The sequence below is a fragment of the Agelaius tricolor genome, unplaced genomic scaffold, assembly GCF_023055355.1.
Source record: "Agelaius tricolor isolate 1412-34295 unplaced genomic scaffold, bAgeTri1.0.p SCAF_9, whole genome shotgun sequence".
In the NCBI taxonomy this organism is placed as follows: domain Eukaryota; kingdom Metazoa; phylum Chordata; class Aves; order Passeriformes; family Icteridae; genus Agelaius; species Agelaius tricolor.
This window is the reverse complement of record NW_027269269.1, coordinates 16,404,365-16,476,453: the sequence shown is the minus strand read 5'-3', so window position 1 is coordinate 16,476,453 and position 72,089 is coordinate 16,404,365. Positions and strand designations below refer to the sequence as shown.

Here is a 72,089-nt window from a genome sequence, read left to right as displayed (position 1 = left end):
AGAACTACTGGACACATCTGTATTCTGTTGTCCCAAATCTGCTGGTCAAATCAATAGTTATTCAGCTCTAGATGACTCTGTATGGTAGGTAAAGCCATGGGGCACATGCAATAAGGAGAGGAATAACTGCTTTCCCACAGAAAGAGTGCCAATGTAACTTTGTAGCTCACAGAGGAAACTTTGTGTTCCAGGAGGAAATGTTTAAAATCATGTATTTACATTGAACCCTATTAAATATAATATTCATTGAGGCAGCATATTGTCTTTTCCTCCAGCAGTGAGGCAGAATCAGTGAAAATATGTTAAAACCTGGATATAGCTTAGGTTTTAGGCAACACCTTTCAAAACACCTCATGTCTTCAAAACCCAAATCCTGATTTCAAACATCTATGCCACCTTCAAATACAAGCCATTGTGAACTGAAGCAGACTGAGAATGTGAAGCAGTTTTTCTGTATTTGCCTTTCCTGTTGCCTTGAAGGACTGAAGTTTGCAAATTGCTCTGTGCCATTTCCCAGTGCCAAAGGCATTATTCCAGCCTACAGCTAAGAGTCTAACTACTGGCACTAGATTTAGGAACCCCACATTAAAGGTCTTCTCTAATCAACAGAGAGAAACTTCAGAGGAAGATTCAGCTTGTCTGAACTGCCTTTTGTCTGTGTCTTAGCACTGAATGTGTGGGGAACTCTGCAAACCAGCTCATGACTTCAGTTACAAACTGGCCATGAATGTGGTTTTCTGCAGCTTATTTTAAACCAGACAGTCCACATAGAAGTACTAGTGCAGAACAGCTGTTAAGGCCTACACTCAAAGCTTTAACCCTTACGTGCCTCTATGGTCCTAGTCTTCACAAAATCCAGATTTCAAAATCCTTCTTTGTTAATGGAAACCCAATGCCTGACTCACTCTCATGCTCTGGATTATATTTGAAAGATTAGAGAAACACCTGTGTCCCTGAGTGGCATAAACTGAGAGTAGCTACATTAGGCAGAAAGATTAATTGGGACAGACAAAACCAAGAGAAGTATTTTGAATCAGATGCATCAAAACTTTCAAACTTTCATGACACAGTTCTGGCTGTGTAATGCTGAAATCTCTCCACAAGTAAAAAACTATCTGAATCTGACGAACAGTGACTTTCACATTTGCTCGCTTCAATCATCATTTGGAATAAAGCAAACTTGACGTTTTGACATTTTATCTTTAGTATCAGTTTTTCCTTTAATCTCACTGTTCTTCCTTAAATTGCCCCAGCCATGATCACACTTCCTGTTTCCTTACAGAATCCCTGTTTCTTCCAAACAAACCTGATCTTCACCTCATCTTTCTGAACTCCTTCCTTATACTAGCTGATTTCATTCTAGTTTATATTTTGTCATTCCAGCCTAAATCTCCCAGACCAGTTTTCAAGTTTTCATCAGATTTTAACACTTTCTCACAACTCCCTTCCTTAACTTATTAGAATCAACCCTAAACCTTGAGTCTATTCCTTTCTTTGCACTGCCACTCTTTTTTCACAGGGTGTGCTGACTCTCTAGCTCAGCTTGAAACTGCAGTTATAGGCAAAATTAAGTCGTACCACTGTGCTCTCTTCCTCTGACCCACAAATCCCCTGGGAATTTGGGATTACACTAACAGTGGTGGAGGTTGGATAGAGACTACTAGCAAGTGAAGGACCATAACAACACAAAAGGGAAGGAACGGGGATTTGTAGTTCTAGACTGAGAATAAGAAGAGTCAATACAGCTCTGTAAACTTCACCAAGCTTAAAACAGACACCTGTGTAATTGGAAAAGAACAGAAATTTGCAATGTATATAAGGAGTTAAGTTAGAACAGTTCATTTAAAATGCAATTACTTTCATTGCGGATCAGTTTGGGTGTTATCATTTTGAAAAGAAACATTGACTTGCTCTCACCTTTCTTAGACCTTTTCACATTTTTTGGGTAATTTTGTATAGCTTGTCAAACACAAGAAGGCTGCATTATTAATAATATTCTAATGTGGCAGGTGCATATTTGTGTGTGGGAAGGTGTTGTTTTAAAGTGACAGCTGAACCTTTTGTGAAATATAAGGTTTCTTCCCAGGAGAAAGTCATCATCTCTCTTCTCTTTTTCTCAGTGTATAGTACAGTATATGATAGAAGATGTTAATCTTAGAAGTGGAACAGATGGTTAAGATTGAGATTGGGGGCATAACTACAACTGAGAGATGAAGAAAGAGATTCAAAGAGGAACAAAAAAGAGCAGAAAATTCAATTAAAAAGTTGAATTTTGAGGAAGCAGGTGTGTGGGTTTTATTATTGAGACCTCTACATTCTCATTTAGAGTAACCCATTTGTGAGGTTTGTTATGAACTTGTCTAACCCCATTGCTGGCATTTTACTATGTATGCATACTTAAAAGGAATTTTAAATGTCATTGGGTAGCTCTTGCTCCCTCTTCCTCTCTCTTTGGTTACATCTGAGAGTCTGACAGCTCTATTTCACTGGAAGGGCTGACAAGCCTGTGATTCTCATTAGGCACAGCAGCATAGAGATGTTTTGGGATCCTTCTGAATGAAGGGCTCTCCAACAACTCAGTCCTATACTGCTGCCATTGTTAGACAGCATAGAAAGTGCCTAAACTGATCTTTGACAATTTTTCAGCAAAATCACAATACAGAATAACTAACATATTCTAAAATTAATATCCTCCTAAGAACAGATTGTGTATGGCTCTGTGTAAGATTCTTCACCTTTGACCTGATCCCAAAAACTCTGCTAGGCATTGTTCCTGTTAACTTATTATTCAAAGTTATTAAAAAGATAAGACTGAAGACCAACTGGCTTACCAAGTCAAAGAAACCGGATGATATGACCTGTTTCATAGAATACCACAAAGTCAGCCTTAAAGTCAACCAGAAGGGTTTTTCCCTAATTTACATATCATCCAAGAACATCTTCACTCTTAAAGCCTTACTCTGATTCCAGTTTTACACAGTTTGCTAATTTTATTCTGCTTTCTGCTTCCAGACAAGCTCCTAGCTCAGGTGTATTTGTGTTCACAGTTATATCTCTTTGCATGCTGCCCCTAAATGTTGGGAGCTTCTTCTTAGTCCACAGTATAGTACCCAATGCAGCAGTCTGTAAAGCAAATAATCTCCTCCTAATCCCTTTCCCTTCTCTTTCAGATTGTTTTTCCACACAAGCAGAAACTACATGCTGCTTATTCTTCAGATTTTACACAAAATGTGAACTCTGGATGGCTAAGGAGTGAAAAAAAAGTCAAAGGCTTAAAACTCCTTCCTAAGAGCTGCATCCTTGTTTGAAGCAGAAATTATCTGTGATAAGACAATAGCCCTGCACACCTCACATATTGCATTGTACTTCCTCACATATGCATTGCACATGCAACCCATGCCATTGTTGCTGGAAGAAGAAAGTCCAATGAAAAATCTAAAGATACACCTTATCTAATCAGATTTTTACCTGGATCACAACTCGTGTTGAATTATGAAAGATGAGTGGACTTCAGCTTATTGCTTCTTCATAGCTATTCTGTGAAAGGCTGTCTGCCTCCCAGGCATCAAATGACCCAGTAGAACCAAAACATGTTCAGGCTGTCCTCAAAATTGTAACACTTGTGATGGAAAAATAAAAGTAAAGACAGCTAAAAAGCGTCCTTAAACTAGGACGTCAATATTTTTTAAATTGCTTAAAAACCGCACAAGCTGTGTCCTCTCCACTAAGCAAAGCAGTCCTTGCCCTTTAATGATTTTTGTCTGCTAGTTAAATCAAAGGTGCAAATATGAGTCCTTTAACTGCAAGCAGTTCATGTCATTCTGTAGAAATGTCACATGATGATGGTACAAGCTGTTAAGATAAAGTGATTGACACATCATCTTAACTACCCTCTCAGGTACTCTTTCTGAGACAATCAATTTGGTGTTCTATCTCATTAAATTTCACTATTTTGGTACCTTATATTAGTTGAAAGAGATACTCTACAGTGTCCTTGAACTGAAGGTATTTAAAGATCATTCTCCAGACAGGAATCCTGATCAGATAAGAGTCAGACCTGCTGCAAGCTGTCAAAAGGAAAGAGAAAAAGTGAAAGAAAAATTATGCACCACAAAACTGACAGGGGGACACTAAGATCTTCAAATGGGTGCCAAGTCCTTTTTAAATACTATTAGAGAAAATCCAGCAGCAGCCAGCAGTGTAAGGAATGACAGTCATACTATGAAAACTAAAATGTGATGACATATAAAGGCATTAAAGCAGGACGGCAAAGTTTATTGCTCTGCTGCTTCTCTACTTGTTAATAATAAATTACTGTATTAATAACCCTTTATATTTATCCTATTGGAGCTTATATGACTAGTGATAAAACTTTTAACTACATTAGCAACACTACACTAATTGCATTAACTGGCATAATAAAGGTAACGTATGAATACGGTGTCCTTGATACACACATGGCAAGATTGCACATCTCATTAAGATTAATATTGTTGGAATAATGTCACACTACTTTTATCCAAGGCTGTATTACCAAACAACCATGACCCCTGACATTAAGTTTTAAAATTTAATATTAGGTAACAGAATTAAAGCAGTCTTTTTCAGATGCAAATTTAGAGGTGGTTTTATATAAATCAAAAGTTAATCACCCAAGGCCAGTTTAAGTCCCATGAGATCCTCACCCTGAAAGAGGCTGTATCAGTGTAAATGGCCCAGGCCACCTGAAACAGCTGATCAGGATTTGTCAGTCTGAGCAGCAGGCAAACACCAGTTTTCTCATATTTACTCACACTTCTAAATGACCTTTGACAAATAACACTGTCTCATTCTGTACCCACATCTACTTTGGCTTGCTGGAGACCTTAATCAAACCAAGCTGTGGACTAGAAGGAATTTAGGAAAATAGCAAAAGCTATTTTTTCTACATTGCACTCCCACCATAAAAAAAAAAAAAAAAGAAGCACACTGATTTCAGCATAAAATCTGATCCACAGGCCAACGCTTAGTAGAACAAGTCCAGGAATGGAGAGGAAACTCTAGCAGAGCCTAAAAAGCTAAGATTGTCTAATTATTAAACAGTAATTTGTGAATAAGCAGCAGAGATACAATAGTACTGTTTTCTCAAGAGAAGAGGAGAAAAAGATTGCGGGTTCTTTATTATGATGTTGACTCACAATTCTTGATTGCACACCCATAGTGTGTGGAATCTCTCCATCCCCCACCAACGGCTATGGCCATGACAATGGCTAGCTCTGGGCCAAGGCCATCCCCTCCTCAGGGTGGGACACTCACAACTCGCTCTGAGGCACATGGCTCTTCGCCTTTGAAATCTGTGCTTTGAAAGCAGGAGACAAACACGGGGGATCAGACATCCTCATGCACTGGGCACAAGCAGAGCAGTCTCCTCTTTCCAAGAGGGGCATCAGGTTGTTGCTGGAAACATCCATCCTTGTGCTGCAATTTCTCCTCTCATAAAAGGAATCCAGCACCTGTTTACCTTGTAACAGTGCTGTGACTGGAACTGCAGTTTGGATCAAAGGATCCTATATGCAGCACCTCAACAACAAAGGTGCTGATTAACTAGGCATGAGAAATATTTTCCTTTGAGGACAGCCATATTTTCAGTTGAATGTGCCCTTAAAATACATGACCTTTTTGGCCTGCCAAATAACTGCACTAAAGCAGTCAAATTTCTTCCAGCAAAACTCTGAATGGAATAACTTTAAAACCCAATATTTATTCATGTCACAGCACAGCAATTTGATATGTAATAAGCATTAAGGTAAACACAAGTCTGTAGTTGACTAATCTGAACTTTGCTCTGTGGCTCAGATCTCTGGGGGAGACATGATACTTGACATTTAATTTGAAAAGCAAGGTAGCTTCATGGAGAAAAAACTTTTCCATTTTAATAGTAGAAAAGCATTGGTGCATTTTATTTGATATGGTGGATTTGCTTGGCTTTATTTTCACATTTTAATAGGCTCACCTCATAAAAGTATAATGAAAATAGAAGGATCATCTATCATAAGGATAGGCAGGTATAGATATTTTCTTTGTGTTGTTGTCTAGAAGAAAAACAGTTTTCTTCCCACTGATAAAAATAAATGTAAATCCCTCTCTTTTTTCCTCTTATTTCCCTTCTTCTTTAAGAATGCCTTATCCTATTTTAATGACCAGAAAGCAGAAAAGCCCTTTTCTCCCTTTTACAGAGGAGCACCAGAGGCACAGACACATCTGCTCTAGTGCTTATCTGGGATCAGGAGTGCACTTTTGAAGCAACTCTCCTGCCCATCCCCACTGAACCATGCTTCTCTGTGAAGGGCATGAATAGGATCTGTTTTTACTGAAAGCAAAGCCTAATGGGTTGCTCCAAGAACACCCATAATGTATTCAAACCCCTGACTGATATTCAGCCCTTGAGACAAAGCCAAAGCAGATATCCAGCACAAAACCCCAGAGCACAGTCACCCAGTCCTCAGCCCAGCTGTCTCATTCCATGGACCCACCCACCCACGTGTCATCACTTCAAACTGACCCTTGGATTTCCTGGGTTCAGTTATACTGACATCATGGTACAAGTTCTGCTTTGAGGAACTAAAAATGGCTCCAGATTTCACCACAGCCATAGGATCCCACCTAGAAGTAGTAATTCTGTCTGGAAGTACTAGCTTCAAACACTCATATATGCCAACCTACAGACTCTCTACAGTTTAGAATTTCACTCCAAAACTACTGCTCAGAGATCATCTTCTAACTAACTACTACTTTGCCTGTGTTCATATTGTCTTTTACCATATTGACTGACTACATTATTTCTCTCTGGGTTTAGACAGAAGAGTGTTGGGACTTCATAATTTTCCCTACAGTGTCATATCAGATCAAGAGTACATGTGAGGAAATCATGTCTTTTACTGACCAGCCCTCAAACAAAACAGCATTTAGATTCAAACTTGAAAATGTTTATACCAGGACAACATTAATGTTCAGCTGACATCTGGGTCCAGCTGCCTCTCATCTCTTCCATCTGGGATGAAGAGGTTTAGGTACTACTATAACCAGAAAGTTAGTTCAGCAGACAAGGAGGTACTGGGGTTCAGGAACAAGGAAGGGTGGATGAGTTGAGGAGTACTGATGGATGCAAAAAGAGACCCTATATCTAGACTCCAACCTCTGATCACGAGTGTACCTCATACATGTGGATATGAGCTGCAGTGCGCTTTTTCCCAGGAATTCTCTGAGATGTCCTCGTCAGCTATTTCTCAGCAGCACCTAATTATTCCTCACCTACTATGAACTTCTCCCTAATTACTCTTTCCCTGTCTCTCCAGGGTTTCTGCAAGAATGACAATGCCATTTGCAAATCTGAAGTGGCTCTGAGCTCTAAAGTTAACCTTTTGTGCACTCCTCTCTTCCTCCAAGGTTTTTACCTTCTCACAAAATCTAAATTTAAAAATTCCTCAGCAAAGTCAGTTAACCAAAGACCATTCTTCTCATGCTGGCTTGAGGATGGAGTGGTAAACTGTATGAGAAGTCTTGGAGAAGTTGACTACATTTTTGTTCTATTTAGACTGAAAAAGTGTTGGTAAATGCTCATTTCTGTTAAAAGGTTACAGAAGTCAAAATGCCAAAAGGTCATTAAACAGCTTCTCTAACCTCTTAAACTTGCAAAGCAAAATGTCTCTCAGGACTAATCACTTCCTTTTATTGCACCTGTCCATTCATCTCATTCTTGGTTCTTTTTGAGACCAAAATTTCCTAATGTCACACTTCTCTTTCTCCCCAGAATGACAGGTAAGCTACCCAGCCACATGCACATCCTTCTCCCCTCACCTAAGGAAGAGAAGAGCTTTGGAGATTGCACTGCCCTTGCTATTGCTCAAGAACAGCAGTCCTTCCTGCTCCACTGCTTCCATTTTAATTGGATCAAGTCCACTGAGTCTTTTTCCCAGGACAAGACCAAACTAATTTGTTTACTCTAAATGGAGTATCTAAATGGATCAAGCTGCACTCCTGTGTGCTATAATCACTGCCATCACAGCTTGGCTGGGTTTCTTCCTCATGATTTTCTAGGCTGGAATATCTCTGACAATCATTTCAGTTACTGCCATTTTTTCTGTCAGCCCATGATCCTTCTCCTCAGGCACCTTTTGCACATGGCATGCATGAACAAATTCTCCTGAGTCACCATCTTCCTCGTGGACCATGGAGAGTAATTCCATTGCCATTTTTGTTTCCATTTCTATTTGGTTTTGTGTCTGTTTTTTTTTTTTTTTAACTTGTTCTCTCTTTGTTCTTCATTGACTTTTTTCTGCCAATATTTAAACTTAATAGGCAGATAGTGCTGAATAAGAAATTGACAGCCAAGGAGCAAGCTTGAATACCGCATCCCATCTGTTTACTTTGAGCAAGCCAATTAACTCCCTTCCCAAGACAAAGCTCAGGAGCTGTCTGGAAAATCTTTCCCTGCAAGCACAACTTCCAAATGGCAGTATGGGTGACATTGCACCTGCTTTGGTTTCCCCAGCCATGAGTCTTCCAACACTATTTTAGCAAACTTCCTTACTTTCAAACTTCTTCACAGGTTGTCATGGCATGTAGCACCGTGCTATCCTATGAAAACACAATTCTGGCTGTAATAGAGTTCTCATATTGTTCCTGACATTTCAATACAAAACAAAGGAAAACAAAAGTATTTTAGGGTCAACAGGACATCACAGGACACCAAGAAGGCCCACCATATAGCAAACTATGGAGCAAGAACACAGAAACTGTAGAGGAAAATGGCCTTAAGCATGTGCAGATGAGGCAGTTGATACTCACAAGCATCTGTGAGAAATCAGAAAATGAAGATGTAATGACAAAAAACCAATTGGTCTGTGGCTCAGGATTCTCCTTTATCTGTTCATTTGAATCTATGAGCTGCCCAGAGGCTGCTGCACAGAATGTGCTTCTTGTAGAGAGTTCAAGTATGAGCAAAACACAGGGTAGCAGCTAACTAGTACAATCCATGAACTCACTGATGTCAATAAATGGGCCAAGCTTCATCTCTGTGGGAGAAGGAATACATCCTTCAAACATACACATTATCTAACTAGTGTGCAGTAAGCATTCAGACAGCCCAGAAGTACTCTTATAGATGCCACAGAGCTATTTCCATATATCACCGAGCTGAAAGCTTGAAGGAAGCATCAAAAGATGCCCAAAAAGCAATCTTGGGAATATTCAAGATTAAGATGAGTGAGTCTTTCAACAAATGAGCCATCCTTGCAGTAAGCATTTTAGCAGCCCTTTCCAGTTAATACATAAGCTATTCTATAGTCATAGAAGAAAATAGTGAACATAAGTTGAAATGTTGGTTTGACACAGGTAATTTCTTAAACCACATTTGCTTCTCTCAGATTAGGTTTTCACAATTGAAGGGCATGGCTGGACAGAAAGGTAGGACTGATTAAACTGACATATGCCAGTAACATATTAATACATTCTCTACAGGAGAACCAGAGTGGCAATCTTGCTGTCACTTGTGATGTTTCACTATGTATGTATGGCCACAAATGAACTCCCTGAGGATGTCAAGGAATAAACAGGACGACATAAAGAAAGGAAGCAGTAGGGGAAAACAGTCATTAGTCAAGGACTTCACTGCAGGGACACACAGGATGGTACAGTAGCTGGACTCAATGTCCCTTACAACTTGAGATATTTGACTACTCTCACAGGACCCAGCCCTTTCACTCTTTGATTTTTGAAGAAATAATTTGCTTTAAATCAAAATGGATATAAACCACATTCACAGAAGGCTGACAGGCCACCACAATAGATTCTGTCTTTAAAATCTCATTCATTTTACTTTTCCTGACTCCTGCAGAACAGAAGGACAAGCTCAAGAACAGCTCTTATGACTATATTTCATACAAATAGTGCACAAAAGATCTGGAATTTGGGTGCAACTAAAATAAGTCTTTGAAAATGAGAATGCTTATAAAAATGTCTTCTCAAAGCAAAACAAAACAAAAACCAACATGCCATAATTCTCCAAGATAGCTTTGAAAAAAAAACTTTGAAAGTTCATACATAGATTTCTCAGAAAACTTCTTCCTTCCATCCTGATCCTAACCAGAAACAAAACATATGAATGCATATAAAAAGTATATTTTCAACCAATAATTATAGTTACAGTGCTCCCTTCCACTGTTTCACTTACTGCAACTCATCCCATAGCTGTGTTTACTCTACAATGAGCCAGCCAGGCACATTTCTGTATCAATGTGTTGCCCAAGCAAGTAGCATTCATTTGATATTTAGATTTCCAATTTAGAACTTATTGTAAAAAAAAAAAAAAATAATCCTGGGATTAGCTTCATCTAAAGCTAAAGGCTTGCACCAGTATCAGAACGGCATGTCTGTGCATGGACATTTCCCTGAGATCAAGCATTCAGCTTCTTCTCATGATGGAACAAACCGAAATGAAATTTTGGTTTGACTTCACTGTAGAATTAATTCCTTCTCTTTGTGTGCCTCAGCAGCCTCCACCATGGATCTGAATATCACTGTTTCCATTACCCTTTCTCCAACCCAGGAGCCAAACCATAACCCTCAGAAGACTATGACAGGATCGCTACAAGCTGCAACCTGCAGCAGACTTCCAGAAAGCTGTACTGTTCGAACACCATGGATGGACTGAACTACATTCTTTAATCAACATACCCTACAGGTTTTTATTACTTTAAATATTATCTTCTAGTCCCTGTTACTTTGAATTTGCTTTGAAACTCTAGAGAACAGAAAGCACTACATGCTAATCTGTCTGGCCACCAGAAGTCATACCTCCCAGGTACAAGCTCTGTGAGTCCTGTGTTTGAATGCTTTGGGGCTTATTCTGACTAACAGGGCAAAGGTTGAATGTGTAACTATTCTACTTAGTTGTGGCCTGACATATTTTTATATTTTGTTTCTTTTGTCCTAGGATTGTCCAAGTTTTCATTTTAAACAAATAGCTTCTACAGAGGAAATAAATTCTCACAGCATCAGGTGCTCTTTTCCTATAACTGTAGGGAATATGAAGCACGTGTATTCACAGCCTCACAACACAGCACAATCGAATTAGGCTTACAGTTCCAGACCCCAGCTAATGGCCACTTGATTTTTGCATTATTTAAAAACAGAAACACAGAGCAATTTGCTGCCCTCCACCCATCAGCTTTCAGTAGTGATGTTAGAAATAAGGCTGCACTGTCCTTTGAGGTGTGAAACAAAGACAAGCAACAGTGCTGTGTGCACCAAAGGGCGCCAGTTTACACCAAACTACAAATGAATACCATATTATTCCCAGTCAGACAAGTGTTGGTGGGAGCCCCATGTAGAAATGCAGTAGACATGAAACTGAGTGTGTCAATTTTAAGACATTCCTCAGAAGCATACAGCGCTGGTGACAGTAATCTAGATGGATCACTTAGAAAAATCCACTGTTCTTCTGGTGGATTCAGGCTTCCTTTGATTGCTGATAGCTACATCTTATTGCTTCTAGCTAGAGATATAAAATGAAATGTGACAAAAAAAAAAAAAAGAAAGAAAATCCTCAGCTTATTTGATTACCTTGCACATTTTTGCTATCCAGGATTTGTTATGGAAGAAGGGAATCTGATGTGCAAGAGTTAATGACTCCAGGATATTAATATCATCTCGTTTCCTTTCTGTGCCATTTCCAGTCAATGGCTTCAATTATGCCAGCACTCACCAAAGCACTTAACATCAGGTGGTCCCACATGTACTTAGGGGCTCTTCAAGCAAAGCTAGTGAAAATGATACAATAGGGGACTAATTTCCTGAAGACTGGCTGATCCTCAGATCCTATGGCAAGATGAAGAGGAGAGCATGATCCCTCTATTTGGATGCTGTGCCACCTGCACTGTGGGTGCTGTTCCCTGATACTTCCTAACAGACAAAGACAAGACAAACCTTGGAACATTGTTTCAGAAAAGAGAATGTGCCTGGACTGTGAGCCATGGTGAAAGAGCTGTGGGCTGGCTTCCTTAGGGCTACCAAAAGCCCAGGCAGCCACTAACATGAACACGTTTTCTCAATATTCCTTGACTCAAGCTGATCCTGTCTCAACATTTGGTATTTCCTGTGGTAAATAAAGGGCTATTACACAGAGTGTGAGGTACTGACTGCCAGAGTAGATTAAAAGTAAACAAGACCAAATGAGCACTTGTTGCTTTTGCTCATTTCATTTCTTTGCAAACACACTACAATGATAACAAACCTCTGCATGCTGTTTAAGCAGAAATCAATACAGAGACAGAAAATGCTATTTCTGACTGAAATTGGAGTTACAACCTTCTTTAAGAAAAGCCTAGCAGAGCATGTGTGGCACAGGTACTTAAAAACACTGCTTCAAAAACCTTACTCTTTAAACACAGCTTGAAAGCAATTTTACCTCTGTGCTTTTATTTCCTAAGGACTTCTTAACCTTCTTGCTTTAATACATTAAAGCATCATAGTTGGTGCCTATGTAAATCCATTTTGTCAAGTTTACATCAACATATTATCATGTCATCCTGATTATTGTGCATCTGAACTTGAACTACATTGCAAACCAGCACAAACTCTTGCAAAGAACCCAGACATTAAAAAAGAAGGAAAATATATTCATTTTGCTGTTTAACCAATAACCAAGGTCACTTTAATCTTGTGGGAATGAGATGATTTCTTTTTCTCAGCACCCCAACACCAATTCAAGCATATTTCTTTAGTTTAATGTTTTCCTGACTGCATTTCTGCACAATTAAAGCACTTCAATATGGTCAACAATGTTAATAATATCCATTTATCTTAGGTAAATTGGCAAATACCCAGTAATCACCCACTTATTTTTAGCAGCAGCCCCTATCCCTCCTTGCCTTGTGGGTTTTTTTCACCAAATACACTGGAAGTTGAGCCTGGATACTACAGCAGGTAGTAAAATAGTAATAAATACACTCTCAGGAAGCTGTGGCTGTAAGAACTCCATTACCTACAGAGTCTATTGTAAATTATGTATTGCTGTTTAGTATTCTTGACATTTTTAGTAAGTGCAATAAAACACCTTTATAGAGTTAGAAAGAACTGTATGCCAGCTCAAGGCAAAAAAAAAGAACAAATGGAAGACGTAATTGTTTTATCTAAAATAGATTCCTCCAGTAGATTACTACTGAAATACACAGACTTTTTCCCAGTCTGCTAAGCAGGATGAAAACCTGGAAGGCTCCATATGTCTTTCAGCCAGCCATTAGATTAGAATATAAGGTGCAGAAATGAAAACCAAAGAAAATTGCAACTGCTAAGTTCAGAGCTACAGCAAGGAGTTATATTTGCCACCATTTTAAATATAAACAGAGGGACTGGAGGGTCAGAGGTATCCATCAGAAGCTCTGAAGAAGGCTATCAGCATCCCCGAAATCCCCAGAAATATTTCTGTGCCAAAATCTAGGATTTAAAATTATTTTGATTGAGACAAAATATTAATTTAGAAAAACAATAGGAAACTAGCTAACAGGCAGACCTTAGATTCCCATCAGCTCTAAAGCACAACCAAGCTATGCTCTGCTTTTCTCAGTGGTCACAGTCCAAAGGATCTCTCTGTTACAACTAGAGCTGAAGTCCTTTAAAGAAAGTTTTCATTTTTGCAGGCATAATGTGAGGTTGCATTTTCACACCTACTATTAAATACAGGTGTCTCTCTGCACCCTTTCCAGCTAGCTGGTAACAAGAGCAAAGTAAGCAGCTAGAAATTGAGATGGCTCCTTTTCCCTTGTACTTAGGGTCTTTTCAGCTTTGGTGACATTAGAGTAAAACAAATTATTAGATTGTTCAACATTAAATCAACTCTCTGTATCTTCCCTGAGGTAACATGGTTTTTACCATTCTGTTTGATGTCAGACAGAAATACAGTCTTTTTGGGCCTCAAAATAAATGTATAATAAGGTTCTAATAATGAAACTGAACTTTAGCTGTGATAATCAAAGTTATAACTTGAAGAAATTCTCCTATGTTTCTTATAGAGAAAAATTACCCGTAGAGAAAAATTACCTTGACTTCTTCTAAAAACATCTCTGGAATAAATTCTTCTATTCCTGAGGAATACTTCTGATCCACCACCCTGTTCTGGGTTTGAAGAGCAGAGTTTTGAGACAGAAGACTGTCCTGTGAAAACAAAACAGACCAAAATATTTTTCTCTATAGCCCCCTCTCCACCCTCAACATTATTTTCCTTCTGTCTAAAAACAAATAAAACCTCCAGATCTGAACAGCACAATGCCACCCCCTTGACTTTGCAGAAAATCAAAATTGATCATTTCTACTGCAGCAGAATTCTTTCTGCTACGTGTGTAACAGAAATCCTGATTCCTTCAAGAAAAAGAGCATCTTTTTAAAGGGGTGCCCACAAAAACATCAACCTCCCTACATCCCACTCAAAAAAAGATGCTCACTGAAAGCCTATTATCTACATGCAATATTATGTTAAGTAGGAAGCGTGTTTTGAAATGTCTTGTTGATGAGCTCCTCCAAGATCCCTACCTCAGCATGAGAATGAATTCAGATGTGACCTGCAAATGTCTGCAAATGCCTGCCACTTGCTCATATCATATTTACTTCAAGAAGAGAAACATTTATGCAACAGACACCTATTTCGTGTTGCTCTCTGCCCCACGTGTTCACCAGGAACTGAAAACGCCCAAAGCAAAATCCCACTTGAGCTTAGTTTTGAGGTCAAGGTTGTGTGGAGAAGTGCTGGGTTTCCTAGAATTTCTGCTTTAGAGTGTGGACATTCTGGGTATGCAGTTTTTCCATAGACACACACCCATAGCCTTCTCTCCAGGCCAATGGGACTAAGCAAGCTGCCTCCAGGCTAAACCAGGGAGCCTAAAAACAAGGGACTAAAGCAAAGGTGAAATGAGCACAGAGCTCCAGGAGGACCAACCATGTCATCTCCAAACCTAAGCAACAGTCAGAGTAGGAAGTGGACCTGCTTTGAGTTTTGCTGCCATTTCCTTGGTTGCTGTTGGACTCCAAACCAAGCTGAACACACCAGCTCCTACTCAAAAACTTTACATTCATCATAGTCCTTGTCATGTCAAACTAACCACCTAGCTGGTGAATCCATGTTTGTTCATGTCTTTCTGGCTTGGCATTCCAGTTGGATGGACACAGGCAGGGCAGAGCCCAGACCTGCAGGCTGGGGGTAGGTCTGTGTGCCCCCTTCCCACAGCCCTCCACACCCCAAGCTCCCCAGGGAAGCTGCATTCACACAAACAAAAACAGATCAAGATCCGCTGTAGCAAGACTAAAGAAAAATTACTCATCTACCATTGTTATTTTCAGAATCAAATAAATGGCAGGTGGTCCTGCATTAAACAGTCTGATCTGGAACAATTGAAGTTTAGTGTCACTGAGCAATGGTTTTGTTTTTTTCATATATCTCCTTTAATAGATGACCTGTGAAACCGCTCTTCTTCAATTAAATGAATGCTCTTCATTTCAATTGTTGTTTTCAAATGTTTTAAGTCTGTGTGTTACTAAAGAAGATAAAATGTGATTATTATTTAAATTATATTTTCTTCAGGGACATGTGCTTTGCCTTAAAATAAGCCATTTGAAATTATGAATATATGTACTGAGGTCTAAACCACTATAATTATATTCATTGAAATTAAATGTACTCAGTACTGGTGAGGCCGCACCTCAAATACTGTGTTCAGTTTTAGGCCCCTCACTAGAAGAAAGACACTGAGATGCTGGAGTGTGCCCAGAGAAGGGCAGCAGAGCTGGGGAAGGGTCTGGAGCACAAATCTGATGAGGAGCAGCTGAGGGAGCAGAGGGTGTTCAGCCTGGAGAAAAGGAGGCTCAGGAAGGACCTCACTGCTCTCTACAACACCTGAAAGGAGACTGCAATCAGTTAGGGGTTGGGCTTTTCCCTCAGGTAACAAGATCCAGGACAAGAGGAAATGGCCCCAGATTGCACCAGAGGAGATTGGATGTCAGTAAAACTGTCTTCATGTAAAGGTTTGTCAACAGGCTGCCCAGGGAAGAGGTTCACTCACCATCCCTGGAGGCATTTAAAAGATGTGCAGTTGTGGCACTTGGGGACATGGTTTAGTGATGGGCTTGGCAGTGCTGGGTTAATGGCTGGACTCACTGGTCTTAAACATCTTTTCCAATAAAAATTATTCTGATTCTATGACTGTGAAATAAATCTTTACTGGTTAATTTTTATAGAAATGCAAACTATTGAATGGGTTGAAGCTACAGATTTCTGACCTGAAACAAGAATTTGCTGAAGTTATAAAACTGGTTTTGGCATTTGGACTCTCTTTTCCAGGTTCAAATATTAATTTTCCAAAGGAAAAAAAAATCATTTAATCAACTGTCAGTTCAATAACTTTTTTTCTTTTCAAAAAGTAACATACTTTCTCTTCTTCTGGTTTAGGAAAATGATACATTCAGAGCAGATGAGATACAGTTTTAAAATCTTAAAGGGCATGATGACAAGAAATATCAAGGTTTGCTAAGTAATTAATGGTAATATTTCAAATGTTTATTAAATAATGTTTTGAATGAGACATTTTTCATTAACTTTTTTCTCTGATATATGTACCACACTGAAGGTAGCTTTATGAAATTAATCACTAAAATGTTTCTGTGCATTTAATTGAATTTTATTGCCATTTAAATATAATTTGACACAAATTGCACATAAAACATTAATCATCTAGCAGAAAGGAAATGTATCATTCATCATATTACTTAGTGATAATGTGAGACATAAAAGATCAGAGTAAGAATATGTTAAGCTAAGTTATTACTTACTGACACATACCAAACCCTATATATATATATATATACACACATATTTTTATAGGTATAGCTGTATGTCTTTGTGTCCAAACACACCTGGTTTAACAAATGTTGTCTTGGCTAGCAGAAAGATGACAAATTTATTCTACAAACATATTCTTTCCCAAATCAAGAAGTTCTAATGGTTCTTTGCCAGTAAAGGACTAAGCTATCTTTGGTAAAACAATTATGATCATAAATTGAAAACAAGATTATAATAGATTATATAAATCAAGGCTGCCCACTTACTGATTTAAATTATTATTAGAATTGGCAATTTACATCATTTTTAATTAAACTAATTCAGTCATGCAAGGATATTTTTTGTTACTAAAGTATTCCAAAAGATTTACAGAAAATTGAATTAGAAGCCTGTCCGTTCAAAAAGTCACAACAATATAACACAAGTTATTTATAAATAAATATATTTGTAAATAAATATTTTCTGTAGAAAAAAATCACATTTTGCTTCCAGTTAGCATATTCCAGAACCAGGGTTTGGGGTGTTCCTGAAGACTCCATTTTCTGAGTCCTCCTTTTCCCTATGATGTTTTTGCCTATATGATGTTTTCTACTTGACACATTATTTAATATATATTTTCTGTTAAAAGGTGGATCTAAGTCAAAATATGGTAATTTGGAATCATGTTATAACTTGACTCTTCCCAGACTGCAGTAGAATACAAATATTCAAAATGATTAATTGTGCCTGTACCCAAGATCAGATCTGGAACAACCAGCTGGGACTTTAACATTTAATGACCTTCATTTTCCTTTCTTGTTTCAGGAACTTCTCTGCGCAAAATTAAATTCCATGACCAACATGTGACTGCACTTGGCACAGAGTTGTACAAGAAAGATTTTTCTCTAGGTCTCTACAGGAACAGGAAGGCCTTGGCTCAGCAGCAACTACTTCCCAGGATAACAAAACTGATCTTGGATGTTGGCCTTCCCCTGCCCCCACAACTGCCATCCCTATCACATCTGGATTTTCAGCCTCTGTACAATGAAGGTTCTCACTATGAGCAAAAAAAATGACTTGTGGACAATAAGTAGGATATATTCCATGCTGTTCAGCAAAGGTTAGCCTTTTAGGTCTTGTGGGACTCATCACTGCTAAAGACCTCAATGAAGGATGGTAGTTTGCAATGACACTGTGACATTATGCTGGAAGGAGCTGCCAGTCCACTGGACAACAGGATTAGTACTGGAAATCACCTTGAAAATTGGATGAATGTGCTGGGAGGGGGAAGTGGGGGAAATTCTGCTGTCAGCAGGGTGAGGCACAGCACTTGGGAAGGAATAATTAACAGCATCTGTGGGAACTCAGCACATCGCTCCCGATGTCCAGAGTTGCCAGGAGAACCCTTGGGGGTCTCGGAAATCCTGGAACATTGCCAAGAGTGTTTGGTGGCTTGATTTTGATCCATCCACAGAAGTGACAGTAGTTTGAGGACTTGAGAATCACTTTAGAGTGAAGGGTGTAAAAGGGACACATTTATAGGGTGAAATATAAACTTTAAGGTTTTTGGTACAGGGGGGTTATGGAGACAAGATGGAGGGATCAGGGCGTGTCTCGTCCTTCTTCTTTCTTCTTCTTGTCTTCCATCTCCTGTGGTGATGTTGGCACTTGGGGATTGGTTTATGGTGAAGGTGCACTTGCTAACATGGGTGAAAAGTATTGGAAAATAAAAGTAAATATTATGCACGTAGATTTTAGTATAAAAAGACACGACCGCCCTGTCAGTGGTCACGAGTGCCCTTGGCTGCCTTGCAGATCAGACCTCTGTTGGGCAGACAGAAAATTTTGTAGATAAGAAACAATAAACAATCTGAAGATGGAAAAGCTGAAGAGTCCAGACTCGTCCTTTGAAACACATGCCACCCAAGAACCACCCTACCCGTGTCCGGGCAGAGACAGACAGCCGAACCTGACAAGCATCCACACTAAAGGGCAGCAGCCACTCACAGTGCAGTTTTGGAAAAATAATCTATACATTGTAGCAGACCAGTCTGAAAATAAGCCAGATATGAACATGGGAAAGAGGAGAAGGAGACACAGCAGCAAAATAGTCCCTGAAAACACATCCCATGGCAATAGCTTTGGCTGGTCTGTTCTCTCCAGTTTTCACCCTGCACTTCTTTTGAACAAAGTGCAGAGAATAGCAATAAAAAGAATCCAAGTTCAAAAAGAGAGAAAAAGAGTTGAGGGATATTTAGCCTGAAGACAAAGCAGGATGATAACCCATCCACTTCTAAGCCTATTCTGTACTCAGCAGCCCGGAGGTACAGATTTGCTGTCCCATCAGTGACACCATTCATTCTGTAACATTTTTCAATTCTAAGCAAACTAGCAAGAAATTAAGGTAAGCTTTACCTGACCAAACACAGACATTAGAGTGCAAGCACATTGCAGACTCTTTTGATAATCAAAGGGAAGTTCATTCCAGCCTAAGCAGAGTCCATGTTTGTTCATGAGAAGTATGGACTACACAAGTATTTCAGTAACTATAAGGGCAACCCAGCATGATGAGCTTGGATGTAGGTATTTATTCAGTAGAGATGAATTCCACTCCAAATTACTTTGGAGACCCACTCAAGATATTTTCTTTAAAACTATAGATTACACAGAATTAAGAGATTATGTCTGTCAAAGGAACGGTTTCTCTGCAATATCTGAAAAGTGCATGTGGAGCTGTGTTTTCACATAAAATACTTCCCCTTTTCAATACAATTAATATGAGTGTCAATTAGCTAAATACAATTAATAAAGAGAAAGAAATGAGGACTTACTGGGGCTCAGAAAAATACAAGGATGGAGTATGTGGTTCACTTTTTATTAAAAAAGTAACAGCCAAGTAATATGAGATGTGATAGAATGAATGTTAGCTTATGAATCTTCCAAGTTAATAAGCTCCAGTGCTTCAGAGCAGAAAAGGCTGGTCTGCAGGGACTTAAAATGCCAGTGCTTCTTATCTAGGAGACTTATTGCTAACTGGAACAAATAAGAAAGAACACACACGAAAATTCAAAAAGGATCTGAAGACATTGTGGCAATAGCTTGCTGCTAAACAAAATAAAGCATACTATCCTTCAAATCAATAAAATACAGCAGATAGTTTAGTCTTTGGGACCAAAATGTAACTTGCAGAATTCATTTCATCTGGAATATACAAGTCAGCATTCCTTTCAGTCTCTCTTCTCTGGAGTGACTAATGCAGCCAGATGCACACATGAAAATGTCATGCAAGAACACTTCAGTGAAAATCTGCCTCTGGAGACATCTTTTGAGCGTCCCTACTCTCTGAACACAACACAGCCTCACCAGGCTACCACCCAAAAGCAGAGATTCAGCTCATACTGCTGAACCACCATGGCAGCTCTCCTTCAGACAGCTTTGCAAATGTACCCAGTGCTACACACTAGGTGAGCTTTGCAATACAAATTACACTGAGTTATGTTCCTCCAGCAGATGACTATAAAATTATATAGGGCACTCTCCAAAAGGGGCTTAACTTGCCTTCTGCAATGAACACAAGTGTGTGGCATGAATCAGGAGGATGAATATGAAACTGATTGTTAATAGCCTATTGCTTCACAGGGGAGAGATCACCTTTGTAGGGGAAAAGGGGCCTGTAAATTTAACACAAAGCTAATGCCTCATAAAGCCTTCACGTAGAACTGAGGAGAGGCTTACTTTCCTCAAACATTATTCCATGTCTTTTCTTCCTAATTTCTGGCCTTTAAGCTAGCCAACTGTTTTCCAAACTCAGAATATATCCAACTGCATCCAAGTTTCTTTCGGGACACAGTTTTATTCTTTGATACAACTTAAAGACAAACAGCTCCAAAGTGTAATGTTGCTTCAGCACTTCTTTTTCTGGATGTCCTCTCAGCCATTTTAGGGAAAAGATGGGTACTTCCTTGTCAAGTTTGACTGTGATTCATGGTTACCACCATTTTTTCTGGCCATAGACAGAGCATGACCCCCAGGACTGTAACCATCATTTGGGATCTCTGTTGCCCCTCTCCACTCTGCACAGAAGGTGTGATTGGCCACAGATCAGGAGTGAGGTCATAGCACTGGAGAAGAGTCAACCATCTCTCTAGACTGAGGCCTCTCTCTGAAGGTGGCAGCTTCCTGTCTAATAAGGACAAACTACAATGGTTTTCCACATCTTTCTTAGAGTAACTACTATTAAAACCCACAGTGTTCTCCCAGAAGGTCAATGGGACCCGATGTACTGGAACCATTTCCTTGCTCCTCTCCCATTACTGCAACATTAAACACATTTAGCTTGGGCTTTGCTTTTTCTATCCACTAAAGGAAATGGTGAGGACTGAGCTTTCTTCCCTTTCAACTACTTCAATTACACACATATGCACAAATACAAATGCTTGACCAGCTCATCCAGATCATACCCAAACAAATCACCCAGACAAGCTGGTCCAGAGGAAGAACACAGGTAGGAGGCAGGGCAGCCTCCATCTTGCCTCAGCTTCAGCCACCATTGACACCTGATGAAGAGCTGATACTTTTAAAAGAACTACAGTAGCTTCCTTTCTCTGCTTTTGCCAAAAATTTTCACATTTGATGTCCCTGAGTTAAGGGATAGGGACTATGAGACCTGGGGAATGAGCAAAACATTCTACATTGGTGAAAGTGTTTCGGCAATAGCAATAAAAACCTTTCAAAACCTCTTGGAGGAAACTGGCACTGAACACAATTTTACCTTCATTCATCTCTTTTTTAACTGTAATTGCTGCAGTTCCAGTTTTCCAAATGGCACAAGGGTGGATATGTTGGCATGAATTTGGCAAATCACAGAAAATTTCCATGTAATCAAGACATACGAGGGACTCGGCACCGTTTCAGACGGTTGAGTGCATAACTGAGAGTGGGATTTTATGGGAAACATCTGCTGATGATTAAACTACACAACTTCCTTTGTAAGTGGAGAGGGGCTGGAGCTCTTCAAAGATTTTTACTACTTGCCACCACCAACTCGTTTCTCAGTTTCCCAGCTGATTATTTTCTTTGAAGATTCCTGATGATTTAAAGTCATGCTCCTCCTTTTTACTTTCACATTCCAGGAAGAACATAAGCATTCTCACAGTATGAGCCTGCCATATGGAGAATCTTCTCTTTTGCATATTGTGAATGGACTTTATTTTCCATTCATTTCATTTTCTTAAGGTTGTTTCTTCCTGCTTTTGGATTCAGCATGAAAAATCATTTGATCTGCCACTCTGATTTCATTCAGTTGTGTGAAAAGGACACACTTCCCAAAAAGTAAAATTGGTCTTTGCATATGCACCAGCTCAGGAAGCTCAGAATTAACCCATAATCTATTTAATCATATTTAAAGAGTCTTTTCTCTCTGTTATAATGTAATAAAAGCTGCCACAGCTTTTTTCTGCTACTCTAATTTATCTGTATACTGGTGACAAATAAATACATTATTGCAATCACTAAAGCTATTGCATGAGTATTGCCATTGACTAGAGATGGACAAGATGGACATAAGGAATTGCACCAGAACTTGATAATGGTCTCAAGAAATGTTCTGCTGAAGCAGTAGCCCTACTTAATCTTTGCCCTGAAGAAAAGTAAAAAAACCCCACAACTTCAGTTCATTTGCATGTGTACACACCATCAGATTTTAGCAGTATCTTTAATTAAATGCAGAAGCCCATATAAATCTGTATAATCCATACTACATCTGGATACAATGCCTGCATACAAAAGGTGACCTCTTCCTTCATTTCAATTGTTTCTCCATTAGCTGTATACAGTGATATCTTTCACAATTTTGCTCTATTTCACTGCCTGTGACTAGCAGCTAAGACCTCAGGAAAAACACTGAATTGACTGGAGAATAATCAGATCTACACTCTGTTAAAGAAATGAATACTTAACCATTGCTATTTCCTCAAGGAGATTGTATTCTTTGTAGAGGGAAATTGTTGCAATACTCAACTGTAGAGCTTGTAACTCTTGCAAAGTATTATCTTACAAAGGAAACACTCCAGTAGCATTCACAGAGGCAAAGCTTCATTTTTAGGAAGGTCAGGTTGCTCAGGGCAAAGTCACAAAGCACTCTTTTCCAGCTTTTGTGGGATGATATATCACCATATAAGTCATGCATAGAACTTATACATTTAGGGTTTACGTGATGAGGGAAGATTATCTAGCCAAATCCCCATCAGCAAAACAAAACAAACTAGATAATAGCTCCAATTGCTGCACAAAGCCTACAAACCTCTCTGCTTTGAAAAGCTTCATAAAACAGATCACAAGATCCTGTGACCAAACACAGAAGAAAAATGGGGTATGCATGTATTCTTCTGCCAGAGAAGACCGAGACAAGTATCTGCTGATGTAGCATTTCAATAAGTACCTTCTGGGTGCAGGGGGGACCAGCTACAGGGGTTTAAAGACAAAGAAGTACCTGGATTTTTTTTGTGTATCAGCCAGAGCTCTGGATGCTGAGATGAGGACACAGGTCCAAAACAAATGGTTTGCATTTTCTTTTTAGCATTATCACTGTCTAGAAGCAATACTTGGGTTTTTCTTTTCACCCAAATCTCTCCATCCATAAACAAGGTGCAAACAAATATATTATTCATGTAGAAAACAATCCCCATCCCTGGAATTGGAGACATTAAGCTCACCACAAGATCCTTCAGTAGCTGGGGGATCCCCTGCTTCTTGAGGTCCCCAGGAATACAGAGCTCAAAATGGGAGACAGCACACACAGTGTGTCACTCTCTCAGCATTGCTGCATTTTGGACAGTAAAGTTAAGAACCACTGGCATAAATACTCAGAAAATGGGGGGAAAAACCAAACAAAACAATCACAAAAACTTTGGAAGGTGCCTGAAATGCTAGATAAAAGTCAATATTTGCCATCATCTAGGCCAGGTTGGGTGTGGCTTTGAGGAGGTTGCTTTGGTGGAAGGTGTGGGTGGGAACGACATGGTCTTTAAGGTCCCTTCCAACCTAAACCATTCTGTGTTCTATGATTATTCTCATATGTTCTGACCAGCTGCCTAATTTTCTGTGGACTCCACCACTTCCCATGGCAAATACAGTAATTAAATGATTTGTGTCTATTTGGAGACAGACTACACAATACTTTGAGATTTCTTGGAGGCAACACTTAATCCTCAGAGCTTTCAAACCTGTCCATGAGAATGCAGGTACTTATCTTGACATCCTTGATATTGCACTGTGAATATAATTATAGTAGGGATGAAATTCAACAATATCAGTGCCCCTATAGCAAGAAGTTAATCTTAAAATTCTTTTCAGAGATATACATGAGCATCATGTAAGTCCAGCACATTGGTTCTATGCATGAAAAATCCAGGAAAAGGCTTTCCAAAGTCAAAATACAGCCAAGGCACAAACCTCTCCTTAGCCTCTCAATTTTTGAATCAGACTTTGGGGACTGATAGATGCTGAGGCACAGAGACTGTGCCGTGGTTTTCCTAAAGTGTAGGTCTTGTCAGTACTCCTGTGTGGGCAGATAGGTTTCCAAGGGAATCTTCCAAAGCAAAGCTGAGATATTTGCTCTCCAAGCCAAGAACATCAAAACCTGTGATAATGTTCAATTATAGTAGCTTTATTTCCATTATGCCTAATGTAGATATAATTGATTTATCTTCTGGATATTTATGCATCCAAGGGTACAGTTATTGAATAGTTTTATTCTGCTTGGCTCAGAATCTATATCTTGGAAATTAAATAGCATCTTTAAAATTAAAAAAAAAAAATTAAGAAAGATTATTCCTACATGTGTTTCCTAGAAACAGGTGCCCTTGTAGCACCAGCTCAGATCATGCTACATCTTCCACAGAAAATAATCCTCAGAAGATAACAAATTTCTCCAGATATTTCAGAGATACAATTTAAAGCTTGTCAGAAATGCCTCAACAGAATGGTTTTGTCAGAAAAAGATGAAGCATCAAAATTGAAACTTTTCACAACCACTGACCTGTTTCCAAAAATCTTTTGATCAGAAGAGATTCCTCAGCTGCATGACTGAAGTTTTAGATAAAGAAAAATCAAAACAACATGTTCTGCCTGCTAAGGAATGTTTTTTTTTAACTCTGTCAAGAGCTAGGATTTGACCTTGGCTCATGTAAATGCCAATCACAAATATTAGAATGCAGCACAAAACAGGACCAAGGCATATTTAGTTACTCACATACCATTAAGAAACTACTGCTGAAAATACTGTAGAGTAGGTCAGAAGCCAAGAATTCTAAACAATACTTCTTCATCTGTTTCTGAAATGGCAGCCTTAAACCATCAGAGAAGGGATCATTATCATCTTTGTTAGCCGGCAAGGAGTTGAGGTAACAAGAATGCCCAGATCTTGTTCTTCAGCACTGAGCACACTTTTGTTGAGTTCTTCACCCCAAAACTGATTCCTTATTTGCACCCACACTACAATGTGGATGGGAACATCTCATGGGCTCCAGGTTAAATTAATCACCCAAGCTTCCCACTAAAAAGTTGCTTCTTTCCTCAAGCAACTGAGCAGGTGTTCCTGGTAAAGGGACTCAGGAGATGCCAGAACACACTTGAAACATGATATGAGTGGCCCTACGTCTGCCCTGTCCTATCCACCTTTGGTAAGGTAATACCAGGCAGAAGAGATGCAAGAATCTCTTCTAGGAGGACTTAGGCTACCTATTATGAAGGCAAACAAATATTTACAGCCACTCAGAAATCAGGCAAGCTGCCACTGCAGAAACCAATACTGGTTTAGGAATGAGGGAGCACAACAGCTGTTAGGAGGGTTGGCTGCAGGAACTCAATGAAATCCAGCAGGGATGCTGACCCCATCCAATATATCCCATAGTTGTGGACTTCTCCCACAACTCTTGCTCACACAACAACTTTTTAAGGCTGACTTGCATCCCGTGCTTTTCAAGTGGTATTCCCACGTTCCTGCTTCCTCCAGGGGGCAAACACAAGGACAGCACTAAAAACTGCACTTGACTGAAAAGCTGGTTTTCCTAGACTGGGCAAAATTTGTAAATGTGGTATTCACCACTTCCCCTGCATATAGCTGGGATTTAAAAGAGGCAGTCAAAACTGAACAGGCAGCAGATCTTTCCAAGGACACCAGCTATTCTTTCTGAAGTGTCCTCTGCTATTTCTTAGCCATGCTCCAACTGCAGCACTGGGAAGAATGTTGTGTACAGATAAAGTGTTCGAAATTACTCAGAACGAATGTTCGTATTTAAATACATGTTTTCCTTTAATTTAGCCATCCTGAATGGCTTCCAGTCACTTGAAGATGTTGAAAAGCATCACAAATGTAAAGAATTACAGCATTTACTTTAACCATAGAAGCAATTAAGTCTCCAACAGTGTGGAAAACCGCTTTTGAGCTGTATTTATTGATGCATAGATTTCACTGTAGTGTGATATTTGAAGACAAATTGCTGTGCCCATAATTAAGACTGTTGAGGAATTGGCAAGTGAAATATAATGATGAAAGACCAGCTCAAAGGGCAAGTGAGTTAGATTGGTCAGGATGATACAATCTATATGACCTCAGTGCCCTATTCCTGCTCATTGATTTCCCAATTAAATATAACTTTTTATTCAATCAGTTAGAATATACTGCAAGTTATTGATGCACTACTGGTAGGAAAAAGCAATGAAGTAAAGATAAAACAGAGAGTGAGCACTGCCTCATTTTAACATTTTATTAACCTTAATGGGGTCATGATGAAGATGATGTTATTCACTTGGGTCTTTTGTCCTTATTTTTAGTTTAGTTTAAAGTGAACTTTTTCAGACCAAACTAGGGCAGAAGCAGCACAGTCCTGGAAACCATAAGGCCCTTTTGCTTTCCTTTATTTGAACAGAGCTAAATTCCACTGCCAGTACGCCTTGATCCTGTCTCAGCTAGATGAGAGACAAACAAGAAAATGCACAGTGGCAACAAGAAAGATGTAGAATAATTTCTGTACACAGAGAAATTGAATAGACTAAGACTTCTGCTTGTAAAAAAACGCCAAATGAATGACAATAATCATGTGAAATGAAGAATCACACGTAGAAGGTGAACAATACTGTTTAGGTCTGCTCAGCTTCAGACATCAACAGCAGAAAGGAGCTGAAAGGACTGGAAAAAAGATTTCCAGAAAGACTGCACCTGCATTTGGGCAAATTTGGCTGTACCTGAATGTAAAACCCTCCAAAATGTGTCAGCAAAAGAAAACTCTCCCCCTGGAAAACTGAACAGGGTTGTTGCCTTAAGCTGTGTATAACTTATTATGGGAGACATGGGGATAGAGCAGAGACTGCTTGAACACTGTAGAATTTATTATAGGACATTTTAAATGAACTGTGGAAAGACACAAAACATATTGTGGGATATTTAGAGGAAACATCAAAGGTGGGGAAAGAGAGAAAACAAGTTGGATCTGAGAGGAGCAATTGTGTACAGAGGAAAAGGGGGACAGAAAAGGCCACCTGCATGTTGCTGGTCAGTATTTTCATCCAGCCTCCACCACAACATCACACTAAACTCTCTTATTAGCAAGCTGTGTGAGCATGGTCCCTGTTTCCTCTGTGTGCACAATCCACAGCGAACTTCAATTTTACTGGCCCAAGCTGATGTCTAGAAGCCACAAGATTGAGGGGCTCTCAGGTCTGGATGCCAGCAACTGGAGGAGGACAGGGTCAAAGGGACAGCTACCAGGCAGATGGAAATGCCTGTACTCTGAATCTGTTGTCACTAACCAGGCACTCCCTGCCACTGGATTTCAGGACACAGCCTGTCTCTAACAGACCAGGAAGGCAACTCCTGTGAATCCCAACACCCAGATGATCTCTACCAGCATCACTTCTATACTAGCTTCTCCTGCTTACACTACCACAAATGCCCTGCAGAACAGTCCCTACATATCAAATCCTTTTGCAGTTGCAGTAGATTGGCACCCAAGGCATTCAGAAAACCACTGGCTGTGCAACAGGCAGACATTGGGAACCCAGAGAGTGAGAAGACTGCCTGGTTCACGTCCCTGTGCTCTATGAAACCGGGTTGCAGTTGTGTTTGGGATGTTACTACAGCCAGAGACACAAGCAAAAGTCCACCAGCTGAAATGAATACATGTCTCAATATTTTAGCCTGTAGTACACCTGTGTAGAGAACACTGGTGATCTAAACCAGAAGGCAAGGCCTACACAAGTCTGAGTGCAATCTGCCATCTTAATTCATCCTCATGATCTGTGTTACCTTTTGTATGCATTCAGTGAGATTTAGATTTTCTGCATTATTTTCCCAAGGGTGCCACAGAGTTTATGACATCTTGAGTGGAACATTTCCAGCCTGATACAAAGCTCACTGCTGCCAATTTTGTGTCTTGCTTTTCCATTTGTAAAATAAAGGTAACAACTTGGATTTATCTGCTCACAGAACTAATTACAGGAACTCTTCACAGAAGAGAATCACATGACAGCATTCTACCAATGCCTTTATTAAACCAATGGGTCTATCCAAGTTTTTTTATTGCAAAAAAGCACCCAGTGTTGCAGATCCACAAGGACACTAAAGTGAAGCACTGAAGTTAAAATGAATAGCTTAATTACTCTCCATAATTTATTGGACATACACAACTGATTCCATGGCTCTCCAAAATTAATTCATTATGACCTTGAAACAAAGAAATTGTGTGAAGGACTTTCAGGCTCTCTTTTTTTTTCCCCCCACACATAAATCAACAAAACTTCCCAGGTTTTGTAAAACATTTTTCGTGATAGAAGAGGACAATCCTTCTCAGAGCCTCTCAACATCCTGATCTAAACCCATTTCTTTAAGAGGGCATATGATCCATGTTCACACCCTTTTATCCCTCTTTGAGGATTACAATTAAAGACACATATTTATATAAAATGTATTTAAAGACAAGAGAGCTTCAGCCTAATTCACTTAACTGCATATCTCTACAGTTTAGATCTCTATACCTGGGGTAGTCATCCTCAGCTAGCTTTGTAACAGGTGGAAACAAACAGGCACTTTATCTTTGTGGGGTATTGCATCCTGTGGCAAGTATCTGGAATAGCTCAGATGAAAGCACACATTTCCTTCCATTAGCTGTAAAGGCAGCCCAGAGTACTGAATCCAGTGACTGAGCAGCTGTCTACATTTGGTAGGCAGGATGGAGCCCATGAATTTGCTCTGGGATTCACAGATGTCTCTGTCAGACCTGGTAATGTACTCACACCTTCCAGGATCCATTTGGGTAATGCTATCTCATTCCTAACTTCAGAAGAGAAAATTATGCTGACTCCTGTGACGCTTCAAGATATCATAACTTCCCTTCTGAAGCAAAGTCACGTCCCTTTTGTAAGAGCTGGGAAATCCAACAGGCAGCAAAAGCCCCAGAAGCAACACTATGACAAAGAGAAACTTTATGGTAAGATATTAGAGATACTTATCTGAAAAACAGGTTCTGGAGTAGACCTAGTCCTTCTGAAAACTTTCTCTCTTTTTCCTATAGTTTAATATCAAAGAGGAATTTTAACTAGCTATTCCTTATTTCAGAGACTGGCAGTATGAGAAAATGGTGCAGGAATGCTTTTCTGGACAGGGCAGCCACATAACTAAGGAGGTGGAAAGAAGCAGTGCCACTCCAGCCTTTTGTTTCAGAGTTTTCTGATACTCTGTAAATACAGGCCAGCCAAAACACACAGGTGGATGACTGCTCTTCTGCAGTATCTTCCCTTGTGGACTCCTTATTCCAAAATAAAAGTTCCTATTCCTGAAAATTAGTTCTGTCCTAGAAGCAAGCTAAGTATCTGCAATGAATCAACATTCAGTCTGAAATCAAAGAGATCACCATAGTGATCTAGTTCTTGATTGCTTTAGCAGGAAAACTGCTCTGCTCATGCTCCCACTCAGCCATTTCCCAATGCACATGTGCTAAAAACCCTCTTCAAAGAATGCTGAACAAGGTTCTGTGGTTCCTGTCTAAATCCACAATGATTCTGACAGCAAGGAAAGCAGACAAGTGGTCTGTGTTTACATTGGTCACACTTTTCACACTACTATATTATCTTCATTACTTGTGAAGAATGCTGCATAGAAAACATCTTTCTCAGAGATGCAGCAACCTTCTCACCTGTTAAAGATTTTTCCTTGATAGAGCTTTTGTGATTTCCATCCTTTGAGGATCTGCCTATTTGTATTGTGCATGGATCACTATGCATATGTATTTTGCATAGGGAGGGAATAAGTCTGAAATGAATCAGTATTTTTGCTGTGCTCAAGTGAGATAGTTTGAAAATTCCCCTGGCTGTGGGTTCAGTGAGATCTGAGCAGTTTCCCTTGCAGTGGATAAACACTTTTTCAAGGCATCATCTCTCTGAGGACATTCTCTCTTAAATTATTAAAATATCTGGTGGTTATTAGTAGCTTGAATTCATCACAGCATTTGCATAATAAGCATTCTCTAATTTGAGTGTGTCACATCAATACAGGGACCAGCATGACCATCCAGCCTGTAGTCCTGCATAATGATCATCTGCTGGAGAACTTCTTTAGTAAGTCCAGCATTCACAGCTCAGCTGCAGCATTGCCTGCAGAGAACTATAAAATCTTGCTTTAAAGACTTCCATATAAATGATCTATCACACTCTCTAGCAAGGAATTCCAGTAACTGAACATTAAAAACATGTGCCTTACTTTTAAAGAATGCTTCTTATGTATTGTTTGGCTGCACTGGGTACAGACCATGATCAAGGCACAAATAAATGAGCTCTACACCACTACATGGTGTTCTGATTTTCCCTACAGAAGCTTCCTCATATGAATATCAATTTTTCACTGAATCTCCTGTATCAGCATTCCTAGAATTGGCTTAACTTTACATTTCTCTCCCAACCTCTTGCTATAAATAGCTATGTCTCATATATCATTTAAAGAGAATAAAACATTACTCCTTGCATTCATTTATTTGATTTTACAGCCTTGCTTGTATGTTAATCAAACGCCTAAAGTGCTGAGGTGCATAGGTGCCAAGTAAAAGTCAATATTTTACCATGAACCTCATTTATCTGCATTAGCCTGAAACAAGGTAGATCTGTAAATTTGGACATTATTGAATTTAATGACAAAGATCAATTACAGCATCTTTGACAGGTCAGGGATTTGTCAGATGAGGGTGAAAAAGCATCACTTCTTCCCAAGGGAGCTTATAAATGCTGGCTGGGTGACACTGCCCATCTCATCCAGTGGACTGATGCATACAAATTCTTAAATAACATTGCTTGCATTTGAAATACAGACCCACAGTTTAAAACAGAGCTAAGTTATAGTGAGCTCTGAGGGACTGTTCAGCAGAATTGGCTGGAATACAAGAAAAAAGAACTAGAAAGTAATCAAAGTGTCTTCATGGGAGATATGCACAATTTGGCTGCAAAACTGAAAGCAATTCTGAACTCAGGCTGATTCTGTGTCCAGTACACAAATACCAACCTGTTTAATGATCACTGTGGTAGTGCATATTTTTAATTTACCAAGCTCCCCAGAAGCACAAGCACCAATTTTTGGAAGGAAACTTGGGAAAACATGGATAATAACCTCCCATGATGGAAACCACTACATTTCCTTGAAGCCAATGCCTACAAATGTGTAATACTTCCTACCCATCCTTCAGCACTATGACCTTGCTCCATCACTGTGTAGGAAGAATTAGTCTGTCCTGCTTGGCTTGTCTGAAATGCAGATAAGGTTTCACAAAGGAAAAACCATTTAAACCATTTCTTTTTTTCCTTGGTGTGTTTCCAGACTCCCATCCAAGGGCTGCTGGGTACCATAATAGCCTTTGAACTTACTAGGAATTGAAGAATTTCAGGGTGTCTCGGGATTGATCATGTATCTCAGTATGTTTTTCCAAATCCTAGAAGCCAAGGCAAACCACATCTCTAATGCATAATTTTAAGTAGCAGATAGGCAGAGATTAGTTACTATGGATCAAGTCTTTAAACATGACCCTGACAGAACTTCATTAGACTCCTTTCACAAAGAAGGGCTACAGGGTTATATTCTGTATTTTCACTGGTAAGTCCTATGTAATTCAAAAAAGGAAGCTCTCTTTAAAAAAGTTATTTTGGGTTGAGTAAAACACACCACTCATGCCACATTTCTGCTTACAAACATAGGAGTACATGGATTGTATAAAGCTGATTTATTAGCATGATAATGAGAGTAGGTAGTGCTTTTAGTCACATCTGTCCTTCATGGAAGTATTCCAGACCACACAAACAGCAAACACAGATCCTGAATCCAAGTGCACTTCCGCTTAAACTGACACTAATCTCACCCCAATTGCATCTAGTGAGATGTGACTGAACAAAAAGCACTTGGACAGTTCTGAAATGCAATGGGACCTTTCTGGACATGCAGGTTAGCCCCACCAAGAGAGCAGCTCTCTGCAGTCATGAGTGAGAACCAGAAAAACCGTAGTGGGAGGCCTGTCAGCAAAGCTGAGGACTCAAAGCACAGCCAAATGACCATGCAGAGAGGTTCTCCATTCTGAACAGGAAAGCAAATAGCCAGCTATGGTGCAGAGTTACCACACTTCCTGAGAGCAGGAGTCAACAACCCATGCAATTAACTACTGACAAAGCTCAGTCCATTCCACACACAGCAAGCCAGAAAGTTAATATGCGTTACTTGAGACGTGTAGCTGTCATGGTCTGCCTGACTACACACTGCCAAGTGAAACACAAGGAGGTTACCTTCACCTGGGACAGAATGAGTTCAGAAATGCTCAGCTATGATGTCTCAATGTCAAGTTGGAACAGACCAAGACAAGCAAAGTCAACCACCTACAGTCCTGTGAACATCCCCCAAGATTAGTTCACACCTCACCTTCAAGTAGCCTCCTCCCAACACCAGCAATGAACTCAGTCATCGTGGTGTAGAATTTCCTACTTACTTCTTTCAGACTTTAAGAAAAACAGTGCAATTTTGCCCTCAGAATAGCAACAGCAACAGCACACAAGGTAGAAAGACCCTTCTATACCTAAAGAAACAGTTTTCTTCACTGGGACTGAGCCATGCCATGCCGATTCTTGATGTATCAGAGGATCTCAGGCACCTAAGATCTTCTGGCTCTTAGGAACAGTCTTATAATGGGAACATCATGGATTGGCCATCATCAAAAGCTGAGAAATGGAGTTTAATGAGCTGTAGATGACAGGACAGTGCAAGCAAGATCTAAGGGTGAGGAGCCTCCATATATGCTGTAGATCAACACCACCACCTGAAGCTGGACTGTCACTTTGTTCTGTGTTTCTTTTACCCACTGTTTCATTCACAATATCCCCAGTTAGCAGATCTAATACCAAATCTGTTTAAACTAATCCAGATTATTATGCCAAAAACAGTTTGGAGAACACTTAGCAAGTAACCTGAAGAAGGAAAATACTTTAACAGGAGTGATGAACATGTACAGTTAAGCAGAAGACACAAATCCATGGAGATAGCACAGCTGGACCTAGAAAGCTAAGCTTGGACAATACCTTTTGTTAACACTCATCAATAAAGGCAAGAGAATGTCTTACTTATATTATAAATCAATTGAAACTTTTTCCTTAAGTAGCTGTATGCTTCTTTCTTTTTATTCATGCACACAAGAAGGAGGTAGGCGAACTTTAGAACAGAATTAAACTGGTAACTTTAGGGAAGCCAGACTTGTCTGTTTGAAGTGGTTAAAACATGCTTGGAGAGATACTCAAACAGGGTAGGTCTCTAATGATGTTTTACATAACCAAATAGAAATGCCTTCAAAAAAATCCTTACATTGTGATCTATAAAAAAATTATTGTGCTGTGAAGTTGATTTTAAATTCCAAATGCAGATGGCATTAAAAAACAGGTTGGTTTGCTTGTACCCCAAGTCTTGGGGACTCCGTATGTGTGTGGCATGTGGGAGACTGATGGTCCTTGGGACTATTTGGTTTACCTGTTCCATTACTAGTTCTGATCCTGAAAGTATAGTTCACTGCCTGCCAGTTAATGACATAGCATTAATATATTTATGAACTGTTTCATCCTCCTTAGGGTTTAAACTGAACAGAGCAGTTTTTCAGCAGAGATACAGCCAGAGCTAGCATCAACTAGTCTTCAACACGAAGAATGCTTTTTTAAAATGCCAAACCCTGGTATTTTATCACCATCTGCTGGTGACAAAGTGTCATTCACTTAAAAAATGTAAATTCAATCTCAGCATGTACAAAATAATTCTCTCCATGAAGATTCAGATACCTTAAATGCAGCAAAGACTAGTAAGACATCCACAGAACTCAAGTCCCAAAAGGTCATCTGAGGAACAGATTACATGATCTTCCATACTCTACAAATATTTTATCATAGCTAAAGCTCTCACAGAACCATAGTCAGCTGCTGTCAGGTAACACTAACAGAGGCCTCAAGGTCACTGGTAAGTGAAATAAAATTCATAGTAGAGACAAATTTCCTCTCCACCACTGCCAAAGAATAGGTCATGCAAGGTCAATATGCCAGGCACTTTTTTGTGACCAAACCAGTCATCATCTCTTTCAGTTGCCCAGGGGGTTCTAAAACTATTTCCCAAATCTCAAAAAATCAGCATTACTGAGGAGTAAACTACATTCTTCCTCCTTCTTGACCTCTGCTGCAACCTATTGCCATTATGCCTTCCCCCATCTTCACGGTTCCTCCTTTGCTCCCTTGTACCTCCTACCATACCTAAACTGTGAGCTGGAGAAGAGACTGGATTCCTCCCACTTAAATTCCCATGTAACTGAGGCTGAACTGCCAAGTTGTCTTCTCTAATTACTGGCAACAAAGATGCTCTTCTAGAGGACAGTTTCTGCCTTAGAGGAACACCACTGTCTAGAAAAAACAGAATGAAACTGATTTTAATTTAGGTACTTCCCTCAGGTTGTTAGGTTGGGTAAGAAGTGCTCAATACTCTCTTCTTGCCTTGGTTCTCAACCCAGAGGCAGCTACAGACAAAATTCTGTAGCCCCAGTTAGACTTATTCAGCATGGATGGAACCTGTCATGCTACATAAATTTCTCCTGAGCACGTACAAACTGGAATTCTCCAAATAGTTCATATCTAGATACAGGTGAGCTTATTTTCACAGCACCTTATTGTTGTCATCTTACTGCAGGGGTTCCATACTGTTGTCTCCTTATCACAAACGTTTCATACCTTCTTGGTGTTTCTGGTGGGCAGCTCCTCAGAGCACTGCCTCTTTCCTATTCACAAAATAGCCACTGACTCCAGCTCCCCTCTCAACCAGCCACCCCACTCTTTTAAAGCACTCTTCTCATTGGTTACAGCTCTGGCCTGTTCCTAATCTTTGATAATTGGCCCAGCTGCAACTCCTTAGGGGTGAGATTACTTTCTACACTATCTTTATTTTCTTACATTCTATCCCCCTACACCTTTTCTGACTCAAGACTACCTGCCAGCAAATCGCAAGTCTCTCCTTTTACAACATGAGGGAATTAGGGCATCTGAAAGAACATGTCATCCAAATTTCAATTTTTTACTTTGAGTAAAACAAGGCATTTTTGACGCATGTCTTGGAAACAACATTCTGGCTGAAACTTTTACACATATAAAAATATTAACTAATGGAAGCACTTACTGAAAAAAACTTTAGTCCTAATGGTTAAAGTTTGGAAAAGTTGAGAAGAAGGTAAACAAAGGCCATAATAGTAAAATTATAATGCAAATTAAAATCTTTTAATATGAAACAGTGCCACTAATTGCACCTGTGTTCACTGTCTCCAGATTTTGATTGCTTTATGTAGTTATTTGGACACGCTTAAAAGCATCACTAGGCTGCAGTTAGGTTGTGCACTTTGGCTCTTTTTTCCAGTCTCCAAGTAAACATTCAGCCTCTGTAGATTTATCTGGTAACTTTTCCCCAATCACTATTTCTATAACAAAATGCTCACTGACTTCAAAAGGGAGAAGATTAACACTTATGGGTCAACAGCACTGAGGAAAGCAGCTACACAACAAATACAGGCCATTGCCCAGAACAAAGACAATTAAAATCTCTTTCTGAAGGGACCTTAGAGTCACTGACCCTGAAACACTTGACATGACATTCCTGCATGCTCCATTTAGCCTTGTTCCTCCTCTGTCCCATGAGGCAGCTCCTTCTTCACCATTACATAACCCTATCCTTCTTATCACACATTCCCACTATCCCAAATACCCTCAGCCCTACTCCTGGTACCCAACAAGAAAATTACTCTTTATTCAGAAAAAAAAATTACTTTCCACAGTTCTTGCTGATCCAGCATCCACACCTTGCTGCCCTCATGTTCAGACATGTGTAGATGCTTCTGGTCTGTGTGTTCAGCTGGGGTCCCAGCACATATTCTGGCACACCACCCACCACTATATTGGTGAAATTTTGTGTCAATCTGGCCTCAACTTGCCTGAGGATTCTTCCTCTTTCTCCTGTCTTTGCCTCACCCAGGAACAGAAACATCTCCTCGGAAGTTCTCTACAAATAACAGTTTTCTGTGTCTAGTGCCACTATCTGTCACTATTGAATAGGAAATACCTTCCCTTCCTGCACAGAGGGAATGTGCCTACTCTGTATGACCTTCTTTTACCTAAATGGCATTAAGGCATGGATCTTAGTAGGGGTGCAAGTGAACATCTGTGTCACAAGTAAGTTCTAGAGCAACTTCATAAACAGGCTGAGATTAGCTTTTGGCAGGGGGAGCAGCAATGGCTCTGCTGCTATCATTGCACAGAAAGCTCCACAAGTTTAGATAAATAGTAAATAATTAGGTTTAAACTGGAAAAAAAAAATCATGCCTAAGCAAGAGTGCATGAGAGCCCTGCTGAGATCAGGCTGCCCTGGGCCTTTTGACACAGTGTAATCTCAGAGGTTTGCAGCAAGCTGGCAATCTGAGATGAGCTCTTGCCTAATTAGCAGATTTCTGGTTGTGTCTCAGCGGCTGCACTGCAGAGCTTGGCCACCCTCCACTAATTTGCAATATCTCAAGCTTTAAAACACTTTCTTTATTTCCAGTTCATTGGGGCCAGCTGGAAAAGCACCTGCCAAGCAGAGAACTCACTTGCAAAGGTTCAAATCCAAAATGAGGCCTGGGACTAAGCAGTTCTGCTCTATTGCCTCAATACTTCTTACACCTGGGCTTCTTACTACATGTGAGAGGTGAGCCAGGCAGAAACACATATTGCACCCTGCCTGTACAAATAACCATGGACTAGCATCAGCATTTTTAATAGGTCTTGCTCCTGTAATTGCCTCACATTTTCACACTGCAAGGGACAGGCTGGTTACTCCATCTGGTAGCAGGCACTGGGGTCTTCATTTTGTTGAAGTTTTTAGCATTTGGAAAGGCAGCACAATCCTCTGCTAAAACTTTACTACCACGAAGCGGGCAACAAAAGCAACACCCTGGGAACTTCCCCAGTGACAGACCTCTGCCATAAGCCACAGCTGCAGTGCCCAGGGTCCGGGAGGGCAGAGGACAGGAGAAGCTGTCCACCAAATGTGATCCTGGCTGCAGGAAACAAAGACCCTGACATTGCCTACAGAGATGGGTGAATCTCAGGTTTCACAGTCCATAGCAGCACACTGGCACGGTAAAACGAGAGAGGGTTCATAAAGATTTGTGGCAGAAATATAAACACAGGTATGATTAAGATTGAAGCATGAATCAAAGTACCCGTGTAAACACCAAATGACATATGAGAACAAGATTTAAAGGAATGGCTTCTACAGAAAGTGCAGAACACTGTTCTCAGTCAAAACAAGGAATGATTTGTTTCCATTTGTTTCCTATGCTCTGACACCCAGGAGACCACAAGCAATGAAGCACAGGAGCTCCCCTCAGCCCAAAGAACACGGGTGCAGCTTACATTGCACTAACTTCAAAGGGAACAGCCCTGTAAGCAGAGATTGAAAACCAATCTTTGTGTCTTGAGGTGAGGGGAACTTTTGTCATAATTTACGGAGATTTACCAGATGAACTGCGTCTCCTCATCTCCCTGTTCATTTTCTTCCTCTGTTGCCTGATTTCATCCCATGCCTACACGCCATTATCATGGATCTATGACAACTCAGCCTAGCTAAAACACAAGACCAAAAGACTCTGCGGTACTTTTGCTGAGAGCACTCCTGCCCACAGGCCCCGAGGCAGGTGCAGGGCTGGCCCGGGCCAGCGCCGGGCGGCATCACCGCTCGCCGCCCATCGCGCACGTCAGTGCCGTGACGCGAAGAACTACATCTCCCGTAACGCTTCACCCCGACTCACGCACACCGCCTGGGCGCGGCCGCGCGTTGCACTGCGGGAGTTGTAGTCCGTGTTGGCGGCGCCGCGGAAGTGACTCGGCGGTGCCGGGGTGAGCGGGGGCGTGTTGACTTTCCGGGGACGGCGCTCATGGAGGCTCGGGAGTAGCGAGGCGTCTGAGGGGGTTCGCCGGCCGCCGCCATGTTCGGCTGCCTGGTGGCGGGCAGGCTGGTGAGCGCTGCCCGGGCCCGGGCGGGGCCCTCAACCCGCTCGGGGGCGGGGTGGAGCTGCCGCAGGGCCCTGGGCCCCCCGGCCCCAGGCAGGGGCCCCGCCTGCCTGGCGCTCGGCTGGCTCCTGCCCCGCGTCCCCACAGGCGGCTGCCTTGTCGAGCGTCCTTGCCGGGAGGCGCTTGCCATCCCCCTGGCAGTGTTGTCTCCTCAGAGACAAGCTGGGAGCTTAAAAGAAGCTTTTTAAGGCTAGATTGTGCCTTGGCTGCAAGGATGTGGCATCTCGGGTAAAGAGGAGGGTATCTTTTGCTCTGGCATTCATTCAGCCATCCTTCTGCTGCCTTTCTCAAGGTCTATTGTATTTCCTATGTGAACAGGTTTCCATGATCCTGGGGTTGTGCCAGCCAGGTGGTCAACAGCCACTTCTTAGTGACTTGGCAACCTCTTCTGCACCCTACTTTCCTCCTACGCACATGGGGAGCGAAGGTATTCTGATCCTGTAGTCCCGGGTGGGATATGTGTTCAGTGCAGGTAGAACAAGACTGTTGTGTCTTTCTGGTAATATTTTTTGCAGTTGTTCTTCTGCTGTGTTTGACTTTTATCTGGCTATTTGCTCTTTAGGCTAGTACGTTCCTCACTTTTTGTTATGTACCACTTTAGGTGTATTTCTGTAAAAGGAAATTCACAGACAGATGAAGATGAGAAACATGTTAATACTAATAAAGGTTTTGTTCTCTTTAGGTGCAAGCTGCGCCCCAACAAGTGGCTGAAGACAAATTTGTATTTGATTTACCAGACTATGAAAACATCAACCATGTAGTGGTCTTCATGCTGGGAACTATACCTTTTCCAGATGGAATGGGAGGATCTGTCTATTTTTGTTACCCAGACCAGAGTGGGATGGCAGTGTGGCAGCTGCTGGGGTTTGTCACTAATGAGAAGCCAAGTGCCATCTTCAAAATTTCTGGTCTCAAATCCGGTAAGACTGGTAGAACACAGCAGTCGCTGCAACAGATGCGTTCCTGAATGCATAAGGGATAAGCGTGTGAAGGTTGCTGTGAACAAAAAGCTACTTAAAAAGGCAGCACACTCTGTGTTTTCAGATAGTGTTGAGCAGATGTACTAAAAGCAGCCTGTGATCTTCATGGAAGTCTGTCTGTGTGTTACTGTTCCTTGTGAAGTTGCTGTCTCATCTGCTCTTGTGTGTGGTGTTGATCTGGAAATTCTTCTAAGCAAACTTGATGTGTTTTTGTCTTCTGCATAGAGGAAAAATGACCTTGTAACTTCCCTGCCATGTTTTTAGGTGTTTGTCTAGACATGCCAGCAGCATCTTCTTTCAGCTTCCTCTGCAAAGTGGTTGTATTCTTTGTAGCACAGACAGATTTTGCAGGGAGTGGAGCCTGGCAGTGATTTCTGACAGCTGGCACTACCCAGCCAGGGGCAGTTGCTCTATAGAACTGGCCAATAGAGGGTGTCCCCATTGGAAAGCAGCTTTCCAAATGTTTTAGTACTTCTGACACACTGAGTAGAGTGTGTGTGTGTGTCTGTGTGTGCATGTGTTTTCCTAAGTACGAGGGGTGTGCTGTGTGCATTATAAAAATGATGAGACATTCCAATGGCACACCTGTGTTGTATGAAAGGGACAGCTACATCAGTCAAGCAGCTTAAAGTGTTACAGTGATTAAGTAGTACAAAGCTTTTGTAGGTTTGGATGTAGTCTACATCTTTAACTCAAATTTCTGTTGAATTAAGCTATGAGGTTGCTCTGCTAAAATGCATTCATTCATAACATGGCATTCTTTGTTTTGGGTCAGTCCTGGATGTGGCAGTATGGTTGAGATCAGGGCTTTCAAGCTGCAAAGCAAAATGAATTCTGATCATTCACATTCCTCAGAAATTTGGGCTTTCTTCAGAAGAGGGAGCACCTTCCAGAAGGGTTTGGGGGGATGTGGTTTTGTGTATCCCAAAGCTGTGTGCTTAGTGCAACAGTAAAGCATATCACCAGTGCTTTTGGTGTATATTTCTTGTGCTTGAAAGACTCACTGGTGTGTGGTCTCGGACAGTTTTGGAGGAAAATGCATTTTCAGATGCTTTTTGCATGATTAGCTGTAATTTCCTGGTAAGGGCTGCTCTCAAGGAAGAACTCAGTGACATAGCTGAACACATTTGCAGTGCCTTGAGGCACTGCTGTGCTTGATTTGAGCAGCAGAGAGCTCTGCCATTTGCATTGTCTGCAGCTTAGCTCTGAGTGTGGACTCAGTCTAAGCTACACAATCTACGTTTCCATGGTCATAAACAATTTTAAGGTGTAGAAGACTACATAACAGAGAGCTGGAATCATTGAGAGACATTACTGCTGCTTGAACTCTGCATTTTGGGTTTAATACCAGGTTGAGAGGACCAAAGATGTGTCCCTGTCAGTTCCCTGGGAAGCAGTAGTTGTAGCAGAGTTTCATTTGTTTACATGTAAAGAAGGGGCTTAGAAATGCTCCCTGCCTTGGAATTGAAAGGCTTTTATGTTATGAAGGTGTGGTAGAAATAGAAAACAAACTTTGGGCTTGTATTTTGCACCCTTATGGGAGTAGGTTCCCAAGTGGGGTAAGAGTTACAGCAGAGGCTTTTCTGTACAGACTTTTCTGCTGCCATGCTGTTTATGCTCTAATATCATGTCGGCATTTGAAGCCTACACATGGGTAAGGGTTTTGTTGTGGCTGGGCTGAAAGGTAAAGGGCTCAATCATTGAATTAAGGGTTCAGTGAAGGGAAAGAAATGGGTGGAAAAATACTTTTCTGATAGCAGTTTCTCTGCAGTGATGTAATGTGTTGGAGAGTGTAGGGTCTGAATACAAAAAACTGAGCTTGTATTTTAGTACTGATTAACATTCTCTGCCTTTATAAGGTTTGGAATGCTAATTGCAAGAGCCAAGCATGGAAAATGTGGAGTGTATTTCTCCTGGTGTAAGGATGGCAATGGATGCTTTTATTTCACACTTTTAGGCAGACATCTTTCCAAGGCCGTGGTTCTGTGGGAGTCCATGTAAAGTGAATGGAATGGATGTGTTTGATTGTTTCTATCATGACTGTCTAAAGTAATCATACATTGTAACAGAGCCTGTTGCTTGAAGATATTACATTATTATTGAAATACCAGTTTCTCAGGTGAAGATGTTACAAAATGCAAAACTTGTACCAGTTCTGTTGCTGTTGGCATTTTAATAATGAACTTGATACTTGGTTTCTGACAGCTTGTATCAAGCAAGCATCCAACAACAGCAAATGTGAGATGAAACAGCAATAAAATGGCGTTTCTCAGAAGAGGTTCTAAGTAGCATTTCAGGAGATGAACTCTTTTCTTACTTAGCTTGTGTCAAAGTAACATTTTAATAGGAGTGCTTTACTCATAAGGTAGCACTGTATTGCAGCTGTAGGATCTTGACTAAGGAGCAACACTTCAATTGAAAAGGGTGCTGAGTTTGTGAGTGCACTTTCTGTAGGGGTTGGCTGTTTGCTTCTTTGTGCCTTGTGTCTCTGCAGAGGAATAGTCAAGTTCCTGAGGTCTTCAGTCCTGATCTCAGTTCAACTTGTCAGACCGTTTTTGCTGGCTGAGTTTTTGACTAAGTGAGATGGTGCTTTTAATCTCCATTAGCCTTTCTGGCAGCTCAAGATAGTGCTGGTCTGCAGGACAGCTCTTGATTTAGCTTCGCTTTCTCCTGCTACTAAGAGGCCAGAGAGTGCTGCTGAAACATTGCCTCTGTGTTAAGAGTGTACTTGACTATTGTGTTCCCACAAACACAGGTGCAGTATTAGTGTTTGCTTACTGATAGCACTCTGGTCCCACAGGCCTTTTCCTGCATTTTCCTTTAGAGATGCTGACAGAAGAGTACATGATTTAAGTGATGCTGAGTGTCTGTCCTTGTTTGCAGAGACCTTGGCAGAAGCTGGGACTGAAAGTATGGGTTGAGAAAGGTCAGAAGTGAGGGCAGAGGGCTGGGATGGTGCCTGTGTTTGTGGCATGCAGTTTGGGGATGGTTCCTTGTTTTCTTTGTGGCACTTGCTAAGTCAGAGACCTCTCTGTTCCATGACTATTTCTTTGACCTTTGCTGCTTTTGGTGGGTTTTAGCAGTTCAGATGAGACCTGGGGCTGCCCAGCCTTCCCTGAGTCAGAGGGATCATAAACCAGTACTCACTACTTTTGCAGAGCAGGTTCAGTAGAATGTGGCTTTAATGAGTGAATCAAACTGCAGCAGTGATGCATCTTTCTTGTTTATCTGCAATTGCCCAAATGTGAATTAAAAACTTGGCTCCTGTAGAAAAAGGTTCTGCTGTCTTTCACTCACTGATCATATTCCCTCTTTCCGTTTACTTCAGAGGGAGCTGTAAAGTCATGTTTTTTCTGTTTTTTAAAAATTTCCTAATGATCTGTTGTGCTTTTTAAATGTACCAGTCACACTGTTCTATCTGTTGTACTTGTGTGTACTTTTGCCTGTGCTTGGACTGTGATTTTTCTGCATTTCCTGGGACAGGGAGATCCCTCTGGTGGGAGCTGGGGAATGCCTTCTATGGGAGAAACACAGTGGTTGAAGTTACACAGCCTTTACGTGTGTGCCAGACCTAACGTGTGCTGTTCGTGGTGCTTTCAGGGAAGGGAAGTCAACACCCCTTTGGTGCCATGAACCTCCCACAGACACCAACAGTGGCTCAGATTGGAATCTCAGTGGAACTGCTGGAGAACCTGGCCCAGCAGACTCCTGTTGCAAGTGCTGCTGTGTCATCAGTAGATTCATTCACAGAGGTAGCCTGGACTTTCCGTTTTCAGAAATTCTCTTTCTGTGGAAGTCTCAAGAATTGAGCCTCTGAAACACTAATTGGGGAGTGGGTAGGGGATGCTGCTGGGGGTGGCAGTAGGATTGTAAGCAACCTAATAATTGTCAAATCATTTGGTTGGGTGCCTTGATACTATGAAATTGCTTTTTCTTACACTGAAAAACTGTCTTCTGTAGAAGACTGGAATTTTCATCCTCAGTGACATAAGGCCAAAAGATTCACTTGTGTCAGTGTCACTCTATTCCAAAATTATTTATATACTTCTTATAGGAGCAGCTATGACTAAATACATGTAAGAGAGAGTGGATCTTTGGTGATTTGTGGGTGCTGAAACTTCAGTACTTAGACTTGCAGGAATGGTCAAAAATTACTCACAAGTTAAGGCAAATGTGGGCATGGATGCAGAGAGATATTCAGGTGTACCACTTTCCCTGGAGAAATCCTTCTGATGTTGCTCTGCAGAACTACAGAATTATGCCCTTTCCCACAGAATGGGTTTTTTTTTGTTTTTCCCCACTGCCTTCTCTGTGGATCAGGCCTCGGGCTACAATGTGCCATTTTTTAACCCAGCCTGTCCATTAGTTTGAACCTCTGGAAATCCTCAACCAGCTCTGGCAGTTAGTTGGCAGTCTGAGAGCAGTCCCAGGCAAGCTAGACCTGCATAGTGGGTCTTGATTTCCCTAACACTGATGGCTCTGGCATTTTCTTTCAGCATTTCAGCAGTTGCTGAGGCTTTTCTTCAGGCCTTTTTTACCTTCTCACTTTCCTTCCAGGTGCTTGCTGAGACTGGTAATTGTGCAGTAATTGCACAGTAATCCTGATACTGTAGCTGATGTTCTTTGGCAGTTTTATACACATTGTAGCTCCAAATAGGTAATGTTTCTTGCAGAAAGTTACCATGATTAGGAGTTAACCAACAGCTGTCTTTGTATAGTACAGTTAATTGAGCTTTTCTGGAGTTGTTAGGGCCTAATGACACCTAAATAATATTTCTGATTCCACAAATATTTATTACAGCAGTAATTAAAGTTAGGAGGAATAATGTGCCACCTCAGGTCATTTGCAAGGTGGCTCATGGATTTTTCTGGCAGTAGTATTTAAAGAAAAAGAACCACCTCATGACTGCATAACATTTTTACAAATGTTATTCTCAGTTAAGTGAATTTTTCTGTTGAAAAAGAGCAGCATCCAACTCTGAGCATCTTAAGTGCAATTGTAATTGCCTTCAAGGAATGCAGTTGACCCAAAGGGTGAAGTACTGCTTACTCCTACAAAGAAAATGTGTGAGGTCAAAGTGGAAGGAAACCTTTGCAGGAGTAGATTGCAGAGGAAGGGCATATATGACTGGGAGCATATTTGTGGATAATGAATAGCTTTCATTTAATATTTGACATCAGCTCTTTGGAACTGCTACATTATAGCAATAAAAGTGGTTTTTTAATGGCAAAATCATCTGTTGCTACCCAAAGTTATGGAGTTGATCTCCTATTACATTTTTAGTAAGATTTATGAAGATTTATATGATTGAATATGTCTTTTTTATGTGTATAAACATATATAAAAAAGAAGTAGGACAAAACCATTGAGTTCTGCATGTGAGTGAGGGTAGGGTTCTGGGATATGATTTCTTCTGCTCTTTTTGTCAGAAGGGAGCACAAGACTGCATTTATTAACTCAGGCTCTGTTTTGTTTTCTTGTATCATTTCACTGTCTGAAATTTTCTATATGATCAAAGCAAAGCATAACTTTTTTTTCCTTTTTTTTAATAGAGGAAATAAGGAGGTACTGTATACTTGTATATTTGTAGGCTTGCTGGGAATGTCCTACACCCTTATCCTCTGCACACGGGGCTTACTATTCCTTGGCCTCTCTTTCACTCTTTTCTTTCCTAGTCCTACAGTTTAGGAGTGCCCTGTGCATCCTTTAGGTGCTTTCCCCACAAGATCTTGTGGTAAAAGATGCCAGGACAGCAGCCCTTCTGTGGGGAATGCTAAAGGAAATTGCCCTGTCCCCTGGAGTCTGATGTGCTGGAAATAGATTGCAGCCTTTTCCAATCGTTTAACAAGTGTTTTTCTGGGAGCTGGAATGGCAGCTTTGGCCCAGTCTGGAGCTCTTCTGATTATTTGGTTTGAAGGAGAGGGACAGCTCTTGTCACTGCATCACTTTGTCACACAAACAGAAAATGTTCTTCCCAAAGCTGTTTGTCCAGTTGGATGAAACTGAGCAGGGAGAGGGCAAGTGAAGATTCTTCAAATGATTTCTGGATGCCAGATGGATCTGAGGGCAAGACTGAAGCTTAGGATTTTGATCATTGTCTGTGGACCTACTGCATCCACTTTCCTACTGTGTTTTAGATGACAATGATGAAGCAATGACAAAATTACTTCATGTAGGAGCTGTATATCTTAAACTTTTGCACAAAAATTCAAATTGAAGAAAGAACTTCTTTAAAATATCTCTTCTTTTTTTTTCAGTTCACTCAGAAGATGTTGGATAACTTCTATAACTTTGCTTCCTCGTTTGCTGTCACTCAGGCACAGATGACCCCAAATCCTTCTGAAGCTTTCATTCCTGCAAATGTAGTTCTGAAATGGTAATGGCAGTGATCTCTAGTAACAAATGGGGTTTTTTTCTAGGCATTAGACCATCATTTCTAAGCACTGAACTATTGTCATGCTATTCAGTGAGATGATGCAGAAGTGTTTAAAATTGTTGTTGTTTATTGCTAGTATAGAGAGGTCCTGCCCACTGTTTTTATATTTATTTGTCAGCTTTTTTTTTTTGTTAGAAAAGTGCTATGCAACCAATGAAACTTTTTTGGTTCTAAAAGGGTTGCTTTTAACATATGTGCATTTGCGCTGTGTTGCTGATAATGCAAATGCTCTGGAGCTGTGGGAAGACAGACCACACTGATACTTGTCAATTAATGCTTATTTATTTGGTCTCTTCCTAGACATAGTTCCAGCATAATTGCCTTACTTAAGAATATGTGAGAGGTGATGAAATCATGTTACTAGTTGACCTGGTTCTGTCACCAAGATCCTTGAGTGTAAATACACAAGTCCTTCTGGGAGTTGTTTTCCAGGGACTAGTTTAATAACTGTCTGGGGATAGCCTGTGTAGTCTGGAGATAAATTGTGAACGGCAGGCAATACTTTAGGTTATCTGAAAATGTCTTTCCTATCAGTTTGGCCTTATTTATTTAGCCTCTGCAGTATTAACCTAAGCCCTTTTTTAATCACTGTTTGAGACTATCTGAATACAGTTTTATCATTGGTAAGATCTCATGAATATGCAAGCAGTTGATGAGAGCCCTGTGTATTGTTTGGGAGTGTAATTTGATGCAGATGCCTTGTGTTTAGAAGGTAACTACAAACTCCATGAACTGTATGTGGGTAGGGTCTCTGATGTGACTGGTGAGTGCCTGGGTGAGGCTGAATTGGTTTAAAACCCTTCAGTCTTTTCTCACTTAAGCTGGGCTATGAACTATGAGGTGTATAGGAGAACATTTTGTGGTTTCCTTTATTTCATTGGCAGTATCTTTTGATTCCTTACATTTTGAGTTTGTGAGGATTAAAAAGGGGGTTTTAACTTTTGTGGCTCAAAGCCTATAGGCTTCTCTATTTATTTTTCTTGTAGAAAGGCACAGAAATTGTATATTTTGTCCGTTTCTTCACTGTGTGTCAACAGTGAATTCTGATGCTGTTTGTTTATGGTTTGCTTGGTTTTGTGAGTATGAAAATTGAAATTAGGACAGCATGTGTGCATACATGTTTGCCTTATATGTTAGAGAATTACATTTCCCTATTTGATTTTACTAAAACATTACCATCCAGCCTCAGATTCATACATTCATTCATGATTTCCTAGCCCAAAAATGCTATGCATAAAACAGTCACTTATAATTCATGGACTTGTTTAGGTTGGAACAGACCTTTAAGATGGAGTCCAACCATTCACCTCCTGCTGCCAAGTGCACCACAAACCCAGGGCTGATAAAACATGTCCATGTGTCTTTTAAACACCACCAAGGACGGTGGCTCCACCACTTCCAGTGCCTGACAACCCCTTCAGTGAAGAAAGTTTTCCTCTTGTCAAATCTAAATTAACTTACAATTTTACTAAGCTTGAATGAGTCTCCTCTGGGATACTGCTTTAATGAAATTCATCTTGGTGAAATACACAAGTCTAACTGCAAATATTCTAGATATGCAAATGGACTTGTGATTTCCTGGTGTGAAGTAGATGTAGTTTATCATGTTCTCTGCATAGACTAAATTATTTGTACCCTTTTTTAAAAACAGAATTTTATATGCAGGAGCTGTTATTTTTTTGTTGTTTTTTTAATTTTTCTAGGTATGAAAACTTCCAGAGACGTCTGACACAGAACCCTCTCTTCTGGAAAACATAAGCTTAAATTCTGTCATTTGGGGTTCTTTCTAAAGTGTTACCTGAAAGATGCATCAAGTAACTCTACTGAAGATTTTCGTGGGGGAGGAAGGCAAAAACCCAAACAACGATTAGTCTAAATAGACAAACTAGTAACTTTTATATTACTCTTGAACAGTATTTAAAATTAAAATCAATGAAAATGACTAGTCTGCATGTTGGTTTATTTAATTGAAGTGCTTGGCTGCATCAAGAAATCAGTGTTCCATGTAGAAATACTTCTTTGAAATTGCATTTAAAGTGGAAAAAATTACAAGTTGAAAAATGGCAGCCCTGTGTCATACTTGTGTGGTGCTTTGGGGTGTTGTATACAAACTGAATGCAGATTTTTCCTTCTTTACCTCATTTGAAGGGTAATCAAGCAACTGTGAATATGCTGATGGTTTTCCTGCTGGTACTTGCACTGTAAGTTCTTCCATTTTGTGGACAACCAATATTCTTGTCCCCAGCTCATATAAATGGTACAGCAGTATTTCCCTCTTTGGCAGTAAGACACTATTGAGCTTAATCTTGGAGTACCTATCTTTAACTTTTCCTGTATGAAAATGTAATGAAGAGGAATCTTTGGGAACTTTGGCTGTGCTAGAATTATTCCCAGTAATAAGAGAGTAAAATCTTGTTTCTCTTAGAAACAGATGTGGGGTGTCTGATAAGGCTGTCACATTTGTTCATAAAGCCATAGGATTTTGGCGTGGTCTGAGTGGTTCTCATGACCAGTGCAGTTTCTGCTGGTGCCACACGTACCCAGGTATCTCATAGGTAAGGTCCAGCTGGCCCTTCTGTTCACTAGATTAGCTTGATCAGAAATACTATTTTGAGCAATATATCTTGCTTTTTTAAGTTACTTTCTGTAACCAAGGAATAAGATTTGTTCCCAAACCACTGACATGAAAATAAAAGTTTTTACTGGTTTCATTGACTGGGGAATGAAGCCTTTAAGGAATCCTTTATCAAGTCAAGTCAGCCTTAGGTACACTTGTCCTGAGAACAGAAACTCAGTCCTTCGAACGTGCCCAGTGACATCCTGTGTCATTTCTGCCTCAGCTGAAAATGGACTGTTCCCTTGCATAAAAGCAGAGGGACTCGAGGAATAAAAGGACTGAGCTCAACCCAGAAGAGGAGGAAAACAGACTGATGAAACCCAGGAAAGCTGTTGTAAGCTTTTGAAAAGTAAAACTAATTCTCCCCCAGGTAATTTACGGGACAAAGCTCAGGGTTATTTCCTAGAAGCCATGGCACAGATGGAAGACCTGAAAAATTTGGGCTGCCTGCTTGACTCAAGCCTGAATTTTCTTAAAGACACAGTTGTAGGCCAAATGTCTGTAGAGAAGCAGCAACAAGGGAACTTAGCAGAGGCCCAGGCTGAACTCCCTCATCAGAATGGGTCATTGAGATTATTCTGTGTCCCCTGTCAAATTCTGCTGTAGGATGTGATAGTTTTGTCACACAGGTGGCAGATGCCTCACATAGCTGGTGATAGAAGTGGATGAGACAAAACAAGAGGAACCAAATGGAAGTTGGGAGTGGTCATTGCTCAGCTTCTCACACTTTTAAGGAAGGATCTGGCTGGTGTGGAAATAAGTAATTAACACTTCACAAGCCATTGCAAGGCATCAGGAGTTAGGGAATATGTGTCTACATGATGTAGCAGACTCACTTCATCAGCACAATTTAATTACCAAAGGAGTGATTTATTTGTAAGAAAAAGAGGTACTAGCTACAACTTCACCTGACTGGCCAGAGCTGCCCTCTATGAAATAATCCTCATGTCACTACTCCTTGTTGCAATTTTCTATGGCCCTCACTGTCATGGTTTGGTGAAGAGCACGTCACAGAATGATTGGTATTTAAACCCAAAGGCCCTGTTTGGGCACAGGCTGTCACTCTGCTGCTCACTCTTCTCTCTACTAGTTATAACAAGCTACTTCTGTTCTGACCAAAGCTGCATTCTGGTTATTCCAGATGCTGGTGGGATTGTTGTTTGGGCTTCAGGAAGCCAGACAGGCCAGACTCGACCATGTGGATGGGGTCACTAAGTCCAGCATGAGTCCTGTGGCTGCTCTTACCCCTGTTCCAGTCATTAGGGCTGTAAATGAAAGTATGTATTTATACGGGGTTTGAATAATTCAATAGTGTAGGTTAAGAACTTCTCCCAGTGCTATAGCCACTGTGGGTTCAGCAGGTGTCTCTGAGCTCACTGAATGTAGCACATGCTTGAGAGCATCAGTGTAAATTACTTTTCTTTCCTGCTGTGATTGAGCTTACAGAATAGAAACTCACAGAGGGAACAGCCTATCCCCCTTCAGTATCAGTATTTTGCCTTTCACAGCTGCTATGAAAGTAAGAACTGATTCATTCATACAGTTGTGTGGATGGCCAGACTGTGCTTCTCAAGCATAAGTGCTTTTTCTTTCTCAGCTTTGAAGCGTAGGATTAGGGTGGGTGAGTTTCACTAGCTCTGTGAGATCCTATCATATGATCACTAGTTAGGATGCTTGAGGAAATAGGCATTCACTTTGTCTAAGGAAATTTAATTTAGGAAACCCCAGGGTCTTCTAACCTGTCTCCCAACAATGCTTATCTCAACATTGTGATATTAAAATGGAAGAACAGGATTATAGGAAAAAGATCTGAGGAGAAACAAAGCTACATACATTCATCTATTTTGCCTTTAACATATATTTTATACATATATATATATATATATATAAACCCATATATACACATATACTTTTTTTTCTCCACACACAAAACACTACAATTCCTTTCCCCAGGTATAGCCAGAGGTATATTGCCTGTAATAGTAACAACCTCAATGTAATACAAATTATTTTGTAATGATCCTCCTACATTTAGAGTAATTTTCCTATTCCCACTTTCTAGATACTAGGGAGTTCAGGTTTTAAAGAAAACGTGTAAAAAAAAAATACTGTCTACTGATCGTTAGGCTTTGAGGCTAAACCTACCCTTCCATGCCACACTCATAACCATGACAGGGGTAGATATATTTCCCTCCATTTTGGGACATTTTCCCAATTGTTTTCCTTTCCAAGGCAACAGGAATTGTTAGTTAGAGTGGGGATTCTTGTCACAAAGGCCCTACCTGTTTCTACATCTGCCCTCACCACCATGCCCAGAGAAAAATTTAAAAATACAGGAAGCAATAAAGAGCATATATTGCTGCTGGCTTATACAGAAACAGGTGCAAAATTCATAGCAAGGAGTCAAAATTCTAATTATGCACAGGATTTGTTTATTTGTTTTCTAAAAGTTGCTTCATTTGTTCATTGTAAATATTTTTCTGACACAGCACATGGTGACAGCAAAGCATTCTCAGGTGAGCCTGTGTCTGTAGCACCTGCAGAGGAAGTTAATTCTTTGACTTTTAGCCATGGAACCAGAGCTCCCCAATACAATCAGCGGTGAAACATAAGCATGAAATGCACCAGAGATAACAAGCACTCCTATCTATACTAGGAAGGGCAAATTCGATCCATATTGACATGAATTTTTTTTTGGCTTAACATTAAAAGCCTCAAGAAGAACCTGATTTAAAACTGCATTGTGGTAACGTTCTTTATTCATTCACCACCAGATGGAGCATCACCCCAAGAAACAGAACCATACTCTGAGAAGAGAGACCTTTTAAGTGAACCACTGATTTAACAATCAGGAATCTGTTTTCTATTTCTGCTTCCAACTGTGGTGCAAACGTTCTTGCTGTCTGTGGGGAAAGTCTCTGCCTAAAAATTAGAACTGTAGTCCAAGCCTACCATTTATGCAATTTCTAAGTGTCTAAAAGTTGGTAGAATGAGATGGGCTGCCAGATACCTCTACTCTTCAGCTTTTTTTTTATCTCTTTAGGGAAATACTCAGTGTGCAATAACTGAGGGAATCAGCAACCTTCAAATTTTAGTATGCTCTTCATGCAAAATTCATGAAGAAAAGACCTCTATAACAACACTTGCAGTCTCAGAAAGAGTTTTCTGACTGGTTTGACTGTACTGCAGTTACTCATCAGCCTGACTTTACCTCTCCCTCACCTGTCTTGAGATGGGAACAGAAGGAGTCAATTACAGAATTTGCCAAAGAACAGACCTAAAGGTGGCCTCAAGACACTGGAGTAAACTACATGTTCTTTCAGGCTACTTTTGGTAGGTTTCTCCAATACTAGGGTTAAACCACACTTCTATTGCTGAAAAATTTAGGCACTGGCGCTCTTAAAGTAAGTTTCACAAAAGTATACATTAAAAGGTTAAAAAGTTTTTGAAAATATTAAAGTCTTCTTTAAATTCTTTTGCAATGATTATAACTCTAATAGCTCTGTATCTTCCAGAAGACACACAATAATTTTAATCTTTCTCCTTTTTTTAGTCTAGAAGTAGGCAACTGTAGGAAGAAAACACTCTAATGAAATAAACACCTAAGTTTTATATCCATTTGAGCTTTATCAGTCTGCTTGTTGACAGAGACTTTTCTCCCCTGTTGTGTATTTTCAAAATATTATTAATTCTACATGCAGATGGGGCTGACTGTTGTAAAGAATTTTTTCTCCCCTTGGCACGTTACAGTTTTACTTACACAAGTACTTCCCTTCATTATCCAATTTCAGCTCCATCCAGGTTTCTCAGGGCAAAGCTCCTGGAACATCTGTCTGCATTTTAAGAGGACAGTCTTCAGCACATTCCTAAGTTAATACAAAAGTTAAAGCTGACCCTAACTTTGTTAGGCCTCTTTCCAGTCAAGCACCACCCTTCCTTTCCTCCCTCTCCAACAGAGCAGCTCATTTGTCAGAATGTACCACTTATGTCCCAAAACAACACCCATGGCTGAGAAATCCTTAATGCTTTTGTATCCCAATTCACTCTCAGCCCCTGCCATGGGAAAACACAGAAGATGGTCTAATGCCATGCTACTGTAAAGCATTTGTAAAGGCTAAGTGGCACCAGCCTCCAACCCAAGTGTTCCTAGTACAGCTAATTCAATCAAAGCTCTTTCCTTGAGGCTGCAGGAAGCCTGAGCGCTCCCACTGCCTTTCTGGAGTGCTCTCCCAACCACACCCCAGCCCCATAATTTTTCACTCTGCCAACCCCTCATACTTTCCACAGCATGATCTATGATGTCTATGGACCACTGCTGTTGGGTAAACACTGGCTCATACTATGCCAGCAGTTCTGTAAGTGCAGGAAGTTAAAACACTTTCTCCAGGCTCCAGTCTCACCTGTCTCCAGCAGCTGATCTGTGTTCAACTCTGCAGGAATTTCAGTTTCCTCCCTCCGGTACTCGGGCTTCTACATGGTTCTGCCCAATTCTGGTTTTACACTTGGCTTCCTGACCATGTCCTCTTGACCAGACACTCATAGGCACAAGAAAGACCATACTGGCCATGTGGCTTGTGCAAGAAAAACAAGCTCCAAAATCCAGCTCAATTCAATACTTGTTTTATATGGACCTGTGGTACTACTGCACTTCCCCAGTAGTAAGATCAAGGATTTAAAAGAGGAAAAAAGAAAAACAATTATATATTACAGACTAAAATTTGTCAACTGCGTGTCAGACAGTTGTTCTGGGCCTCATTTTTTTCAGGTTTCCAAGGACACAAATCAAAACTAGTTTAGTCATATTACCTCCAACTGAACAGGTAGTTTATCTAACTAGAGCATTTACAAGCTTCCCAAACTGTAACAAACAGAAAAAAGCAATATCTTGAAAGATGAAAAGTTAGATACACACTTAAGAAGTCAGCAGCAGACAGGACTACTTAATCTACTGATCAGAAAGGCACCATAATACTAACAATGACAGTGTAATTGTATTTACATCATAACTCAAAACATTCTTCTCAAGTAATATGCTATGTTAAAGGATAAAGGCAGGGAAAGGGAAAAAAAGTATGTAAATGGTTCAGCCTCAATAAATGTTATTTACTTCCTCATTCAGGTGCACACAGCTACTGAGCAATGTCCTGGACCACTTTCTAACAGAGACACGAGCATTTCAGCTACCTGCTGACAAAATACACACAAGTGTTTTGAACACAGATTATCACTGCTAATTATTTCTGCCATCTCATCTATTTCCCCCTTTCATTTTTATTAACTGTACACACATTTTAATTCTATATGAAATATGATTGATTTTAGAATTCATTATTCCTAAGGCAAGTAAAAACATTGAGGAGGTTATTTGGGAATACTGACAATAGAGACAATTAAAATATATTTCCAAAAACTAACTTTTAGATAAATGCAGTAACTAGACAGAATTCAACAGAAAAATGTGATCCATAAGACAAAGCCAGTAATGTTTTTACCCCACTAGTCATTAACATATATGGTGAGAAGCAAATTCCAGTTTGAGATTACAAAAGATCAAATCAATTTCAATCTGCAACTTAAAGAATGAGTTCAAAATATTTTTAGGAATTGTTTAACAATGGTTTATATTATATTCTTAAGAGTAGCATTTCCTTTGTGTTGTCCCTGAATAAAAGCTTCATTAGGTTTTATAAGGAAGGCACAAAATACAACTGCAAGCATAAATATACAAAATTTCTTGCAAGTTGACATACATTCATGTGTTAACTCTAACAAAGAAATTTCTTAGGACATAAGTGAAAGCTTCTTGTGGGAAATAATTAATATGGACAATTCAGAAAACTTTACAAAAATACTTCTTTTTATTAAAAGCAGCAATTTCAAGCAGAACAATACACAGAATGTAAACATCACTAAGTCCAGCTCCAGCCTGCCGAACCTTCGAGAGAGTCTACACTAAATGCATCTACTGTACTAGCATGTTAACAGACTATATTATAATTTGAAAATATATTTTCTTCTATGAATTAAGAAAAAGTACTTTATCGTAATCTGTCCCAGCGCCAGATACTGGCATCATCACACACAGCTATAAGGATACTGCTGTCCCTGCTAAAACTGGTCTGTCGGATGGCAGCAACACATTTAGGGTGAGTAAGAGTTGTACACCTAGAAAGAAAAGAAAATTATTCAGCTGAAATGTTAAATCTTCCTACTACATTATGCAGCACTGTTTCAATAATCCCTTATTTAGGAGGGAACCTAAGGACCTAGGAGGAATTGAAAGCAACAGGATTATGGCCTTCACAGTGTATTTTGTATTCCAGATGAGGACTTGGGACAGCAGTTTCCTGTTCACCCACAGTTGTTTCTCATCCACCCAATTTTTAGTGAAGCAAAGATTGAAAGCTTATTGAATCACATTATTTAGGACTGCATATTCAGTGTTATTTCACAGGTTAGGAATGAAAAATCAGAATCATGTGATTAAAGACTGCCACACTTCCAGGAATTTTATACATTAATGTATTCATTTATACATACTTACATGAATTATATTTTTATAATATATTATATTATACATATCTTTATATATATATATATATACACATATATTTATATATATATATAAAGATATGTATAATATATCATATAGGGTATATAAAAATAAAATGCAGTGTATATCCATTTTATATACAACGTTTTTTGGCAGTGGCTTTGTTTGGGGCCTTTTTTTGTGTTCAGGCTTTTTTTGCATTTGTATGTTTACACACATACATACCTATATGTATCTAAGAGGCATGCTGTGAAATTGCCTGGCAGCACAGGTGAGGAAGTGGAAAGCCACAGTGTTTTCTCCACACTGTGCTCATAGCTCACTGTTACACTCTCCATTTTTACTCCAGTCCTGTCACCTATCTCACCTTTGTCATGTGCTACACCCACCTAGCACATCTTCGCCTAATGGCTTTGCAAAATTTCCACCCAATTAGCGAAAACTCTGTGAGAAATAAATTGCCTTTTACTGTATCTATGCATGGTAGGCAGCACAATCCAACTGGGACCTCTTGGCATTAATAAAATATAATTTATAAATCAGTGAGATAAAATAAACATTAACCTTCAGGGGCTCACAATGTTTATTTCCCTACTAATTATAATGGAAAATAAGTAGTACAGTAAAGAACTTCTCTATAATAAGGAAAGAAAAAAGAAAAGGACCCCAACTCTCTGTCTTAGCAAAAACAAAATAAAGTACTCACTTGGCTTTATGTGGATCCTCTATTTCTAAATCCCAAACATAAAGTTTGCCAACCTGATTGCCCAGAGCAAGCATCTTAAAAAGAAAGCAGAGGATAAAGAGGTTTTAAAATACTCCCTCAAAGAATAAAGTCAGAAGTTTATAAAGGCTATAGAGCTGATAAATTGTGCGTGAACATTTTAACATGAATGACTTAATAAGTTTGTTGGAGGAGTCAGAAAGGCTGTAGAACAATCTCTGCAGACAGGGGATGAAGACATCAGGAAACTTATTTCTGGTGGAAAATTAGTATTTCTTTTATGGAATTTTTTCCCACGGGCAGAACCCAGAATGAAAAATCTGGAGCTCTTTACTTGTAGCAGAGTACAGTTGTAGTAGGAATTTTGCTTTTTAAGTATAAGCTGCTTACCCACACATCCTGACAGGTGACAAAATTCTCAGCACACTCCCCAAAATCATTTGACACAAGATAGTAATTTAATCTGCAGGTTCATATGACGTCCCTTACAGCAAACCATTCTGTTTCTCAAATATCACATGAACCAAGACCCTTCCTATACCCATAAACATGTAACCAATGTAAAGCTACACACCTTCAAATACAGCAAAGTCAGACACATACCTTTTGCCAGAAATCCATTGAAAATCTCATGTACCATATGTCACACTGGCTATAATCAAATCTCCCAAGAATGGTCACATTTGACTCACTGGGCTTGATTTTATCTATATCATCTTCCATCTTGCCAGGCTTCCAGCAAACAATTGCATTTTCACAAGACTGGAGCGAAATAATGAAAAGAAAAATCACCTGTAATTTATACTGCAGAATCAGTCCAACTAGAAGCAAACATTTCATCTCACATCTTCCCCAATGACACTATGAAAAGCAGAACTGAAAATCTCACCTCTGCCCTTAGATCACAGCCACATCACCAATAACAGTTACTGTCCATGCTGGCAACTCGATGCCCTCCCAGCTTTGCCAGGTAATGGGACAGCAGGGGCCCTCCCTCACCCACATCAGATGAAGTCACCCAGATGGCTCAAACACAGTTTCATAAGCAGCCTGAACATACATTGGTTTGAGGATTGTTTACCCAATCCCTTTGACTAACAGGTTGGTGCACTCACCAATTGCTGGCATCAAGGCAGTTGGACTGCCTGCTTTAATATCTGCAAGCCAATGCTACAAATGGACACAACACATACATAAATCAAAGTTACTCCATTATGGCTACTCCTCATCTCACTCTTTAGCAGGATCCCTAAATAGTATCTAGAGTTTCCTTTGTCATATGGTCTGTGCAGATCCTGGTTAGCCAGAAACCCTTTACTTGTAAGGGAGTACAGCTGTAATAAGAATTTTGCTTTTTAAGTATAAGCTGCTTACCCACAGATCCTAACAGGTGACAAAATTCCCAGCACATTGCACAAAATCATTTGACACAAGATAGTAATTTAACCTAAGACCCATATGCTAATAAAATTGTTTAGGATCCTCAGGACCAACAAATAAATGTAACATAGCTGAAAAATGCAGCATTACCTTGGAAAGAATTAGGTCTCCCAGCCACCGTACACAGTCAACATAGTTTCTATGTATGTCTCTTGTAGAAAAGTCAGGAAAGTGAATTTTCTGGGAAACAAAAGGCCTATGGAGAAAATTGCCAAGTGAGGTTCAGAAAAATAAACGCAGAAGCACAAGTGTAATTTTTAATAACCAGTTTTAACATATTTTAATGTTAAAAGAACAAGCCCAGCTTTTTAACAGTTTTATAACAAAGTAGATTTTGTATGCAGCTTGTTTTTCTTTTTAATAGTAATAGGAACAGTCCTTGCTTTCATTCTCATTCCTAATGAAATAACTAAGTTTCTCATGTAAAAGACTGTGCTGAGTAAAACTACTCCTTCAGATGCTGAATACAATGCCTGTCACCAAATACTTCAAGAACTAATTAAAGCTCAGTCTTCCTGATGCTGCTGCTGCAACATCCAAATTGTTAAACAGAAATGCACACTTAAAAAAAAAAAATCATCATTTTAAAAAAAGCACGCTAAAAAGCATCATTTAATATTTGGTAACATTACCAAAAAAAGCCAGAGTATTTTCACAGCTAGTCTCATTGCTGAACATGTTCACTGTGTTTTAGACTCTTCAATTCTCTCAATGGTTTAACTGCAAGTTAAGATCCAAAAGTTGAAGAACTTCATAAAGGAGGATTTATCTATCATGTATCTAATTGTTATGTTTACTTGATCATTTATTCATAGCTGAGGTCAAACCAGAGAATGATGAAAATTAAAGTTATTACTATGTAAATGGTTTTTTCCCCACCCCAAAGTAAAATAATACACAATAATTAGCTACTCAATATAAGATAATTTGACACATTTAATTACACAGATTTGATTCCCTTCTAGAAATTTTGAGATGAGATGATATGAAGAAAAGATACTGACATCTTCAAATGCATGAAATACAAGCTTTAAGATAATAATTTTAGACATTTTCTAGTCTAGCAAATAAGAAATAATTGAGATATTTAAAAATAAAAAAATTTGGGACTTTGAATCAGAATTCAATAAAATTCCAGTGAAGCAAACAACAATAAGACACACAATCTAGTGAGATTCAGCATCCACATCACTACCCAAAAACTCCCAATACGGAAAGGAACCTGGACTGTTGATAGGAGTATTCATGTGTTGTAAAGACAGACAAGGAGATGAAGACTACATACCTGTTGGTTTTGTTTGGGTTGTACTCATAAGACTCTTTGATAGCATTTATCATTCGCTTTGAATTAATTCTCCAGAGTTTTAGAGAGTGATCCATCCCACAGGACATGATTTTTTCACCAAGAAGATCGTAATCCTATGTATATAAAATAATTTTGAACATTCTCACCCTATGCTGCATTATATCAACTCAGATTTTATTCCATCATTTCCATCAAAACAGCATTTTATGCATAGAGCATGCAATAAAACTGAATATTTCAAATAGAAAAACACTAAGAATGTAATCAGCTCACTGCAAAGCAGCACAGCATCTTAATAATTATATTTAGTCTCTCTCAAGAAAGAGAGACATATTCAACAGCACTGACAGACAGTGAATCTACAGCTAGTTCTCCTCTTTCACTAAGTTCCCTAGGAGCAACTTTGGCAGAATTCCAGGGCTACAACATGGGTGATTAATACAGTGTCAGGTTTCCTCCAGATGCACCCCTCACCTTTCACAACAGGTCAAATAACAGGAATGGAAAGAGTTCTTAAGAACAGCATATTAAAAGTCAACTATTCTAGTTGATGTTTGCTGGGTACCAGTGTCTGTTCACAGCCACTGAAAAACAATTTAACTCAAACAACTTCTTTCCTTCACCACCATGTCTCTCCAGGATTATTTGCTTATGCTGCTTTGACTTGATGAGAACTCAAGACCTTCAAAAGTGGGACCATCATGAAATGTTTTTACTCTTTCTAGCCCCACTGAGCCCTGTTTTGCTCACTTCTAGGCTGCACCGTGAGTAAACCAGCTACTGAAACACACAGATCCTGTCTGCAAGAGGCGGCCACATCAATCAAACCAGCTGACATTTAAAGCTGTCTATCCTCTTAAAACAGTATTTATGCACTTCCAGGTGGTTATTTTAAAGTAGCTATAGTATCTAAACAGTGCACAGAAGGATAGAAAGTTGCTTACTACCCGTTGTAAATCTAAATCACTGCCCCACGGTCTTCCACTTACTGCACTTAACACCTCATCCCTGTGCCCTTCTACTCCTCCAAATATTGCAACCAGCGTGTCTGTCTGGATGTTCCACAGTCTCAATGCATGATCTATAAAGAACAAATAGAATTACATGCTGCTTTTTATATGTACATTTGAATAATATATTTCAGTTTAATCACTTTGAGTAACAGGTGTTTAGGTCAACATCAAAAATGCATTAAATTCTTCTTTTTTTTGGTTAGAAACAAAAGAACTGCGTTAACTAAAGTTGCTATTATAACTAACTTACTGTTAAAAGTAATTCTGTAATTGAAAAAGTGTGCCCACCCCCTTCCCTAGGGTAAGTTTCTAGCAAAAACACACTTGGATCTTTAGATCATCCAAAAAGCAAAGGAAAGTCTGATCTGACAAATATGCTTTAACTCAGTCATAAGAACAATTTTATGCATCAAAAAATGTTAGAATTCCTTTCTGCCATTCTAACATCAACATTCAGAAAAGTTGTGATTTTCAATTCTTTAACTTTTAGAACATTATTCTTGGTGAATCACAGTCAGTAAGGGAGAGAAAAACTGTTTACATAAATAATATGTATTCTAAAGTCAATTAGACTAATCCACTTACTTGAAGAAAGTTTTAAAAATTTCTAATGAAGAATCTCTAGTGTATCTCCCATTTGGAAACAGGAACTCTAGAGTATTTCCCTGTTGGATTCCACAAGTACTTTGCATTGAATTACAGCAACACCCAAAATCCCAGAAGGGAAACAGGCCACGCAGTCCCAAATATTTTCCTCCCTTTTTAATAATCTCTCAGCCAAACAGTTCTAACAGCCCAAATATTCTCCTGCCTTGGCCTTCTCACCCATAGCACCAGAGAAACTTCTAGTACTATGGCTGATGTCAAAACGTTATTACAAAGAGAACCTAAAAAATATACAGAAACTGGATGTTTACAGACCCACAGCACCAAATTGACCATTACAAGCATCAGAGAGCTTCCCAACTCCTGTTCTCATGTAGCTTCATCAGTAAGTTCAAATATACTAAAGTAAAAAGTCCCCTTAAGTGAACGTTTCCGACTCAAAAATTCCTGAAGGCTACCTCCTTGTGGCAGATCATTCCCTTACTTAACAGGACAGTCAAGATCAGGAAGTTGTGACTGTTAGAATTTTCTGGACAAGCCCATAAGACACTACACCAAAAACTTCCTTTACTAAAATGCTTTTTACACAGAGTCCAATAAAGTTCCCAAGCAACAGACAACCCAAGTTTTTCCCCGTGAACAGGATGGTGAATGCTGTCTGCAACGTTAAGAGGTCCCCACTAGATGGCAACGTGATTCAACAACTGAAAAAACTTCAACTGCCCGAAAGTAAAGAGCAAACCCAAGGCTCAGGATTCTTCTTTCCTAAAAAGCAGCACTATTCACAATCCCTTTGCACCACAGCTGGAGTTATGGTTGTAGGCCATGGATTTAGTAAGTATAAAATATATAGCCATGTAAAAGCATGATTTGCTCTCAACTTTCAAAGTGAACTTGTTCAGTACCATTCGTAAAAAAAAAAAATTCATGAAGGTTTTTGGCCACATTCAAGACCAAACTCCAATCCAAAGTATCCTCATTTATACAAAAAACAACAGAGGTTTTTCCTCACCTTTGCTTACAGATAAAAGAAGATTTGGATCTCTTGGATGGAATTTCAGTTCATTGATTGCATTTCCATGGCCCACGTAGTGCTGGGATAGAATTCAGAGACCAAGTTACCATTTCTCCTCATGCTTACAAGTACTTAGAAGAAAAAAGTGTCATACCTTACTAAAACACAAGCTGTATCTTAAAGTTGTGAACACTCACCTTTATGCACTGCATTGTAATGGGATTAATTATCCTAATAATACCCCTGGATCCTGCCACAGCCAGAAGAGGATGGCTTGTATTGCTATCATATGTCCATGCACAGGTATAGAAATTTTCATCTGCCTACAATGCATCAAGTTAAGGATCACAGAACAAACAGGAGATTTTTTTTTCTTTTTTTAACATTTTATTTTAAACAAACCTGTAGCTATTTTATTTAAGTGCCCAGGAGTCTCTGCTGGATCCAGTAAGAAAAAAACACACATTCAGTTATACACCTGCAAATACCAGCAACATCACCCTTTCTACAGATGTTGATTTCCTCACTTCTGTTCCATAACATAAAAGGAACACCTTCTCTTTCATGGCATCACTTTTGATTAGGAATAATGAATCATGACCAAGTTCACAAGTTAATGACTTGTGTATAGCAAATGATCAACACAAATTATTAATGCTACAGAGCATGAAACACAATCCTTATGCTTTAAACCCAGTTCCAATTCACAGGGAAACACTTTAAAGCAGGGAAACATTATACAAATATTAGTGTTGGGAAGATTAAACTGATGGAGAATCAGTTTTCAAATATTTTAATACAGTCTGGTCCGCGAGTCTGCGTTTTTAACATTTTTTCAATAGGAGGGATTCTAGGATGTGGGAAAGAGGCAAGACTTGGACCTAACATAAAGAATGCACCACATGAGCAAAGTATTAAATCACAGACAAAACATTTTCATGTTTTTTCCTCCAAAGCCTCTTGATTTTTCATAAAGAAGAAGCAAACACAGCAAACACGTGGGTATTTAACTTAAAAGGATACATCAGCATCCACATAAGACTGCAACAGACGAATTTCTCCTTGGGAATGACATTCATATAAAGTAACCTGGAGAAAAAAACCCAAAAATAAGTAAGTGGGAGAGACTGCTGCTTAGTTGTAACATTTCAAAAGGAAATCACATGCACCCATCTATTGACTGCCTGATGGGGAGAGGTAGAGTGCCTCTATGGTTTAGATTTCATCCATCATCCATTTGTTTACCAGGTGGAAATGGTTTGATAAAAGATCGCCCACAGCAGTTTCATTAAAGCACCATTCCAGGACTTGTCAGCTGTCCTTCCCAGATATTGAAGCCTATTATTTGAATTGCCTTAATAAGATAAACCCTTGCTGGAATTAATTACTGCAGTTATCTCTAATGTGACTTGGTCTTGTAATGAGTCATTGATACCTTGCTTAAACTTAGTGTTTCTGGTGACTTGCCAGGCAGAACAAACCTAGAAATGAAACACTTCTTATTTATTCACAGCACTTGCATAAAACGCACTTCTCAGGGGTTATTTTCAAGACCGAAATGACATCAAACGTTGTTCAGAGGAAGTCTATAAATTCCCTCCACACAGGCCATGAATTTAGCTACTGAGCTGGCTGGCATCAGCCAGCCACTATTGCAGACAGTTCTCATCCTGTATATATGAGTACATTACTTTTAGATGACAATATTTATGAAAAGTAATTTTATTGAGAAGATACATTTAAGCACTTCTCTTCCTTATCCCATATGCATACTACTGTAAGACTTTTCTCTTTATTCCATAGCTTAATTACCAAATAGCTAACAAGACTTCCTGGAACAATCCAAAGGATGCAGCTCTCCCAGATAACAGATGCTACAGATCTTAGAAATACATCTGTTTATATAAAGTATTGCATGTCCATACCAAACACAGGTAAAGGGATTGCTTGAAAACAGGAATGCATGCAGAACCACACAGAAGGCGGTATGATGAAAAACAGATTACTCACTCTGTTGCTGCCTACTGTGGCAAAAACAAGAGGATCACCTTCTTTACTGTGCCAGTTAAACTGGACTCCAAACAGAGGCTGGCCATGGTCCTCCTATACATGTAAAGTAAGTTTAGAGATAAAAAACCCAACAAAACCCACAAGCATATCATTGCTGTGAAATTCAACAGTTTCATTGACAATTTTCCCTCCTCAAACTAATGGGTTCACAGCCAGTATAATTTTAGACAGTGAACAGTTAACAATCATAGTTTTGTAACACCACATTTTAACTTGCCGTCTTAAAGGGAGGTTAAAGGAATATTCTGACAAACACACCCCTCCCTTTTCTTTCTCCACCAACCTTTTAAAAAGTAAATGGGAAGAACTGTTGTCTCAGTCATGCCTAGAAGCTGGCAGAACTCCCAAGCTGTATTTGCAGCTCTAGTATTTTGGTTTACAATTTTGTAAGGCAACCTCTGCATCTAAGGTCATTTTCTATCATAATTACTTATACCACAGGGATTTTCAACTTCACAGGGAAGAATTACCAGGAGAGAGAAGAGTTATATTGGTATAAGGATGGAAAAGAGCCACATTTAACTTACAGTTACATTACATTACAGTTAGGTCTTGTAACTTTGTCACAGACACAAGGAACTCACTCCAGTGTGTCACAATACTTCTACAAAGTTCATGTCTACAAAATGTTTTCAGATCCCCTTTACAAACAGTTAGCAAAGAAATGCCAAGTATTATTTTATACAACTTACATCAGTCTGAGAGGAAAAAAAAAAAGAGGTATGTTTATGAATTGTGATGAATATGGTGGTGCTTGTTAATAATTGATAACAGTATTTTGGCCTGTCCTGACAGGATGTTTTCAGCAAGAATAATGTTCATTAAAGTGCCTCCCCACAGGGGACTGTCTGGGACAGTGCAGGCAGGAAGGAAGTGTCTCATGATGGCTGTTCAGCAGCCTTCAAATGGCAGCACTTCAGAGACAACACAAGAAGTACCAGCCCTGGCAGCTCCAACCTATCCAAAACCAAAGAATAAATCGAGGAGGGGGTGTGAGTAGGGAGTCTAACACTCCTTAGAAAAAGAAAAGTAAAGGAAGTCTGGAAAAATTTTAAATAGCATTATTTACTGAGAAAGGCAGTATCTGTTATTAACAGAAATAACTAGAAGAGCTAGAAAGAGAAAGCAGAAAATCTTTCAGAGATTAAGGCCCTCCTGCAATTCTTAAGAGAGATAACAACTTTCAAAGCTCAATACAGATTAAAAAGAATTGTTCAAAGCTTAACTCAAAGTATTATCCATCATAACACAAAAGCAGAAACTAATGGCTTCATGAGATGAGGGATATAGGATATTAAGAAAGGGAAAAGTAGTAGGGCTCTTAGTAACCCCAGGACAGAAGGAAAAAGCAGGTATTCAGTATCTGTAAAGTATTACAGTTGAACTAGAAATGAAGAATGAGGAAAACCATAAGCCATAATATTGAATACACATGGCCATGATTTTTTGTGTGCAATACATTTATTAATTTTACTTTTTAGCAATATATTTATTAATTTTACTTGGTAGCCTTAAATTCTGAGTGTATTTAAGTCTTTTTCATGAGAATGGCTGAGAAATCAAATTGAAAATGCTTAATAAAGTTTTTCCACTAATAATAACTTGGTTTCAAATTTCTGCTTTAAGGAGTTCCTGCTGCTGAATAGTGAGTGCTTCTGATATATCACATGAAGATAATACAGGTAAAATGCATGGGCTCCCACTGCTTTATTGCAGAGATATATTAGCAGGTTTTGCATTGGTTTTTCTGGAACAACCTTGTTCTCTGTTATATGCCCTGTTTCTGATAAATTTAACAAAACATGGAAAGTGAAAAGCAGTATGTTTTTCACCCTCAAGATAGGATATTTTTCCAGCATACGTTGCAAAATGTTTCTGATTTTCTAGGTAGGACCCAGACTAAGGTGATAAGTAGAGATATAGAACAGAGTGCTACACTGCTTCCATATTTTTATACTTGAGTACATACCTAAAGTATTTTGCAAGCTTTTTCAAAGGAAACCTATTTCCCTGGAAAAAATTACTCTGCAAGACAAAGGTCTTTAGTCTACTTACTTCACCCACACTACATTTCTCATACCAAGTGCTACAATCTCCAGGAGCCTGACTGTACATATTGCAGTTTTGCTGATGTTTGATGGATGAAGCAGCCAGGCAGAGGCTCCTGCAGGAAGATACCAGGGTATCTGCAGAAGCTCTGCTCCTATTTAAACTCCCAACATCCCCAGTGGTCAGAGACAGCACACAGCTATTTTGAAAATACTTGTCTGCTCTAATTTTTGTCCCAAGTGCTAAACAATGAAGGAGATTTTCCACAACATTGTATTCTAGGTGCCGTACACGATGGTTATGCTCAGATGCCAAGTATGTGACACAAATCTGACATTGGTTTGTACAGACAGAAGTGACCCAGATATCCGTCCAAAAGTAAAATTGTGACATGCCATCTTGTCCCTGCTATGAATAAAGGGCACGAAACCCCAAGTACCCAGGTTCTTCATGCACTAGAGACAGAAGGCAGAAAACAAAACAGACCTATTGCTACAAAAGCAAATAAATAAACAATCAATAATGAGTTCCAGCCTTACTCACTCAACACCAACTTGGGTTCAATCAAAGAGTAAGATCAGACCTGGTTTTAGACAGAAAGCAGTGAAGTCATTACGATGGCAAAAATAATCACCTGCATGAATGCCTTTTAATCTGTGTCACCCACACTGCCAGCGGGGAACCAACAACCCACACGTGCATTTCCAGTTCCCAGAAGTGAAAGTAAGCCATTGTGGGCAGTGGGTGTAGTGACATTTAGTTTCCATTACACACCAACAAGCTAGAATTCTGCATGGCATTGCATACTGGTTCCCAGGTAGGGGACAGCAAGGAGAAGCTGAGACAACACCAGGCTGCTTAGAACTTAAGCACACACCCTAAGCAGAAGTAAAGGGTAGGGAAAATAATTGCATTGCTTTAAAGGGAGCACAACAAAGCAAAATATACACAGTTTTCTGCCAAAAGATCTATCAGCAAGATATAGATGGATATATGAGGATGTGCAACTGTGCTAGCTGTTAGCTGTATATGCTCATTTATAAACCCTATTTCCATTCAGTCCACAGAAAGCAAAATTTCTCAGTACATTTTACAAGTAACTTACTACTTCATAAAGAAAAAAGGCAGTTTTTTATTTCCTGACATTTTCCAAGATTTTCCATTTTTTCTCCATTATTTTTGTTTTCCTGATGCTTAAATTTCACCCAAAATAACTCCCAAAGTAGCGTTTAAAACACATATTTAGCAAGCACTGAGTTTTTCAGGCTGAGTCATAACCATTTAACACTCAAAGCAGACAGTAATGGCCATATTTGTTTCCCAAAGGAAAAAAACTAAAAAACAAAATAAGACAGGAAAACCAAAAGTACAAAAGTGGAAGAACATGTAATTTATACACCCCTAAAGAATATTAATTTCTATGATCTTTAAATCATGTTGACCCTTCATTAACTTCAATACCTGCATCTTACAGCATAGTTCAAAATCATATAAACTAGGGGATATATGACATGGTACTCAAAGAGTCAGAAGTGTCTTTCTAAACCCACATACAACATTCAATATTAGAGTTTTCTCCAGAGTCTTTGCAAAGTTAGTATGGAAGAACAGGAAAAGGAAGAGAGGCTTCCTCAGTCATGAAGCAAAAAACCAAATTTGGCTGCTACCTATGTCTTTGTCTAACATGCACATCTCTTATCATTACCATTAATTTCAGACCAAAGAGAAACGGGAAAAAAGCTAATAATAATACCCCACTTAATTGAAATGCTACATTTATTCCCTCACAGCTTGATTCCACTTGCACAGGAATCTGTTCCCAGCCCTCATCCAAACCCAAGGAAGTCAGGGATTGCTTAGTTTCATAGCTTGGTCTTTTGGATCACCCTGCAGTGGGGTCTGGATTGACACTGGGGTGAGGGAATGTTTTGTTTTCCCAGAAGACACTTGGAAAGTAGCAACCCTTTTTGTCTGCAGACAGAAAACAAGCATGAGTAACAAAGCTCAGAACTTGTTAAAAGTTTGGGTGTCCAAAGATTGGTGTCTGCGTTTGAAGTATGACTTGAAGCTGGAAATAGCCCCATCCGCGGGGGCGATTCACAGGAACTGCTGCCTACCTTGGTGAAATGAAACAACTTCCCTTCCTCCTACACCCTCAAAGGCATGGAGGCAATTTTTATACTTCAAGAACACAATAAGATCAATTTGTTTCCCAGATACCTTTGTCATTGTAACTTCGTATTGCAATTTCTCCAGTGGCAAAGCTCATTTAGAAGGTTCCCATGCTCCAAACCTTTTATCCCCTCCCACTCAGGTACCCCAGTGTCTCACTACAGCAGCCTGAAGACAAAGCTCAGAAACACAGCCACATCATCACAGCTCCACAGTTAGGCATAGGGGGAATGAAAAAATACTCTTAGAGCAATTCTGCAGAAAATATCCACTGCTGAGCTACACAAATCCTCACAGAGTTTGCCATAACTCCCATCTTGCCACGTAAATATCGCACACGAAGCGAGGAATGAGAAAAAGAACATCCTGACAGAGTAAAATAGTCATGAATGAGAAAACTCGTTCAGTCCACCACAATCTGTCACCAGTGCAGAAGAAAACAGCACTATGCTAAAACAGCAGAACAGGGAGTAAAGACCATGAATCCACATCTCTTAAAAGCACCAGGTGTTACATGGGAAGACACATACTGCCTGAATCAGGTGCTAACACAGGATCCCAACACTCACAATAAATTAACCAAACTGCACTACACAGTAGTTATGATATTTGCCAGGGGATAGAAGATACCTGATCTGGTTAAGTGTGAGGAAAAAGCTACTCTAAGACTGTTGGGTGGGCTTGTTCTGGGTTTTTTTCAACACATAGAGAAATCTGAGCAGGTTCTGTGCTTTGCATGGAGTTGTCACAGGTTTTGTTTTAGTTCAATTTGTTTATGCTACTTCTTATATTTCAGTAGCATCTACAGCTTCAATGAAATACATAATCATAGCATCGCACAAAACTTTGCAAACTCTACAAAAACAAGGTTAACTGCAGCACTATCTACTATTTCCTATTTCTCAGTATACTTTTTCTTCAAAACTTTGGCTATTCCAAGCAAGAAAGGTAACTGCTTCAAATCAGCAGGAAACATAATTGCTTAAAGATATTTTAAAGTATCTAGCTTGATGCTGTCTCACAGCCAACATTAACATTGCTGCCAGTAAGCGATGCCCAGCATTCCCTGAAGCTCGTGCATACCTACCTTGAGGCTATTTACACATTTGAAGGAATATTTGCACTTCTTCGACTTCCATTTTCCTTTCCCCCAGCTTTTTCTTCCTGGTGCATTAGGAGTGTTTGTTGGCGTATCAGGGCGCTCGGTGTTAGTACCGCTTTCAATGCTAACAGCATCATCCTGAAAACATTCAGAATCATACAGAATGTCACAGAGAGATCATAACTGCTGTATACATTCAACTGATCTTGCAGCACTTGGCCTTTGCACTTTTTCTTGTCACTCATAAGAACAAATCTCCCAGGACTTGGTGTTATTTAGATTCATGTATTTTAATCTAATGCCAGCATAATAGCATTCTTCTCTAGAAACAGAACATGAATCACATGAGGACTAATCCAAGAGGGAGAGATATGAACTGTGATCTAGTGATGTTTCTTCAGAATACTGGTAGCTGCTCTCAAGAAAATGTCTAGAGATAAAGCAGCTGCTTCCCCTAGAAAACATCTTTGATCCAGATGAAATGAGTACTTCTGAAGTACTGAAGAAGAGTTGCTTGTGTAAAAACATGAGGCCTGACCTTACCAAGAACCGATCCATTCTGAGGCTTCTGTACTCACAGCACGGTTCTGCAGCAGGTCAGCATCAGCACCAGAAGAAAGTCCCTCCTCTCCCTCCTACTCTTTTCCACAGACATTTACTTGTTTCCACTAACAGCTAAATTCTGATCAGCTAACTAATCCAACTGGCCCTCTAACCATTAGCCTAAGATAAGAATGGGGAAAATTGAAAAAAAAGGGATACACAAAACACTCTGTCCAGCCGCTGAGGTTTTAAAATCAGCTTTGGACAATCAGCAGAAACTACAAATTCCTGTGTGGTCTGACTGCAGGGCACTGGTTAAAAGGACATTTCCCTGCACCACCTGTCACAGAGCACTTCACCTTAACCTGCATTGTACCTGCCAACTTTGTGCTTCTGTATGAGTACATTCAGCTTGTTAAAAATCAACTTTTCCCATTTTTTCTGGCAAGATAGTCCATTCGCTTTCCATCACACTAGTGGGGGGAAAACAACTCATCATAGGCCAGGTAATTTCTAGAGCTGAACTAAGGGAGACAGAGGCAGACAACAGCCTGTCACTGTAGGGAATTCATGAAGCTGCATTAGGAACTGCACTAGGAATATGGAATGAGGTCAGCTATAAACATGAATACACTGCTTCCCACCAAACATTCATTCTTTGTCCCAGTTTCATGTCTCTATTATCAGAAGCCTGAAGAGGTGTATTAGTCTTTATTTGCCCAACAACTCTGAAAGACAGGACATTCAGAGGACAAAAAGGAGGAAAGATACCACACAAGCCCGTAAGTGTACAGCCCAAATCTGGAGTCATTCCCTTCACACTGGACCCCTAAAAGAGCCAACCCTCCACTAATATTCATAACCAATTTTACAGTTTTAAGTTTTCCTGTTTCTTCTCCGTTACCCTAAAAAAATTTCAGAGTTTGCCAAATTCTCATCTCCCAAGCACATTTGCCAGAACTTTAATACTTGACAAGACTGAAGTTTTCTTTGGACTAGACAGATACTGCCAACGTGAGAACACCAGGCAGCTGGTGTGGTGAACTATACCAGGTATCTGCAACTACCACATAACCAACAAACCTGCACACAGGACACCTGCAGAGCAAAATACATCCTTTCTCCAAATCAACATCATTATGTCAACTTTTAAACAGAATCCCCCATCTTGCAGGAGTAGTCGAGTCCAATAACAACTCTTGAAAAAGGAATCCCTTCACCATTGAGGCAACCCACAGAGAATCAGAGAATTGTATAATCAGAGTGGTTTGTGTTGGAAGGGACCTGAAAGATCATCCAGTCCAACCCACTGCCATGGGCAAGGATACCTTTCACTAGACCAAGCTGTGTAGAGCCACATCCAGCCTGGCCTTAAACATCTCCAGGGATGGGGCAACCTATTCCATGCTCAGTGATAGCCTCCAACTGACAACAAATTAAGCCTGAATGTCTGTCACCAAATTACACTTGGATCCACGAATGCTGCTAATCTACTAAAAAAAACCCAAAGAGCAGCAGTGTGGAACATCTCAAACCTGCCTGTCACCTCACAAGCACCATTTCCAAAGGTTGTGGAGGATGTGGTCCAGATCCCTCACTTGCTGAAAAAGTTCAGAAAAAAAAACTTCCACACACTATAAAATACACGCACCATAACTACATACACAACCTCTCTCCACACCAGCAACTACATAAAGTGACTGCTCAATGCCTTAGGTTAAGTTTAGCTTTCAGATATAAAGTTATTCTACATCAATCACATTACCTTTGCTCTGAGCACTAGAATTTCACCTAACTTAGAGACTACAGACCCCATCCCTGCTGCCTTCTGCTGAGAGTAGTTTACGAGCACCGAGCACCGTCTCCTATTCCTCATTCACCAAAAGGCTGCACACATAAACTTGTGCAAGTTACTCTACAACGTGACAGTGAAGACACACAATGCAAAACTGCAAGAAAGATGGAAAATGCTGCTAGTTCGCAGGGAAAATTAAAAAAAAAAAAGTCTGATGGTTTGAAGCAGAGTTCGAGACAGAGCCCGCTCGCAGTCTGGGCCTCAAATCCACCTTCACCCACGTGGAGGCAAAGAGGGAGTCTCTCCCCCAGACCCTCCCCGGTCTCTCCCACCGGGGGCCTCCCTCCGGCGGCCCCGAGGGGCGGCCACCGAGCCGAGACGGCCGGACTGAGACCCCCTTCTCCCCCTCCCCCGCCCCCGGGATACACCCGAGGGGTCCCGGCGGGCGATGCCCCCTCACGGCGGGGCCAGCGAGGGGGGGGGGGGGGAAGGGGGGGCGGCCCCTCCGCGCTCCCGCCCGCCCCCGGCGCGAGGCCCCGCGCCCGCCGCGCGCGCGCGCGCTCCCGCCGCACCAGCCCCCCACCCGTGCCGCCTCCCCCTCGCCCGGCCTCACGTTCTCGTCGCCGGACAGGTCCCCGGGGTTACTGTTCTCGTCGCTGCTCAGCTTCTGCTTCTTCGCCGGCATCTCTCCCGCCGGTGCCGCCGCCGCCGGGGCTTCTCCCCGCTCAGACATCTTCCCCGCCCCCCACCCACCGCCACGCAGCCGCAAAGCGCGGACGGGGAGGTCGGAACGGCTGTGCCGTAAAGCGGGCGCCTGGCCGGGCCGGAGCCGCCAGGCCGGCGGAGCAGCGCCTTTCCCGCCGCTGGAAAATCGCCTTTCCCGCCTCTGGAAACGCGGCCTGTCCGCCGCCCCGGGAGCTCGGCGGGCGGCGGGGACCCCGCTCGTCCTGGGAGCTCAGCCGGGAGCGAGCCCGCGTGGTCACAGCGTGGCGGCGCCTGGCCGGCGCTGCTGCCTGTAGCCCGAGCACGCGTGCGATGGAGAAACAAACTGCCGCCTTCGCCGCGGGTGTCACCGACCCCTCTGTCCTTCTTTTCTTGTGCCCAAAGGGCTTCTTGGGGTTGGGTTTTTTTGTGGTTTGGTTTTTGTTGGGTTTTTGTTTTTTTTTTTGGTGGTGGTTTGGTGTTTTT

The 72,089-nt window shown here is 40.2% G+C and overlaps 2 protein-coding genes across 6 annotated transcripts; one reads left to right on the top strand and one right to left on the bottom strand.

Annotated features, from left to right (window-relative positions):
* The first annotated feature begins 38,286 nt into the window (after positions 1-38,286).
* Positions 38,287-47,838, top strand: HIKESHI (heat shock protein nuclear import factor hikeshi). 5 transcript variants are annotated; one of them, XM_071432896.1, is made up of 6 exons: positions 38,304-38,424; positions 38,798-38,906; positions 39,162-39,399; positions 43,060-43,211; positions 45,718-45,836; positions 47,600-47,838. In XM_071432896.1, the coding sequence occupies exons 3-6, from the start codon at positions 39,249-39,251 to the stop codon at positions 47,652-47,654; spliced, it is 477 nt and encodes a 158-aa protein (XP_071288997.1). In that variant the 5' UTR covers positions 38,304-38,424; positions 38,798-38,906; positions 39,162-39,248; the 3' UTR covers positions 47,655-47,838. The 5 variants fall into 5 exon arrangements, with proteins under 5 accessions (XP_071288996.1, XP_071288997.1, XP_071288999.1 ...); XM_071432898.1 differs by having other exon boundaries at positions 38,327-38,420; XM_071432897.1 differs by lacking the exon at positions 38,304-38,424 and adding an exon at positions 38,432-38,707.
* Positions 47,839-54,348: 6,510 nt separating this feature from the next.
* On the bottom strand, positions 54,349-71,672 carry EED (embryonic ectoderm development). Its single transcript, XM_071432894.1, has 12 exons — positions 71,515-71,672; positions 68,549-68,701; positions 63,181-63,273; positions 62,194-62,259; positions 61,368-61,493; positions 61,168-61,249; positions 59,526-59,617; positions 58,516-58,649; positions 57,321-57,426; positions 56,394-56,552; positions 55,773-55,846; positions 54,349-54,678 (listed from the first exon to the last, which is right to left on the bottom strand). The coding sequence occupies exons 1-12, from the start codon at positions 71,632-71,634 to the stop codon at positions 54,552-54,554; spliced, it is 1,332 nt and encodes a 443-aa protein (XP_071288995.1). The 5' UTR covers positions 71,635-71,672; the 3' UTR covers positions 54,349-54,551.
* Between the last annotated feature and the right edge of the window lie 417 nt (positions 71,673-72,089).

Excerpts from the sequence above, each read along its gene's own strand:
- HIKESHI (XM_071432895.1), top strand. The coding sequence starts at position 38,395 with ATGTTCGGCTGCCTGGTGGCGGGCAGGCTG. Across the intron at positions 39,400-43,059 it reads AATTTCTGGTCTCAAATCCG|GGAAGGGAAGTCAACACCCC; the intron begins GTAAGACTGGTA and ends TGGTGCTTTCAG. Across the intron at positions 43,212-45,717 it reads CAGTAGATTCATTCACAGAG|TTCACTCAGAAGATGTTGGA; the intron begins GTAGCCTGGACT and ends TTTTTTTTTCAG.
- EED (XM_071432894.1), bottom strand. The coding sequence starts at position 71,634 with ATGTCTGAGCGGGGAGAAGCCCCGGCGGCGGCGGCACCGGCGGGAGAG. Across the intron at positions 61,250-61,367 it reads TTACAATGCAGTGCATAAAG|CACTACGTGGGCCATGGAAA; the intron begins GTGAGTGTTCAC and ends ATTCTATCCCAG. Across the intron at positions 58,650-59,525 it reads GGGATGAGGTGTTAAGTGCA|GATTACGATCTTCTTGGTGA; the intron begins GTAAGTGGAAGA and ends TTATATACATAG.